Genomic DNA, 72,089 nt, shown 5'->3' with positions numbered 1-72,089 from the left:
TAAAACTGTGTTTAAACGTAAACTGCGCAAACTGTGTTTAAACATAAAACTGTGTTTTAGACGTAAACTTCTTTTAAACGTAAAACTACGTTTAGACGCAAAGTGCGTTTAGACGTAAAACTGCGTTTAGACGTAAACTGAGTTTAGACGCAAAACTTTGTTTAGACGTAAACTGCGCAAACTGTGTTTAGACATAAAACTGTGTTTTAGACGTAAACTACCTTTAGACGCAAACTGCGTTTAGACGTAAAACTGCATTTAGACGTAAACTGAGTTTAGACGCAAAACTGCGTTTAGACGTAAAACTGTGTTTAGACGCAAAACTGCGTTTAGAAACAAATTGTATTTAGATGCAAACTCAGTTTAGACGTAAACTGTGCTTAGACGTAAACTGCGCTTAATCTTAAGTAATCTTAGAATCGGCTTTTACATCGAAATCATTTTTATCGGACGAACGCAGCTTTCGTTTTTAAATCGCTGAAAGATTTCCGCTGCACTAATTCACCCCCCCCCTCTTAGTGATCTCGATCCTAACAGATTTTTCATTAGTTAAGTCCCTCGATGCTCACCTATATCATGATTTACTATCTTGCCTATGGCATAGAGATATCACCAGTGACCTGAGGATATGGTATGCTTGGTCGAGTTCCTCGATGGTATATTATCGAATCAGACTGATCTTGTAACGATGGTATTAACTTAATCGAACATCATGGTTGATCGAATCCCTCGAGACGATGGTAGTTTGGAGGCCGAATAGGATGGAAATCATAAGGAGTTGTGATCGGCAAAAGTTTCCTACCTTTTGGGTTTAGTATGATTGGTCGAGTCCTTAGAAGTTATATTAAGATACTGATTGGATCCCGATCCCTACTAAAAGTCTACCAGAGACTTTCATTTTACATGTTGAGGGTGTTGCATGACTCGCTAGAAAAATAGTTCAAGCAGATCAAGATAGAAGTCTATATCTTGATTGTTTATTTTTCTATAAAATATGTATGTTATTTATTTATGCTACTACATCCCCTATTTGTTTTAAATATATTGCTTTTAAATCCCTTACGTGACACACTTGATATCAACCGCCTCACTAGTCCAAATTATATGGATTGGATTCGCAACCTGAGAATTGTTTTTACGGTAGAGAAAATCATGTATGTCCTTGATACAGTGATGTCTACGCCCGAGGAAGGGGCAAGCGATGATGAGATCGCTTGCTACATGAAGTACATAGATGACTCCACTCTTGTTCAATGTTACATGTTGGGCTCCATGATCTTGAGTTACAGAAACAACATAAAAAAATATATGCCAGATCCATTCTCCTATATGTCTGCAAACTATATGAGGAACAGGGAAGGACTCAACGATATGAGATATCTAAGAGCCTCTTCCACGCTAAGATGACTGAGAGGATACCGGTTCAGAATCACATCTTAAAGATGATTAAGTGGATAAAGAAACTCAGGTCTAGGAATGGTTCTAAAGAATAACCTATGTGTAGATCTTGTACTTCAGTCCCTACCATATTCCTTTTTATAGTTGATAATAAATTCTAATATGAGCATGCTTGAGGTAACTCTCCCTGAGCTCCTCAATATGTTGAGAGAAGCAGATAGCACTATCAAGAAAGAGAAGCTAGTTCTCTATACTAGTGAGACCAAAAAGAAAAAGAAAGATAGAAAAGTCCCTTGAGAAGGGCAAGGACAAGAGTAAACCAGGTAAAGCAAAGGTTGCTAAGAAAGACCCGACAAAGGACAAAAGCTAGTGCATCCACTATGGTAAAGATGGACACTAAAAAAGGACTGCAAAGAGTATCTTGCAGTGAGAGCGAAATAGAAGCTTGGAGAAGCTTTAGGTATATTCATAATCAGTTTCTATTTGTCAGACTCTTATAATAACATATGTGTATTGGATACCGGTAATACTTATCATATTTGTAATTCATTGCAGGTTCTAGCAAGACCTAGGAGATTGGCGAGAGGTGAGATGGACCTTAAGATGGGTAATATAGCAAAAGTTGCTATAGTAGCTGTTGGCAAGGTCACACCCTACATCTGCTTGGTGGAGCTATTATAGTATTGGATGTATGTTATTTTATTCCTTTTATTATCAAAAATTTTGTTTCCATTTTATGTTTGACAGTTAGTTGATATAAATTAATTTTTGAGAACAATTATTGTTTGATATTATTAGATGATGAGATCATCACGAGAGGAACATTGCATAATGATTTATTTATGCTAAATATTGTTCCATATATCATGAATGTAAGTGTGTCTAAGAGGAAACGAGATAAGGTGAACAATATATACTTGTGGTATTGTAGGCTAGGTCACATCCATGAGAGAAGGATTCAAAAGTTGTTAAAGGATGAATATATAGATCTATTCGACTATGAGTTATATGTAACTTGCGAGCCTTGCATTTGTAGAAAACTGACCAACTCTCCATTTAGTGGAATTGGAGAGAGAGCTACTAAGTTGTTAGAACTCATATATAGTGATATATATAGACCCATTTCAACTCATGTCATAGATGGTTATTCCGACTTTATTACTTTTACTATAATTTCTCAAGATATGGACATGTGTACTTGATGAAGTACAAGTCCAAGGCATTTGAGAATTTCAGAGTATAAGAATGAAGTAGAGAATCATATTGGAAAGAGTATTAAGACACTTCGATTAGATCGAGGAGGTGAGTACTTAAGTATAAAGATCACCCAATTCCTCAAGGACATTGAGATTCTATCCTAATGGACACCTCCTTATACATCTCAACTCAATAGTGTATTTGAAAGGAGGACTCATACACTGTTAGACATGGTGCGGTCCATGATGAGCTTCACCGACCTACTCATCTCATTTTGGGGATACACCTTAGAGACTATAGCTTACCTTCTGAATAAAGTTCCAACAAAGTCGGTAGTGTCTACACCATATGAGATATGGAAAGGGAAGAAGCCCGATCTTAAGTTTGTTAAGATTTGGGTCTGCCCTACCCATCTCAAAAGACATAACCCCGATATTTTAGAATCCAGGACGGAATGATGCATATTCATGGGATACCCCAAGAAAACTTGTAGGTATTATTTCTATTACCTCGAGGACCAAAAGGTCTTTATAGCCAAGAGAGCGGTATTCCTTGAGAGGGAACACATTCTTGGCGGATGTTAGGAACGAGTCGGCACTAAGAGGGGGGGGGGGGGAATTAATTCAGTGGTAAAATCATGTCGGTTCTAAAAATTCTTTCGTACATTGAAAACCGATCCCGAAAATATGCTTAACTTGAAAGCATGTTCATAAACGTATTGAAAGCAGTAAGCAAGCAAAGTGGTTTGCAGTTAAAGTAAATTGCTCAAAAGAAATGCAAATTAGACTTTTATAGTGGTTCGGTGGTCGTGACCTACATCCACTCCACCGATTCCTCTTCTATCGAGGCCACCAACATCCATTATCGGTCTTCCTTCAATAGGCGAAGATCAACCACCTTTTACATCCCTTTCTTCTTTTACCGGGTTTAGGAGATAACCCTTACACCCCTACTTACACCTCTCTCAAACTATTCTAATACTTAGAACTTTGAGAGGAGTTCACACACAATTAAAATAGAGTTTTCTTTCCTTTTTTTTTGCTCTCAGTTGTATATTTTAACCAGGGATGAGAGGGACATTTATAGTCCCAATGATTTCAAAATTAGAGACAAAAAGTGTCATATACCTAGATTTCGGGGTACTAGCAGTACCACCGCCATTACTGGGCGATACTACCACCATTGGTCTGACACTAGGCGGTACCACTGCCTGATAGGGGCGGTACCACCGCTGGCAACATTCACTATTAGCAGTACTAAACAACCTGGGACATTGTCTCCCAAGTGGTGCCATCGCTGGTTGGGCTTTCAGGTGCTGAATGAGCTATTCAATCTGGCCCAATTCAACCTTGTTAAGGACCCAATTGGTCACTAATTAAGTTAGTGGGATTATCTCTCAATTCGAACTGTAATTATGTGCTAACTATGAAATTTAAGACATTTACTAAGCTAAACAAGTCTGTAATTCTAAGTTTCTTCCAACGATCTTCCGACGATCTTCCGGCGAACTTCCAATGATCTCTCGGCAATATTCCGGCGGACTCCTGGCAACCTCTTGGACTTCTCGACAATCTTCTTGGTGAGTTCTGATGAGCTTCTTTGGAAAGCTTTAGGACTTCTCGGTTAATTCCAACAGAACTTCCGACGAATGTCCGAACTTCCGATGAACTCTCGAACTCTCAACGAAATCGCGTTCTTGACTCCAGGACTTCATTTTGCTTTATGCCTTGCTATCATATTTAATCCTACACACATAAAAATCAACTTCGATCTAGATAATTAATATAAAGCCTGAATCATATTGTCTGGCATGTCATTGGTTCATCGTCGCTTCGTCTGATTCTTAAGCACATTGTCCTCTCTTACAGCCTATTGCCCAATTGACCAGTCGACCACCGCAACTCTGATATCCTTGGCGTAATATCTGCTATTCTTGGCCCAATGCCTGAATTCGTGGCCCGAAGCCTTCTGCCGATATGTCGACCGATCCTCCGACCCGACATCCAATCTTCTGACATGTTTGCTTTGGCCCAACATGATTCTTCCTGCTTTAATTGTCTCTCCATGATCGAAGCTTCCTGCGTCGCTCAAAATGCATATCAAATCATAAACACTTATTAATTAGTTTATCATTAAAATTTGAGATTCAATAATCTTCCCCTTTTTTATGATAATAACCAATTGATGACGGAGTTAACCTTAACTCCCCCTATCAATGTGTCATATTGATAGAATTCTTGGATTCAAAAATCTAAGTAACATGTTATCATAAACTTATACATAACATTATCATACTTCTCCCCCTTTGTCATCAACAAAAAGAAGAAATCCAACTATCAAGTTTTTGAGATATTACAGTTTAAATTATTGCATAATAAATCTCAAGTTTAATCATCATGCAAGCTAGCAAATTTAACAAGTGCCATATCATATTAGAACACGCAAGCTATCAAGTTTTAGATATGCAAGGTAGTAAGATGCCAAGTTTATAACATACAAGCTAGCAAAAATTTTGAAAGTAAATGGAAAATAGCTTTCTTGTTGAAAGTGTGTAAGCTTGCGATTCTTGCTTCCTTTTGCAATGTGCAAGTTGTAAGTTTTGCTTTTTGAGATAGGCAAGATAGCAGTATTGCTTGATATTGCAAGATAGCATTTCTTGTTTTTGAGATGAGCAAACTAATAAGTTTTGCCTTTTTTTGCGATATGTACATTTGTAATTTTTACTTCCCTTTAGATGTGCAAGCAAGCAAGCAAGTTTTTGCATCTTCTTGACTTATGCAAACTAGCTATCTCCCCCTTTGTCTTTGTCGGGAAGAATACAATTTTGTATCTTTTTTTTTCTTTTTACAATAATTTTCAAAGCATGACAAAGATAAGTAAATCATATGCAATACATCATATACATCATCATAATAAATAGCATAAGTATTGCATGCATCATTCCAAATCATAAATATTTCACATCATGATGGTATCAATTTGTCAAATTACATCCTACCTACGTCGAAGCTTCCTGCGTCGCTCAAAACGCATATTAAATCATAAACACTTATCAATTAGTTTCATCATCAAAATCTGAGATTCAACAAGATAATAGGAGCATAATAGAGTTGAGCGAGTCTGGAGAACCTAGCTCAAACACCACTCCACAACCCAAGTATGTTCATGTACCTAGCACACAAGGTCAACTTTCCGTAGGTCCAACAGAGTATCCCATCCTCTTGAGAGATATGTGGGATATATTAGAGGAGAGGATGTTGAGAGTATTGATCCTCAAACCAACGAAGAGGCTATTATGAGTATAGGCTCTAGAAAGTGGTAAGAAACCATGAATTCTGAAATAGATTCAATGTACTCCAATAAGATTTAGAACATAGTTGATGCACTTGAGGGTATTATACCTATTGGTTACAAATGGATCTTTAAGAAGAAGATCAGAGTAGATGAAAAGATAAAAATCTATAAAGCAAGGCTAGTAGCTAAAGGGTATCGTCAAAGACAATGTATTGACTATGACGAAACCTTCTCACCCATAGCTATGTTGAAATATATCTGAATTCTGTTGGCTATTGTAACATATTATGATTGTGATATTTGGCAAATGGACATAAAAACCATATTCCTCAACGACAACCTGAGGGATTCGTATCTAAGGACTGCCCAAATAAGGTGTATAAGTTGCTTAGGTCCATTTATATATTGAAACAAGCTTTCCGAAGTTAGAACATAAGATTTGATAAGGCGATCAAATCTTATGATTTCGTTAAGAATGAAGATAAGTCTTGTGTGTACATGAAGGTAAGTGAGAGTGCTATCACCTTCTTGGTATTATATATGATGAATCCTAATAATTGGGAATGATGTAAGAATGTTATCCATAATAAAAGCTTGGTTATCTAGACACTTCTCCATAAAGGGCTTAGGGGAAGTATATTATATCTTGGGTGTTAGGATCGAGAGCACTAAGAGGGGGGGGGTGAATTAGTGCAGCGGAAATCTTACAGCGATTAAAATACCAAAAGCTGCGTTCGTTCAAAAACTATTATGATGCAAAAGCAAATTCTCAGTTTGTATCTAAATGCAGTTTGCGTCTAAGCGCAGATTGCGTCTAAGCGCAGTTTTGCGTCTAAGCGCAGTTTACGTCTAAACTCAGATTTACGTCTAAACGCAGATTTACGTCTAAACGCAGATTTACGTCTAAACGCAGATTTACGTCTAAACGCAGTTTTACGTCTAAACGCAGATTTACGTCTAAACTCAGATTTACGTCTTAAACTCAGATTTACGTCTAAACGCAGATTTACGTCTAAACGCAGTTTTACGTCTAGACGCAGATTTACGTCTAAACTTTGAAACTTGTTTGTATACTCGCAGAAGGCAGTATGCAGTTGAAATCAAGACGTAAACGTGAACTGAGATCTGATGATTGAGCGAGGAAAGCCGATTTACGTCTGAATGCAGTTTTACGTCTAAATGTTGAAACTCGTTCGTAAAATTGTAGAGGACAGTTTGCAGTTATCAATAGGATCAAAATGTAAGTGTAAACTGCAAAGAAGCTCGTTCGTAAAAGCACGGAAGATAGTTCTGCAGAATCAAACGTAAACGTAAACTGTAATGTATGAAAATACGAATTTACGTCTGAATGCAGATTCGGAAGAACAGCACTTAGAACTTGTTCGTGAAAGCGCAGAGAGCAGTAGTGATGAAGGAGGTTTGCAGTAATGATAAAGTGCTCGAAAATAAACGCAAACCAGAGATTTAGAGTGGTTCGGTCAGCCTTGACCTACTCCACTTTTGGCTTCCTCCACCGACGAGGTTGCCGACGTCAACTAGGGGCCTTCCTTCAATAGGCGAAGGCCAAACTGCCCTTTTACAACTTCTCTCCTTTTGACAGGCTCAGGAGACAACCTTTACAGACCTTTCTCTCCTCACTTTACAACTGAAAACTTGAAGAATAGAAGGAGGAGACTTAAAGGATTTACAACACTTTTGAGCTCTTAGAATCACAGAAAAGATCAAGATTTCGGTGTAGGTCTGTATCTTTTCAGTGCTGAATGGGTGGGGTATTTATAGGCCCCAACCCAATTCAAAATTCGAGCTCAAAACGATCAAATCGATCAAATCCCAGAATTCTGGGATCAGGCGGTTGCACCTCTTGACTGGAGAGGTGGCACCGCCTGGCAGAGCTCGAAGACTGAGCTCAGGCGATTGCTTCTCTCTGCCAGAGCTCGAAGACTGAGCTCGATGGTTGCATCACCTGGCAGAGCTCGAAGACTGAGCTTGGTGATTGCATCACCTGGCAGAGCTCGAAACTGAGCTCGGTGGTTGCATCACCTGGCAGAGCTCCAAACTGAGCTCAGGCTGATGCACCTCTCTGCCAGAGCTCGAAGACTGAGCTCGGTGATTGCATCACCTGGCAGAGCTCGAGACTGAGCTCAGGCTGATGCACCTCTCTGCCAGAGCTCGAAGACTGAGCTCGGTGGTTGCATCGCCTGGCAGAGCTCGAAACTTGAGCTCTGGCGGTGCTACCTCTTGGCAGAGGAGGTTGCACCGCCCAGTCTAGCTCGAAGACTGAGCTCTGGGCGGTTGCACCTCTCGGCTGGGGCGGTTGCACCTCCCAGCCTCGCAGCCCTGGCGGTTGCACCTCCTGGCTGGGGCGGTTGCACCTCCCAACCCCACAGCCCAGGCGGTTGCACCTCCTGGCTGGGGCGGTTGCACCTCCTGGTGCAATCAGGGTCCGAATGGTTCACTCCATTCGGCCCACTTTGAATCTTTTCAGGGGCCCAATTGCCCCAAGATTAAGCTAATGGGATCACCTCCCATTTTCATGCTTAATCATCATGCTAACTACGATTAACTCTAAGACAACTTCTGCAGCTTTGCTCCGATGCGTCAATCGCTTCTTCCGGCGAGTTTCCGGCCAACTTCCGTCGATCAACCGATAACCCTCGGTGATCCTTCTGCGGACATCCGGCATACTCCTGGACTTTGCGACGATTCACTTGGCGAGTTCCGACGAGCTTCGCTTGGCAAGCTTCTGGACTTCTCGGATCTGTTCTCGCTGAACCTCCGACGACCGTCCGAACTTCCGTCGAACTCTCGAACTCCCAACGTTATCATGATCTTGACTCCGGCGCAACACCTGCTGCTTGTCTTACTCTTATCGTAGTTAATCCTGCACACTTAAAACAAAACTTCGATCGAGACAATTAATCCTAAGCAATTAACCAAGTTGTCCGGCATGTCATTGGTCCCTCGACGCTTCGTCTGATTCTTCGGCGCATCGTTCCTCTCCTGCAGCCTATTGCCCAATCGGCCAGTTGACTCCGCAACTCCGATATCCTTAGCACAATACCCGCTCTTCTTGGCCCGATGCCCGAGTCCACGGCCCGAAGCCTTCTGTCGATACGTCGACCGATCCACCGGCCCGACGTCCAATCTTCTGACATGTTCCTCTGGCACAACATGATTTTCCTGCTTTAATTGTCTCATCCTGATCAAGGCATCCTGCGTCACTCAAAACGCAGATTAAATCATAAACATATATCAAGTAGTTTCATCATCAAAATACGAGATTCAACAATCTCCCCCTTTTTGATGATGACAACTACTTGATGACGGAGTTAACCTTAACTCCCGGAGTTTAAACAAACTCCCCCTATCAATATGTCATATTGATAGAACCTTGAATTCAAACTGAATTCAAGTCATTGCAATATTCATTATGAATACTTGCAACACGTCAACATGAACATATGTATAAACTTTATGCATCACATGTCATGTCATCAACATACTTTCATTAACATACTTCTCCCCCTTTGTCATCAACAAAAAGGAGAAGTACTACAATCAAGTGTGTGTGATATTGGTTCAACTCTTTGCATGAAAAACATAGTATCAAGTTTTATCAACATGCAATCTTGGAGCTAGAAGATTTAGCAAGTGTTACATCATGCTTAGAACATTCATGCTATCAAGTTTTAGATATGCAAGTTTTATAGCATATAAGATAGCACTTTTGGTAATGTTCAAGATAGCAAGTTCTACATCATGCAAGCTAGCAAATTAGAGATGTTCAAGAAGGCAACTCTTGCTTCTTGAAAATTTTGCTCACTTTGCTAGATGCGCAAGTTAGCATTTTTGCCTCTTGAGATAGGCAAGATAGCACATTTGCTTCTTTTGAGATAGCAACTTTTTGCTTCTCTTTAGACCAACAAGCTAGCAATTTTTACGATATACAAGTTTCACAATATATAAGCTAGCAAAAATTTCGAAAGCAAATGCAAGATAAATTTCTTGTGTAAGCTCATGATTCTTGCTTCCTATTGCAATGTGCAAATTGCAAGTTTTGCTTCTTGAGATATTCAAGATAGTGATGTTCAAGAAGACAATTTTTCTTCTTGAAATAAGCAAGTTAGCAATCTTTGCTTCTTAAAATAGGTAAGCTAGCAAATCAAGTTTTTGCATCTTCTTGACTTGTACAAGCTAGCTATCTCCCCCTTTGTCATTGTAAAAAAGAAAGAGAGAATACAGTTTTGTAGTTCTCTTTTCCTTTTACAACGATTTCAAAATCATGACAAATGATGAATAATCAAGTTATGAATGTCAAGATAATTTTTCATCATGAATATTTTATCATAGCATGCATCATTATCATAAATTGAAGTATTACATGCATGATATCATATCACCATTCATAATTACATTAATATTTCAATATAACAATTTCTTCTCAAAATGTGTAACTTGGCACTCATAGCATTTTAAATCATGATTTACATCATATGCAATACATCACATCATAATTAGAAAGCACAAGTATTGCATGCATAATTGTACATTATAAATGTTTCATATCATGATGGTATCAATTTTGTCAAATTATATCCTACCATGCATGATCAAAACTTCTCCCCATTTTATCATTGAAAACAAGAAGAAAGTAGGGGGAAGAGCATAAAAGTGTTAAATATTTCAATCATTTCAAGGCATTTATATCATAGATCAAGTCATGATTCGTAATTCATCATAAAGCAGATTAGTTTTCAATCATCACATAAGGCATTTAAGGAATTTTTGAAACATAGGAGAATGATTAAATTAAGCATACAATGTTTCAATCCATTTTAAGTCATGAATATCAATGTTTTCATATTGTGAGTATCAATTCATGACTACCACAAGATATTATTTGTGACTTCAATTTTGCAAAATCAAGATTATGATTTAGATAAAACTTATTCAAATTAAATCATTAACTTGAAGTTCATAATCAAGTCATTAAAATTAATTTCGAGATTCATAAAATATCATGAAATCATTAATCTCGATCAAATGGGAAAAGCATTTTTTAAGAGATTCTTTTTCATCTAAGCATGCCTTAGTCTTTATATGCCAAATTAAGATAAGTATAAGGCAAAGAAATCTTGTATTATAAGATATATGATATCAAGGCTTATGATTCATTTGAAAAGATATAGTAAAAGGAGCAACTTGAAACATTCTTATCAAAGATCACATTTTAAAATATTCCAAGTTTCAAGATATCAAAATGACACTTCATTGAATTGCATTTCATTTGAAAAACTCCTTTTTGATAAATGTAGGGAGCATAATAAACGATCTTGATTTATAAAGAGCTTCATGTTATCAAGATCATGATTTTAATAATTATTCTCTTTAGCAAAGAATCACAAAAGCACTTTATTTTTGCATAAGAAATCACATTGTGTTATGATTTATAAATTCTTTTTCTGTACACGAATCATAGGAGATATGAATGTGAAACAAATCTTTGAACGCAAAAACACTATCATTCATATTTCAAGATGGAGTTTATAAGCATGAATCATTTTATCAAATCCATTTTAGAAAAATATTTTTCATAAGTGTAGGAGAAAATCCGATTGTTAGGATACCAATTGTTAACTGAATCCGAAAATGAAATTAACACTTTCATATATTCAAACATGATTTTTGCTATAGATCTTGAAATTAAGTCAAGAAGATCAAACAAGCTCATGATCATGGATAACTTAAAATCACATGCATAAAATTGTTAATAACCATTTCATATTACATCTTTATGCATTACTTTAAGTCAAACGTGATTTCATTCAACAATGTTAATCAAACATGATACACATTATTACTTCTTAACCATGATCAAAATCATTTTGTTTGTTTATCATAATATTATTTTCGAAATTATCAGCATGATCATAATTTCTATATTTTTATTTTTAAACATGTAATTTTCAAGAAAATTAATTCTAAACTAAAAAGAAAATATATCATGAAAGCATCAAGTAATTTCAAAATAAACCAAAGGCATTTTAATTACCTCAACATCGTAGGCTGGTAAGGCGTAATTTGTCGCCTCGCTTTTGTTGACTTTCTCGTCTTCAGATGAGCTCGATTCATCCCAATTTTTGTTCTTCTTCTTGCGTTTAAAGCAAGTAGATCCATTCTTTTTGCTTTTTAATTTTCGTTTCATTTTAAGTTCACCATCACTTGAGCTTATGCTCGAGTGGTCTTCAAATGTTCTATGTCCCAAATCCTTCCTGTTCTTTGGAAGGTTGGTTTGTTCATCATTGTCCTCATCACTTGAGTCATCGCTCAAGTGGCATTCATTTGTCCAGAGTTCCAAATCCTTCCTGTTCTTTGGAAGGTGGTTCTCAAGTTCTTCACGTGCATTGCACGTCATTTCATATGTGATCAATGAACCAATTAGTTCTTCAAGTGGAAAATGGTTCAAGTTTTTTGATTCTTGAATAGCAGTTACTTTTGAATCCCAAGTTTTAGAAAGTGAGCGCAAAACTTTGTTAACGAGTTCAAAATCCGAAAAGCTTTTACCAAGTGATTTTAAACCATTGACGACATCCGTAAAACGGGTGTACATGTCAACAACGGTTTCGCTTGGTTTCATATGAAAAAGCTCGAAATCAAGCAGTAGAATATTAACTTTCGAGTCTTTGACTCTACTAGTTCCCTCGTGCGTGATTTCAAGAGTGCGCCAAATATCGAAAGCCGTTTCACACGTAGAAATCCGATTGAACTCATTTTTGTCCAATGCGCAAAATAAGGCATTCATAGCCTTTGCGTTTAAAGAAAAATTCTTCTTCTCCAAAACCGACCATTCGTTCATCGGTTTGGAGGGAAGTTGAAAACCGTTTTCAATGATATTCCATAAATCCAGATTTAGAGAAATTAAGAAAACTCTCATTCGAGTTTTCCAATAAGTGTAGTCCAATCCGTTAAAGAACGGTGGACGAAAGACCGAACAGCCCTCTTGAAAAGTCATTTCTCTCGGGTGTAAATCCGAAATGAGAAATACCCCGCTCTGATACCAATTGTTAGGATCGAGAGCACTAAGAGGGGGGGGGGTGAATTAGTGCAGCGGAAATCTTACAGCGATTAAAATACCAAAAGCTGCGTTCGTTCAAAAACTATTATGATGCAAAAGGAAATTCTCAGTTTGTATCTAAATGCAGTTTGCGTCTAAGCGCAGATTGCGTCTAAGCGCAGTTTTGCGTCTAAGCGCAGTTTACGTCTAAACTCATATTTACATCTAAACGCAGATTTACGTCTAAACGCAGATTTACGTCTAAACGTAGATTTACGTCTAAACGCAGTTTTACGTCTAAACGCAGATTTACGTCTAAACTCAGATTTACGTCTTAAACTCAGATTTACGTCTAAACGCAGATTTACGTCTAAACGCAGTTTTACGTCTAGACGCATATTTATGTCTAAACTTTGAAACTTGTTTGTATACTCGCAGAAGGCAGTATGCAGTTGAAATCAAGACGTAAACGTGAACTGAGATCTGATGATTGAGCGAGGAAAGCCGATTTACATATGAATGCAGTTTTACGTCTAAATGTTGAAACTCGTTCGTAAAATTGTAGAGGACAGTTTGCAGTTATCAATAGGATCAAAATGTAAGTGTAAACTGCAAAGAAGCTCGTTCGTAAAAGCACGGAAGATAGTTCTGCAGAATCAAACGTAAACGTAAACTGTAATGTATGAAAATACGAATTTACGTCTGAATGCAGATTCGGAAGAACAGCACTTAGAACTTGTTCGTGAAAGAGCAGAGAGCAGTAGTGATGAAGGAGGTTTGCAGTAATGATAAAGTGCTCGAAAATAAACGCAAACCAGAGATTTAGAGTGGTTCGGTCAGCCTTGACCTACTCCACTTTTGGCTTCCTCCACCGACGAGGTTGCCGACGTCAACTAGGGGCCTTCCTTCAATAGGCGAAGGCCAAACTGCCCTTTTACAACTTCTCTCCTTTTGACAGGCTCAGGAGACAACCTTTACAGACCTTTCTCTCCTCACTTTACAACTGAAAACTTGAAGAACAGAAGGAGGAGACTTAAAGGATTTACAACACTTTTGAGCTCTTAGAATCACAGAAAAGATCAAGATTTCGGTGTAGGTCTGTATCTTTTCAGTGCTGAATGGGTGGGGTATTTATAGGCCCCAACCCAATTCAAAATTCGAGCTCAAAACGATCAAATCGATCAAATCCCAGAATTCTGGGATCAGGCGGTTGTACCTCTTGACTGGAGAGGTGGCACCGCCTGGCAGAGCTCGAAGACTGAGCTCAGGCGATTGCTTCTCTCTGCCAGAGCTCGAAGACTGAGCTCGATGGTTGCATCACCTGGCAGAGCTCGAAGACTGAGCTTGGTGATTGCATCACCTGGCAGAGCTCGAAACTGAGCTCGGTGGTTGCATCACCTGGCAGAGCTCCAAACTGAGCTCAGGCTGATGCACCTCTCTGCCAGAGCTCGAAGACTGAGCTCGGTGATTGCATCACCTGGCAGAGCTCGAGACTGAGCTCAGGCTGATGCACCTCTCTGCCAGAGCTCGAAGACTGAGCTCGGTGGTTGCATCACCTGGTAGAGCTCGAAACTTGAGCTCTGGCGGTGCTACCTCTTGGCAGAGGAGGTTGCACCGCCCAGTCTAGCTCGAAGACTGAGCTCTGGGCGGTTGCACCTCTCGGCTGGGGCGGTTGCACCTCCCAGCCTCGCAGCCCTGGCGGTTGCACCTCCTGGCTGGGGCGGTTGCACCTCCCAACCCCACAGCCCAGGCGGTTGCACCTCCTGGCTGGGGCGGTTGCACCTCCTGGTGCAATCAGGGTCCGAATGGTTCACTCCATTCGGCCCACTTTGAATCTTTTCAGGGGCCCAATTGCCCCAAGATTAAGCTAATGGGATCACCTCCCATTTTCATGCTTAATCATCATGCTAACTACGATTAACTCTAAGACAACTTCTGCAGCTTTGCTCCGATGCGTCAATCGCTTCTTCCGGCGAGTTTCCGGCCAACTTCCGTCGATCAACCGATAACCCTCGGTGATCCTTCTGCGGACATCCGGCATACTCCTGGACTTTGCGACGATCCACTTGGCGAGTTCCGACGAGCTTCGCTTGGCAAGCTTCTGGACTTCTCGGATCTGTTCTCGCTGAACCTCCAACGACCGTCCGAACTTCCGTCGAACTCTCGAACTCCCAACGTTATCATGATCTTGACTCCGGCGCAACACCTGCTGCTTGTCTTACTCTTATCGTAGTTAATCCTGCACACTTAAAACAAAACTTCGATCGAGACAATTAATCCTAAGCAATTAACCAAGTTGTCCGGCATGTCATTGGTCCCTCGACGCTTCGTCTGATTCTTCGGCGCATCGTTCCTCTCCTGCGGCCTATTGCCCAATCGGCCAGTTGACTCCGCAACTCCGATATCCTTAGCACAATACCCGCTCTTCTTGGCCCGATGCCCGAGTCCACGGCCCGAAGCCTTCTGTCGATACGTCGACCGATCCACCGGCCCGACGTCCAATCTTCTGACATGTTCCTCCGGCACAACATGATTTTCCTGCTTTAATTGTCCCATCCTGATCAAGGCATCCTGCGTCACTCAAAATGCAGATTAAATCATAAACATATATCAAGTAGTTTCATCATCAAAATACGAGATTCAACATTGGGGATTTTGATCTATAGAGACAAATTCTCAATCCAGGTACATAGACACCATTGTCAAAAGGTTTAACATAAAAAATTTTAAGAGAAGTCTCATACCAATGAGACATGTGATATCGCTTTCTAGGAGTATGTTTCTAAAGACTCTTGAAGAAAGGGTACACATGAATAGGATACCCTATGTCTCAGCAATAGGATCTATCATGTACGTCATGCTATGTATCAAGCTTGATATAATACTGTTAGGATCAAGAGCACTAAGAGGGGGGGGGGTGAATTAGTGCAACGAAAAACTTTCGACAATTAAAACTGTGTTCGTACGATAAAAGTGATTTCAGTAAGAAAGCGGATTCGTAAATCACTTTAACTTTTGATTAAGTGAGATGCAACAAAGATATAAATGCAGTTTGCAACAAAGATAGTAGGCGCAAACTGAAATATGATATTCGTATGAAAAAATTGATTTACGTCTAAATGCTGATTCGTAAATCACTTAATTAAGCGAGATGCAGTTAAAGCAAGGATATAAAGGTAGTTTGCAGTTATGATAGAAATCAAAACGTAAGCGCAAACTGAAATATGATGATCGTACGATAAAACTGATTTATGTCTAAACGTCGATTCGGAAAGTGCAAAGCTTGAAACCCAATCGTATATGCGCAGAAAGCAGTAAGCTTTTGAGGAGGTTTGCAGTAAAGATAATATGCTCAAAGTAAATGCAAACCGAGATTTAGAGTGGTTCGGTCAATCTTGACCTACTCCACTTTTGGCTTCCTCCACCGACGAGGTCACTAACGTCAACTAGAGCCCTTCCTTCAATAGGCGAAGGCCAACCACCCTTTTACAGTTTCACTCCTTTTGATGGGCTTAAGAGACAACCCTTACAGAATTTTCTCTCCTCTCTTTAAAGATCAGAACTTGGAAGAAAAGAGGGAGAAGAACTTTTGGCCTTTACAACAATTTTGAGCTCTAAGAATCACAGAAAAAGATCAGGATTTTGGTGGTTTCGAGTGCCCTTTTAGTGCTGAATGGGTGGGGTATTTATAGGCCCCAACCCAGTTTGAATTTGGAGCTCAAAACTGTCACCCTGCCTGGGCGGTTGCACCTCCTGCCTGGGGCGGTTGCACCGCCCAGCTTCGCTGGGAGATCCTCTCCTGGGCGGTGCCACCTCCAACCCTGGCGGTGCCACCTCTTTCACTATTTCAGCTCACTTGGTTTGGCTCCAAACTTGGCCCAAACCAGTCCGAACTTGAGCCTAATTGGCCCCTACTTGGGTTATAGGATTAACACCTAATCCTAACCCTAATTAATGTGCTAACTATGAATTTAAAGATATTTTCTAAGCTATTACAAAGTCCGCAAGTCAAGACTTCTTCTGGCGAGCTTCCGGCAAACTTCCGGCGGTCTTCCGATGAACTCTCGGAAACCATTCTGCGGACTCCCAGCAAGCTCCTAGACTTCACGATTTGATCTTAGTGAGTTCCAATGAGCTTCTTCGGCAAGCTCCGATCTTTCTCGGTGAGCTCCGGTAGCATTCCCGACGAACCTTCGGACTTCCGTCGAACTCTCGAACTCGCAACAAATCCTTCGCGCTTGACTCCGACACTTTGTTTCGCTTTATGTCTTCATCGTTATCATAGTTAATCCTGCACAACAAAAACAAAACTTCGATCGAGACAATTAATCCTAAGCAATTAACCAAGTTGTCCGACATGTCATTGGTCCCTCGACGCTTCGTCCGATTCTTCGGCGCATCGTCCTCTCCTGCAGCCTATTGCCCAATCGGCCAGTTGACTCCGCAACTCCGATATCCTCGGCACAATACCCGCTCTTCTTGGCCCGATGCCCGATTCCACGGCCCGAAGCCTTCTGTCGATACGTCGACCGATCCACCGGCCCGACGTCCAATCTTCTGACATGTTCCTTCGGCACAACATGATTTTCCTGATTTAATTGTCTCATCCTGATCGAAGCATCCTGCGTCACTCAAACCGCAGATTAAAACATATATCAAGTAGTTTCATCATCAAAATACGAGATTCAACAATCTCCCCCTTTTTGATGATGACAACCACTTGATGACGGAGCTAAACTTAACTCCCGGAGTTTAAACAAACTCCCCCTATCAATATGCCATATTGATAGAACCTTGAATTCAAACTGAATTCAAGTCATTGTAATATTCATCATGAATACTTGCAACACGTCAACATGAACATATGCATAAACTTATGCATCACATGTCATGTCATCAACATACTTTCATCAACATACTTCTCCCCCTTTGTCATCAACAAAAAGGAGAAGTATCACAATCAATCGTTTGTGATATTGATTCAACTCATTGCATGAAAAACATAGTATCAAGTTTTATCATCATGCAATCTTGGAGCTAGAAGATTTAGCAAGTGTTACATCATGCTTAGAACATTCATGCTATCAAGTTTTAGATATGCAAGTTTTATATCATATAAGATAGCACTTTTGGTAATGTTCAAGATAGCAAGTTCTACATCATGCAAGCTAGCAAATTAGAGATGTTCAAGAAGGCAACTCTTGCTTCTTGAAAATTTTGTTCACTTTGCTAGATGCGCAAGTTAGCATTTTTGCCTCTTGAGATAGGCAAGATAGCACATTTGCTTCTTTTGAGATAGCAATTTTTTGCTTCTCTTTAGACCAACAAGCTAGCAATTTTTACGATATACAAGTTTCACAATATATAAGCTAGCAAAAATTTCGAAAGCAAATGCAAGATAACTTTCTTGTTTAAGCTCATGATTCTTGCTTCCTATTGCAATGTGCAAATTGCAAGTTTTGCTTCTTGAGATATTCAAGATAGTGATGTTCAAGAAGACAATTTTTCTTCTTGAAATAAGCAAGTTAGCATTCTTTGCTACTTAAGATAGGCATGCTAGCAATCAAGTTTTTGCATCTTCTTGACTTGTACAAGCTAGCTATCTCCCCCTTTGTCATTGTAAAAAAGAAAGAGAGAATACAGTTTTGTAGTTCTTTTTTCCTTTTACACGATTTCAAAATCATGACAAAGGATGAATAATTAAGTTATGAATGTCAAGAAAATTTTTCATCATGAATATTTTATCATTGCATGCATCATTATCATAAGTTGAAGTATTACATGCATGATATCATATCACCATTCATAATTACATTAATGTTTCAATATAACAATTTCTTCTCAAAATGTGTAACTTGGCACTCAGCATTTTAAATCATGATTTACATCATATGCAATACATCACATAATAATTAGAAAGCACAAGTATTGCATGCATAATTGCACATCATAAATGTTTCATATCATGATGGTATCAATTTTGTCAAATTATATCCTACCATGCATGATCAAAACTTCTCCCTATTTTATCATTGAAAACAAGAAGAAAGTAGGGGGAAGAGCATAAAAGTGTTAAATATTTCAATCATTTCAAGGCATTTACATCATAGATCAAGTCATGATTTGTGATTCATCATAAAGCAAGTTAGTTTTCAATCCACACATAAGGCTTTTAAGGAATTTTTGAAACATAAGAGAATGATTAATTTAAGCATACAATGTTTCAATCCAATTCAAGTCATGAATATCAATGCTTTCATATTGTGAGTATCAATACATGAATACCACAAGATATTATTTGTGACTTCAATTTTGCAAGATCAAGATTATGATTTAGATAAAACTTATTCAAATCAAATCATTAACTTGAAATTCATAATTAAGTCACTAAAATTAATTTCGAGATTCACAAAATATCATGAAATCATTAATCTCGATCAGATGGGAAAAGCATTTTTTTAAGAGATTCTTTTTCATCTAAGCATGCCTTAGTCTTTATATGCCAAATTAAGATAAGCATGAAAGTTCAAGACATAAGGCAAAGAAATCTTGTATTATGAAATATATGATATCAAGGCTCATGATTCATTCGAAAAGATATAGTACAAAGAGCAACTTGAAACATTCTTATCAAGATCACATTTTAAAATATTCCAAGTTTCAAGATATCAATATGACACTTAATTGAATTGCATTTCATTTGAAGAACTCCTTTTTGATAAATGTAGGGAGCATAATGAACGATCTTGATTTATAAAGAGCTTCATGTTATAATTATCAAGATCATGATTATGATTATTCTCTTTAGCAAAGAATCACAAAAGCACTTTATTTTTGCATAAGAAATCTCATTGTATTATGATTTATAAATTCTTTTTCTGCACATGAATCATAGGAGATATGAATGTGAAACAAATCTTCGCAAGCAAAAACACTATCATTCATATTTCAAGATGGAATTTATAAGCAGGAATCATTTCATAAAATCCATTTTAGAAAAATATTTTTCATAAGTGTATGAGAAAATCTGATTGTTAGGATACCAATTGTTAAGTGAATCCGAAAATGAAATTAACACTTTCATATATTCAGACATGATTTTTGCTATAGATCTTGAAATTAAATCAAGAAGATCAAACAAGCTCATGATCATAGATAACTTAAAATCTCATGCATAAAATTGTTAATAACCATTTAATATTACATCTTTATGCATTACTTTAAATCAAACGTGATTTCATTCAACAATGTTAATCAAACATGATACACATTATTACTTCTTAACCATGATCAAAATCATTTTGTTTGTTTATCATGCAATATTATCATTTTCGAAATTATCAGCATGATCATAATTTTTGTATTTTTATTTTTAAACATATAATTTTCAAGAAAATTAATTCTAAACTAAAAAAGAAAATATATCATGAAAGCATCAAGTAATTTTAAAATAAACCAAAGGCATTTTAATTACCTCAATGTCGTAGGCTGGTAAGGCGTAGTTTGTCGCCTCGCTTTTGTTGACTTTCTCGTCTTCAGAGGAGCTCGATTTATCCCAATTTTTGTTCTTCTTCTTGCGTTTAAAGAAAGTAGTTCTATTCTTTTTGCTTTTTAATTTTCGTTTCATTTGTAGTTTAAGTTCACCATCACTTGAGCTTATGCTCGAGTGGTCTTCAAATGTTCTATGTCCCAAATCCTTCTTGTTCTTTGGAAGGTTGGTTTGTTCATCATTGTCCTCATCACTTGAGTCATCGCTCAAGTGGCATTCATTTGTCCAGAGTTCCAAATCCGTTCTGTTCTTTGGAAGGTGGTTGTGTTCAACATGTTCATCATGTGCATTGTGCACCATTTCATATGTCATCAATGGACCAATTAGTTCTTCAAGTGGTAAGTTGTTTAGATTTTTAGCTTCTTGTATTGCAGTTACTTTTGAATCCCACTTTTTAGAAAGAGAACGCAAAATTTTGTTTATGAGTTTTAAATCCGAAAAATATTTTCCAAGAGCTCTTAAACTATTGACGACATCCGTGAAACGGGTGTACATGTCGCCTATAGTCTCGCTTGGTTTCATTTGAAAAAGCTCGAAATCATGCAATAAAAAGTTAACTTTCGAGTCTTTGACTCTACTAGTTCCCTCGTGCGTGATTTCAAGTGTTCGCCGAATGTCAAAAGTCGTTTCGCACGTGAAAATCCGATTGAACTCATTTTTGTCCAAAGCGCAAAATAAGACATTCATAGCCTTTGCGTTTAAAGAAAAATAATTCTTTTCCAAATCCGACCATTCGTTCATTGGTTTAGAGGGAAGTTTAAAATTGTTTTCAATGATATTCCATAAATCTAAATTCGTAGAAATCAAGAAAACTCTCATTCGAGTTTTCCAATAAGTGTAGTCCAATCCGTTAAACAACGGTGGACGAAAGACCGAAAAGCCCTCTTGAAGAGCCATTTCTCTCGGGTGTAAATCCGAAATGAGAAATACCCCGCTCTGATACCAATTGTTAGGATCGAGAGCACTAAGAGGGGGGGGGGGTGTGAATTAGTGCAACGGAAATCTTACAGCAATTTAAAACCGAAAGGTGCGTTCGTTCGATAAAATCTATTATCATGCAAAAGCCGATTCACAGTTTGTATTTAATCGCAGTTTGCGACTAAGCGCAGATTGCGTCCAAGTTCAATTTACGTCTAAACTCAATTTTACGTCTTAACGTAGTTTTACGTCTAAACGCAGTTTTACGTCGAAACGTAGTTTTACGTCTAAACGCAGTTTTACGTCGAAACGCAGTTTTACGTCTAAACGTAGTTTTATGTCTAAACGTAGGTTTACGTCTAAACGCAGTTTTGCGTCTGAACGGAGTTTTACGTCTAAACTCAGTTTTACGTCTAAACGTAGTTTTACGTCTAAACGCAATTTTACGTCTAAACGTAGTTTTGCGTCTGAACGCAGTTTTACGTCTAAACGCAGTTTTACGTCTAAACGCAGTTTTGCGTCTAAACGCAGTTTTACGTCTAAACGCGGATTCTGAACTTTGAAAAGCATTTTATGAATGCGCAGAAAGCAGTTTGCAGTTATAAATGGAATCAATACGTTAACGTAAAGTGCAATGTAAAGATCGTACGAAAACACCGATTTACGTCTTAATGCAGATTCGGAAAGATCTGAACTTAGAGAATCGTTCGTAAAAGCGCAGAGGGCAGTAGCTATGTAGGAGGTTTGCAGTAATGATAAAGTGCTCAAAATAAACGCAAACCAGAGATTTAGAGTGGTTCGGTCAGCCTTGACCTACTCCACTTTTGGCTTCCTCCACTGATGAGGTTGCCGATATCAACTAGAGGCCTTCCTTCAATAGGCGAAGGCCAACTGCCCTTTTTCAGTTTCTCTCCTTTTGACAGGCTCAGGAGACAACCCTTACAGATCCTTTCTCTCCTCTCTTTACAACTCAAGACTTGAAGAATAGAAAGAGGAGAACTTTTGGACTTTACACAAATTTGAGCTCTTAGAATCACAGAAAAGATCAAGAATTCGGTGTGGATCTCTTGCTCTTTCTGTGATGAATGAGTGGGATATTTATAGGCCCCAACCCAGTTCAAATTTGGAGCTCAAAACGATCAAATCCCGGAATTCCGGGATCAGGCGGTTGCACCTCTTGACTGGAGAGGTTGCACCGCCTGGCAGAGCTCGAAGACTGAGCCTCTGGGCGGTGCCACCTCTGTCAAAGGCGGTTGCACCTCTCTGCCAGAGCTCGAAGACCGAGCTCAGGCGGTTGCACCGCCTGACTGGAGAGGTTGCACCGCCCAATCTCGCTCGAAGACTGAGCCCTGGGCGGTGCCACCTCTTTCACTATTTCAGCTCACTTGGTTTGGCTCCAAACTTGGCCCAAACCAGTCCGACCTTGAGCCTAATTGGCCCCTACTTGGGTTATAGGATTAACACCTAATCCTAACCCTAATTAACATGCTAATTATGAATTTAAAGACATTTTCTAAGCTATTACAAAGTCCGCAAGTCAAGACTTCTTCTGGCGAGCTTCCGGCAAACTTCCGGCGGTCTTCCGATGAACTCTCGGAAACCATTCTGCGGACTCCCGGCAAGCTCCTAGACTTCACGATTTGATCTTAGCGAGTTCCAATGAGCTTCTTCGGCAAGCTCCGATCTTTCTCGGCGAGCTCCGGTAGCATTCCCGATGAACCTTCGGACTTCCGTCGAACTCTCAAACTCGCAACAAATCCTTCGCGCTTGACTCCGACACTTTATTTCGCTTTATGTCTTCATCGTTATCATAGTTAATCTTGCACAACAAAAACAAAACTTCGATCGAGACAATTAATCCTAAGCAATTAACCAAGTTGTCCGACATGTCATTGGTCCCTCGACGCTTCGTCCGATTCTTCGGCGCATCGTCCTCTCCTGCAGCCTATTGCCCAATCGGCCAGTTGACTCTGCAACTCCGATATCCTTGGCACAATACCCGCTCTTCTTGGCCCGATGCTCGATTCCACGGCCCGAAGCCTTCTGTCGATACGTCGACCGATCCACCGGCCCGACGTCCAATCTTCTGACATGTTCCTTCGGCACAACATGATTTTCCTACTTTAATTGTCTCATCCTGATCGAAGCATCCTGCGTCACTCAAACCGCAGATTAAAACATATATCAAGTAGTTTCATCATCAAAATACGAGATTCAACAGTTCTATCCGAAGATAACATCGCGGATCCATTGATAAAGTCGTTATCTCAAATTGCCTTTGAGCGTCACATAGGTCTAATGGGGATCAGAAACATAGGTGATTGACTTTGGGTCAAGTGGGAGATTGCTGGTCATAGGTGTCTTGCAAGCCAGTCACATGAGTGATGACACGTGCAACATGATACACATTATGTTTTCTTATTATATTATTTGATATTTTATTATTTTATATTACTTATTATATGAATATATATATATATATATATATATATATATATATATATATATTGTGATGTCCATAGATCTATGCAATGAGAATATCCGTTCTCGGTGTCATTATGAGGACTATTGAGGGTCGATAGAGGATCATCTACTCTCGGTGTCATGAGAGGAATATCACATGTGTTCTTGCTTAGACAAATCCATGGCCAGGGTTATTCAGATTGAGAGAGAAAGAGTTTTCCAAGACAATCTGATTAAAGCGAGACTCGAGTAGAAATCGTATAGGCCTAACAGCACAATGCTCAGTACATGGTCTTTGGGGTATTAGATAGATGAGTAATTATAGATACATGATAATTGATGATAGACAGGTTTAATAGATTAGATTACCCTATATCTTCTAAGGACTGTGGCGTAGTGGCCTAGTACATCCATAGTTGATGAGTCGAGTGAATTTTTATAGAGATAATAATTCACTAAGTTAGTAGGAGTTCTGACAGGTATAACTCATGGCTAGCTCGATATTAGGCCTATAGGGCCACACATATATGTTTGGTGTTACGACGTGTAGAGGTTCGGATATAAGATATCCGTTGGAACCCCTATCTTATTCAATATCCAATAAGCCCATGAATTATTGGATCTAGATCCAATAAGAAATTATTTGGTAGAGACCCACTAATCTAAGAGGCCTATGTAGTTGGATGGAGATAACTAATATGGTTACATGTGCTAAGGCTAAGGAATTAGGTATGATTCTTAAGCCTAAAAAAGGTAGATCCAGAAAACTAAAGGAACACTAGTTAAAGCACATAGTGTACTTGCAGATTAGCTTAGAGCTCCTTTACCAATTAGTTTATTTATGTTGAATCTCATATTTTGATGATGAAATCAATTGATAAAGTTATGATCTAATATGCATTTAAGTGACTTAGGACTAGCTTCAATCAAGGAAAAACAAATCGATTAAAGTAGTAGAATCAGAGGTTGGGCCGAAAAGTAATATGTAAAAAGATTAGATGTCAGGCTAGAGGATTAGTCGACGTGTCGATAGAAGGCTTCGTGCCATGAGTTCGGGCATCGGGCCAAAAGGATCAAAAATTACATCAAGGAGATCGGATATCAAAGAGGTCAACATGCCGATTGGACAATATGTCAAAGGAGAGGATGATATACCGAAAGGTCGGATGAAGTGCCGAAAGGTTGGACGAAGTGCTAGATGAACCAATGACATGTTGGATAATATATGATTAATGCTTGTAATCAATTGTATCTTGATTGAAGTGGTCTAGGTTATAATTGAGTTGGTTTTGAACATAATTAGGCCAACTCAATTAGGGGTCCATTGGGCTTGATCTATGGTTGATTTGGGCCCTAACCCAAAAGTTAGGTCAAGTAGTGGCATTACTAGAGGCTTAGTCTCCAAGAGCCTAGTCTTCAAGGCTATCAGGTGGTGGTACCGCTAGATTGGGCGGTGGTACTACACAGTGTCAGGTGATGGTACCGCTAGATTGGGCGGTGGTACTGTCCAATGTTAATCTGTAGGCGATGGTACCACCCAATATTGGCGGTGGAACCACTAGTACTCCAAAAATCGTTTTGGCTCTAAATTTGAATCCATTTGGGGCCTATTAATATCTCAATCTTTCCTACTTAATATAGCAAGAAAAGAGAACGAAGACTTGGGGTTTAGAGTATGAAAACTCTATGAGAAAGTTGAGTCTCTCCTCCTTAAGCTTAGAGGTTATTCCAAGGGAGGTGTGTGAGGGATACCTTAAAAGAGGGGTGTAAAGGTTCTCTCCTGAACTTATCAAAAGGAGAAAGAGTTGTAAGGATTGTTGATCTTCATTCATTGGAAAGAAGATTAGTAGTCAAACCCGGTGGCCTTGAGTGAAGAGGAATCGGGAGTGGATATACGTCACCATGACCGAACGACTATAAATCCAGTGTGCTATTTTTCTTTGCTATTTACTTTTATTGAAAACTGCTTTACTTGCTCATTATATTCTTATGAACATTTTCAAATTAAACATCTTTCCAATACAAGCTTTATCGAATAAAATTTTTGAATTAACATAATTTTTTTGAAAGCACTAATTCACCCCCCCAATTGCCGATACGATCCTAACAGTTGGTATCAGAGCCAAGTTTTTCTCGATTGGTTGAACACCCAAGAGAATGACTTTTACTAACAATCTGAAGAGTTACTCTATCATTCATCCTCCTATATTAAATGGGATGAACTATACGTATTGAAAAACTCAAATGAGAGTTTTCTTGCTTTCTATAGATTTTGATTTATGAAATATTGTTGAAAGTAGTTTTCAAAAGTCTTCCAAACCAATGAGTGAATGGAATGATTTGGTGAAAAAGATTTTTTCTTTGAATGCTAGAGCTATGAATGCTCTATTTGAACAAAAATGAGTTTAATTATATTTTATTTTACAAAACTACACATAAGATTTGTTACACACTAAAAATAACTCATGAAGGCATGAATGGAGTAAAATAATTTAAGATAAATCTTTTGATGCATGATTTTGAATTATTTTTGAATGAAGCCAAGCAAAACTATTGTTGACATATACACCCATTTTACGGATGTCGTCAATAGTTTAAAAGCTCTTGGTAAATTGTTTCTAATCCTAAACTTATAAACAAGATTCTAAGATCCTTTCCAAAAAGTTGAGATTCAAAAGTAATGGCAATACAAGAATCAAAGGACTTGAATAGTTTTTCGCTTGAAGAATTTATCGGGTCTTTAATGACCTATGAAATAAGATGCATTGCATATGACGAACATGAGAACAACCTTCCAAAGAACAAGAAGGATAGACACTGAGAACAAAAGAAGACCACTTGAGCGAAAGCTCAAGTGATGATGACCTTGAACTCCTTACAAGAAAATTTTAAAAATTCATAAAATATGAAACAAAAAATAAAAACAAACTTAAAAGAAGAAGCTACCGAAGAAGAAGAAAGCACTCAAGGTAACTTGGGATGAATCAAGTACATTAGGAGCGAACCAACAAAGGCGAGATGGCGAACTATGCTTTGATGGCTTTCAACGACGAGATAAGTGACTCAAACGAAACTCATTTACCTTATAATAAATTGCTTGATGCTTTTAATTATTTATATGATGAATTTAAATTTATTAGTAAAAATTATAAATTTTTAAACAAGGATCAAGCCTCTCTCTCTAGTAATTTTAAAAAATTAAAAAATGAGCATGATAATTGCATGTTAACTCATTGCACTAAATATAAAGAGTTGGACTTAGTTAAAAATAAAAATATATTATTAAAATTAATATTAGATTTAAAATTGGTAGCAAATATTTAAACATGAGTCTTGCTAATAAGAATCATGTTCATAGAAAGGAATGAATTAACTTTATGAGTAACACTCAACAAAAGCCAACTATCTTTGTTAAAGGACCCACATTACATATTTCACATGAAAATAAATGTAATTTTTGTGGTAACTTTGGATATTATGCCTATATATGTTCATTTAAAAGTACAACTCATATAAATTGGTTTGGGTTCCTAAACGAACCATAAATGATCTTATGTTAAAAAATAAGATAGGTAGATCTAAATATGCGGGACTCAAAGTCAAATGGGTACCTATAGTAAACCCACCTTTCTTGTAGACAACTCTATGATCGAAAGCTAAGAGCAAAAGTAAAATTTTGATAGTAGATGCTCGAGAATTATAATTGGAGATCCAATATACTTTACAAAGCTCACTAGCCGAAATAAAATGATTTTGATTAAAAATACTTTATATTTAATGAAATCATACTTGATGATTTAATGATTTAATTATGCATGATGATTTGAAGTAATGATGATTTTTATGATTTATAATGATTTTTATAATAAAATTTACTTTTTCAATTTTAAACAATGATGTATGTTTTTATTTGGCATAAAAGACAAAGGCATGCTTGTGTGAAATAAATCACTTAAATTGAAACACATAAAAAGGGAATATATTTTTTTTAATTTCTCTAACTCTATCTTATATATTTTTTAATAAGAGATTGATAAATCTATTTATGTTATTTTAAATCTCTTGAAAGTGATTTTGATGATTTGATAATTTGAATTCGAATGAGTTTTATCTATATCATGATCTTGAATTCTCGGAATCATAACTTGAGATTTTCTTTATATGAATCAAGATCCCTTACTTTTTATTCTCGTGTGATTCTTGTATTTTATTAAAGAGAATGTTTATCCAAATGAATCATGATTTTTTTCTCTTGATTTCTCAGAATTCATGACTTAAATTTTTTTTGAAGATCTTTTACTATTTGATCTCCTAAGATTTCTTTTTAATTATTTAAGAGGATATTTATCAAAATGAATCATGTCTTTTGATATTCACATGATCTTTCATGATATAATTTTTATTATATATAATTCCTTTCTATTCATGAATTGTATATCTCATCACCAAATTGATTTTTCTTGATATTTTTCAGTTGAAGACTAACATTTACACCATTGCATTTTTCCCTTCTTCTTTTTGACAATGACAAAGGGGAGAAAAAAAATTGCTAGCATCTCAAGAGAACCAAAATGACTAGCTTGAATATTAAACTTAGGCATATTAAATCTTTCAAATGTATAAATTCTTCTTATACATTTTTCGGATCATGATCTTGATTTCTCGATTTTTATGACTTGAGTTTTCTTTTTGAATCAAGATCGTTTTCTATTATTTCTTCTATTTACAAAAGAAGAGATTTGTCAAAAATGACACATGGTCTTTTGATATTCATGACTTGATCTTTCATTTTTTTATTATTAAAATATTGATATAAATTTATCTTTGTTATTTATCTTTTTCATGATTTAAAAATTGATATAAAGGGAAAAGAATTAAAACATTGTATTCTTCCTTTCTTTTTGACAATGACAAATGGGGAGTAAAACTTGCTCACTTGCTCATATCAAAAGAGAAGCAAAGATTGCTAACTTGCACATTTCAAGGAGAGAAAAACTTGCTTGCTTGTATCTAAAGAGAAGCAAAAATTATAAACTTACACATCACAAAAAGAGGCAAAACTTTGCTAGCTTGCTTATCTCAAAAGAGAAGCAAGTCTTGCACATCTCAAGAGAAGCAAAAATTTTGCTAACTTACATATCTCAAAAATTTACTAGCTTGCATGTTCTAAAATGATGTAAAACTTGCTAATTTACTTGCTTGCATTCTTTGTCAAAAATTTGCTAGTTGCACTTTTCTCCTTTTTGTTGATGATAAAGAGGGAGAAATGATGAAATTATGATAAAACATAAAATACTCATTAATCTAAGATACATGCAATGATGTGATTAATTGATTCTTTCAATATTCATGATGCATACAATGATGAAACACTTATGATACTTATGAATTCAAATGTTCTATCAATATGACATATTGATAGGGAGAGTTTAGTTAAACTCCGTCATCAATTGGTTGTCATCATCAAAAAGGGGGAGATTGTTGAATCTCAAATTTTCATGGTGAAACCAATTGATAAAGTTATGATCTAATATGCATTTAAGTGAAGTAGGACTAGCTTCAATCAGAAAAAAATAAATCTATTAAAGTAGTAGAATCGGATGTTGGGCTAGAATGGAACATGTCAAAAGATTGGACATCGGACCAGAGGACAGATCAATAAGTCGGTAGAAGGCTTCGTCCCATGAGTTCGGGCATCGGGCCAGAAGGATCAAAAATTATTCCAAGGAGATTGGATGTTGTAGAGGTCAACATGCCGATTGGACAATAGATCGAAGGAGAGGACAATGCACCGAAAGGTCGGACGAAGCACCGGATAAACCAATAACAAGATGGACAACATGTGATTCATGCTTATAATCAATTTGTTGGGAAATCTTGGGGGCGACATCACATGCGCAGCGGAAGAACAAGAAAACAAAATCCTCGATTCCCAAAGAGATGTTCGTCGTCGTGCGAAGATTGGTGCGCAAAATCCGCGAAACTTAAAACTACGTATAGAGTATATTGTGTTACCTAGGGAGATCGTATATCCCTGTTTCCTTGCAGATCCTTAGGAGAGGGTGAAGGAGGTCAAGCGTCCTCCTCTCTAGCGGTGATTCACACAGTAGGGTTGCAACGACGCTCCTCAAAACTCCAGGCCTGCTTTGAGGTGGAGAGGGAGAGGAGAATAGGAGAGGCAAGCAAAGGCTCTAGCCTATGAGGCTCTGAATCCCTCCTATTTATAGAGGTCCCCTATCAAACCCTAATGGGTCCTCCCCTAGTGGGTATTGGATCTGCATCCAATAAGACAAGGGCTCCGTCGGATATCTCATATCCGAACCTCTACTCATCGCAATGCCTACCATATATGTGTGACCCTCTAGGCCCAATATCGAGCTGGCCGTGAGTCATACTTGTCAGAACTCCTTCTAACTCAGTGAATTATTATCTCTGTAATAATTCACTCGACTCATCGACTACGGACGTACTAGGCCACTACGCCGTAGTCCCCAGACGATACAGGGGAATCCAATCCATTGGATCTGTCTGTCCTGAGTTACCGTGTACCTATAGTCCCTCATCTATCTAATATCCCAGAGACCGTATATCGAGCATGGTACTGTCAGACCCATATGGTTTCTACTCGAGTCTCGCTCTAATCGAATTCTCCCAGAAAAACCTTTCTCTCTCAACCCGAATGACCCTGGCCAGGGATTTGTCTGAGCAAGAACATATGGGATATTCCTCTCATGACGCCGAGAGTAGATGATCCTCTATCGACACTCAATAGCCCTCGTAAGGTCGACTACCACTCCCAATGACCAGTTGTACTAGATCTGGGACAGCCAAACCTATAAGTCTAGTATCAAAGAGTGAGGCACTCATACAGGACATCCTTGGTGTCTCAAGTCTAAGGACCAGATACACCACTAGGACTACAAAATCGCTGTCTGACAATAAGGCATCATCAACCATCTAGCATTCCGTAAGCGGATCAATCAGTGAACTCATTCTCAAATGAGCACCTGTACTGTATCCCTAGTGTCCCTACACGAGCAGCTATGAGACCAGCTGCATCCATCATATGGACAGGTATACAGCATACTAGTCTGTCCGATTATCACGATGTCCCTCTCGAGTAACCTATGACCGGGATTATTTAGGATATGTGTTTAAAGGTGAATCGATCTCATTATCATGATCTCATCACGATTTGATTCCCATTGCACAAATCCAAGGACATTACAATATATATATACATATATGCAATAGTTATAAAGTGATATATGCCAAAATATAATAAGCAAAAAGATTATGTATCAAGTCACACATGTCATCACTCATGTGATTGGCTTGTTGGACACCTATGACTAGCACAATTATGTCTTGATTCAAGTTGTCTAGATTATAATTAAGTTGCTTTTGAACATAATTAGGCTAACTCAATTAGGGGTCTATTGGGCTTGATCTGAGGTTGATTTGGGCCCATTGGGAGGCCTATTTAGTGACCCAAAAGTTGGGTCAAGCGATGACACCACCAGGCCGAGTGGTAGAACCACCAGAGGCTCAATCTCCAAGAGCCTAGTCTTTGAGGCTGTTAGGTGGTAGTATCACTAGACTGGGCAGTGGTATCGCTCGGTGTTAGTCTACAAGTGGTGGTACCGCTAGTATTCCGAAAACCCAGGATGAGACCATTTTGGCTCCAAATTTGAATCCATTTGGGGCCATAAATACCTTGATCTTTTTTGCTTGACATAGCAAGAAAATAGAATGAAAACTTGGGGTTAGAGTGTAAAATCTCTATGAGAAAGTTGAGTCCCTCCTCCTTGAACTTAGAGGTTGTTCCAAGGGAGATGTATGAGGGATACCTTATAAAAGAAGGGTATAAATATTCTCTTATGAGTCTGTCAAAAGGAGAAAAAGTTATAAGAATAGTTGATATTCGTTCGTTGGAAAGAAGATAGGTAGTAGAAGTCGATGGCCTCGAATGAAGAGCAATTGAGAGTGGTTGTAGATCACGACGACAACCGAACCACTATTATTTATATTTATTAAGAGTGTGCTCTTTAACTTTATTATTTACATTTATTGTAAACTGTTTTACTTGCTAATTACATTCTTACGAATGTTTTGAAATTAAACATCTTTTCGATATGAACTTTAATGAAAATTTTGAATCGATGTAATTTTTTCGAAAGGACTAATTCACCTCCTCCCTCTTAGTGCCGATACGGTCCTAATAATTTTCTCATATTGAGATTCTAAATTGAAATCGATCTAAGATCTATTAAGAAATTTTTTACTAATTGTGTTAGATCTAATAATTTGGATTCAATTGTCACGCAGAAAACACACCTATCTAAGATGGGTGTTGAGGAGTGTGTTTATGCCTTTGGTGGCGTAAATAAGCTGTCGAGGTCATGGGCACTTTTGATGGGATTCTGATTACTTAAATGTGAATAGCTTCATCGTCCGTATGTTATCCTATAATTCTTAAATTATGCATTCTATGTTACAATCTCACAGGGGTAGTTATTTTATATGATAGTATTACTTTGCCCATTCAAAATCAACTGTGGAATTATTATTTGTTGGCTTATGAGTTTGCTTAAACAAGACTTTTGCTATTATTTGTTGGCTTGATATATTTGGTAATTCGTTTGTTGTGCATTGTCCACATTTTGTCTTTGATCGCACTCCCCTTATTGTCTTTGGTCATGGATTCTATTTTGAATGGTAGCAAGTATTTTTTATTTTTAAAATTTTTAAATAGAATATCTTGAGGTCAAAGGCTTAGTTAGGGACAATTGGGATGGTAATAGGTGGTAGAATTGACTCTTCTAATCTTTGTAATATGCGTGGGATTCTTTCTCATTGAAACAAACACAACTTGTCTTAATAGAATTGAAGACCTTCGCAACTCTACTTAGTAGCAAATTGCCAAGTTTGATTGAGGCCAATGATTGTTCCGATGGTCTCTCTGGTCTTGAATTAATAAACTTGACTTGTTTGAAAAAGAAATTAACTGTCCTTACTCATTAGATCAACTTGAAGTAGTGGGCAAAGGCCAAGACCAAATGGATTGGTCAAAGGAATGCCAACTCTAGGTATTACCGTAGCCTTATATCGATTCACCATATGCCCAATCTGATCAATCAATTATCTTTACCTAATGGACCCATCACTGATCAGAAGTATTATAAGATGATAGTTTGTTTCATTCTACATATTCTTCTATCCCTCCTATTTGGTCTATAACGGATGGTTAGGTCCTCGGTACAATTGAGGCTAATTTGTTTATTAAATCCTTTAGTGATGATGATATACTTTCTGCCTTTTTCTCTCTTAGGGATGATGATATCCTTTAGGCTAATTTGGTAAAAGCCCCAACTCTCTAATGGCTTTACAGTTGAATTCTATAAAACTTATTAGAAATCTCTTAGGGATCCAATGTCTAAGGCCTTTTAGTAATTCTATCATACTACCTTTTAGCAATAGAATAGAAATTTTAGGCTTGTCCCTCTATGTAGTGTGAACCATAAGATCTGTACAAAGCTTTTTGCTAATTAAATGAAATATTTTCTTAACTCCCTAATTTCTATGGAACAATCTATCTTCTTAACCTAAACATAGTATACACGATAATATTCTAGTCGCCCAAGATATTGTACATTTAATATATGATTTAACCTCTTAAGAAAGTATTTTAAAAAAAATTTCAACTTTATGAATCCCTTACTAACCATAAGAATTAATGTCTTGAAATCTAGTGTATACTTCTCTTGAACTACTCATTCAGATATGAAGAAATAAGTCTACAATCGGTTTAACATCCAAGAAGGTAGCTTTCATTTTAAGTATCTTAAAACTATAGTAACTCCTAGAAGGGTGCCTTTTCATGTTCATGAGCAAATTGTAACCAAGATCACCAATATATTTAAGGCTTGGCAAGGATCCTTTCTCTGTTAAGCTAGTTGAATCGTTCTTGTTAGTTCAATCTTGAACACTATGTCTCTATACTCTTTAAATAACTTGGATGCTTCAATTTATTCTAAATGATATTAATAAGCATAATAAAAAATGATATCTTTGGAGGTGGTCATAGCCCCTAAAATATATGGCTTGGGATTAGAAACATTCGGACCTTCAAATTTTCTTTACAAGCCAAACACAAAACGATTCAGTAATAATGAGGATATTGTTTAGGTGCATATAGTAAGAGCCAAATATAGTAATATCAATTCCTGGATCAATAAATTGACTTGTAGCATGAGTTAGAATGGGAGATTCTTCTTAAAAACCTTAGACGACCAATTGAAATCAAATTTTTTTATTGTTTTAGGAATAGTTTCTCGGTTGATGTCTTTGAGCATCCATGAATTTTTTTATTCTTTAATCAATTTTAAACCTATATTTATGAATGTTTCCTTGTGGTTTTTTTTAAAATAAGTTAAATGGGTTTTTGATGGATGATGCTTGGAAAAATGATGAGCTTGAGAATGTATTTCAAGAACATAAGATTGCTAGGTTTCATTTACCCCTTGAGAATCCTATGATGAGTATTGGATATGGTGGTATGATGTGCAAGGTAAAGCCTCAGCTAAATCTGTATTCCACTTCAATGCTGGGTTCTTTGGATTTGTATGGTGGGTGGCAATGTTTATGGAAGCTCCCATTGGTCCCGAGGATTAAAGTTTTTAGTTGGAATCTCTTACATGGCTCCCAACTTTGGATCGTTTTTAATTTTTGGGATTTATACTTTAATCTTTTATAATACCAAACTGAGATTGCTACTCATCTTTTCTTTCACTACAACTTTGCAAAGGGCTACGTGGGAATGAATTGATCTGAACCAAACTTGGTGGCACTTTCCTTCCTATAATTTTGACAGCTTGAATTCTAGTGATCGGTTTAGGGAGAGGGATTCACTTAATTCTTAGGATGTCTCGAACATTAGGGCCTCGATTGCTAATATTTTGTGGTTCCTTTGGAAATCCGATAATGACAACCTCTTTAACAAACAGTCCCAACATCCTTCTTTTGTGTATTATCTTATCGGGTTGTGATTTTATTTCATGCTATGATAAAGACCTTTTTACCTAAGGACGATAATAGATAGGGTAAATCAAATCCAGTTACTTGGAAACCCCCTTTGAAGGGTTGGTTGGTGTAAGCTCAATTGTAATGTCAAGTATGTTGGTGGACTGTAGGTTAACAATTTTGGTCCTGGCAAAATTGTCCATCAGCAAATTAATTTCAGAAATAAGCCATGTTTAATTATCGACATTAAGCTTATTACTAAGGCAATTATCCATTTCTGCCTCTTCTTGGATTGTCATTTTTCTGTAAAGACAAGGTAGAGATTTCTCTACTATCCGTTCCATAAGTCTAGTACTCAATGATAATTGATATATCAAGTTACTTGACTTGTCAACTTTTTTTGTTTTAGAGATATATATATATATATATATATATATATATATATATATATATATATATATATATATGCAGTAGTCGTCTAGGAAAAACAAAAACAAAAAAAGAAAGAAAGTTAAGGCAGCTATTCTTGTAAATATGGACATACTTATCCATAAAAGTGTATGCTAATTAAACATCTTTCATTGTAAAGAAAAGAAAGATAAAAAAAAAAAAAAAGTATTGATTTCGATTATTCATTTCGACTATTATCAGTTTCAGCAATGCATGATCAAGAATTGTACAAATTTCGACATTGTGAGTACGACGAACTGCTTAATTTCCAATTCACAAACCTAAAAACAAACATACAATATGTCAAGAATCATGTAAGTTATCGGACAAAATTTGATGTTATTAATCTTATATCTTAAAATTTACTTTGAGTTTCATGGATACAAGACGTGCATCTCCATCATTTCCTTTAACTAATATGCTTCCCCAGCAAATGCCTTGTGATTTCCTACATATTAAAAATATATTATTGAACTATAACCGGTCACGAAAAACATTTAAGTGAACTGCCGCATAGAGTTTCCAGTTCCTTCTAGAGAGATGAAATGAGGCACTGCTAGCGGTTACACCTTCCTACAAACTGTATGTATGGAGGTTCTCCACCATACCATCATATATATACCGCATGCCGAATATATATATATATATATATATATATATATATATGTCGGGGAAGGTTTCATCGTATAATAAAATGTACTTTGTTTTGACGATGGTCGATTCAAATAAAAACTATGACTATCAAGTGAACAAAACAAAGTCACCCGCGTGCCGAATAGAAGAATCTAAGAATAATATATATATATATATTTTAGGACGATGACACCTTGCAAAAATCATGTATGCATATTAGTACTTAAACGGCTGGCTATCAACAATTGCCATGATCCTTGAAAGGAGATTTGAGTAGATTGCAATGCAGCAGCAAACCATTAATAATTTGCTTATCTTCAAGTTACTCAAACATCCTCCTGACAAAATCCAATGCTGATGCTTACCTTCAATAATTCATCATGCTTCCTTCTTCTTCCAACAACGTATTTTTCTGGCAAACTATTCTTGTTGATCCGTCGGTGGCTCTTTAAGAATTTGTTCATTGCTTTTGATACGACCTTAATGCCCAACCGAAACCCTTCTTTAACCACCTCCCTATTGCTACCAAGCAAAACACAATCTCTCCTTCTTTCTTGAGCTTCTTTTCTCTGCCCTCTTCCCCAAACAGTTGACTTAATGCTTCCGGAAAGGAACAGGAGAGTTGAAAGAGAAGCTTGTCGGGAGGAGGAATCAGATGGCTACAAAGTCGCGTTTTTCTACGGTCATCCGACCGTCTCTTCCATCTATCTGTGCTCTGTTACGACATACTTGCCTTGCTTGCTTGCACGATCCTCAAAGGTCTTCTCCTTCGTTCTGGTGACGGGATTCACATGAAGCGAATGATTTCTTTCCCGACCTGAAGACTCCTCTTTCTTGCGGCCGCGGGAGGTTCGTTTATAGTTCAACCACTTACTTGGTTCGATGGGTTCAAAGATGGATCTTTTCTGATAAACAAGTGATCTTGATGGGTGTTCTCCACGGATTTTATCTCCAACTACACATAATGCTTGTCGAGGTTTTTTTGGCTTAATTTGTTGAATGCCTTCTCTTTAGATTTTTTGGGGAAATTTTTTTGTCTGTGGAATCAGTGATGGAGATGTCTGAAATTGATGGATCTTTTAAGTTCAAAAGTCACTTGAAATTAGCATGCTCCTCGTATTGGCTTTCAATCTTGTCTTGATAGGTTCATCAGCATAAATTAGCATGCTCCTTGTTGTTACTGTATTCTCTTCACCTGCTTCATCTTTTTCATTTTTCGCTTATTTCAGAAACAAGTTGCAAGTCTGTATCTTATTGTTTGTCCTTCTTTCAGAAACAAACAAACAAACATGTGCTCCCATTGCATGTGTGTTTGTAGCTTTCTTATTAGTTTACTGGTGCCAGAGAAGGATTTTTTTATAGGAAGGTTTGGTAATAATAAAACACTAATTCCCTTTGGCAATTTGTGCATCTTTTTATTTTTTTTTTCTTTTTTCACATAATGTTTCCCCTTCGTATAATAGACTTGATCTCCATACCTTTCAAATATTTTTTTGGAAGGGATTTGGTATGGACATTGTCTATTAAAAACTTAATCTGTAATTCACTCTACTGTTTATTTCCTAATCAATATTCTCTTATTAGGAACTTTATTTCAGCAATTAATACTTATTTCCTACCTTGAATACCCAAAATAAGGAATAATTAATTATTTTCAATTAAAAATAATGAAAAAATAAAAATAAAATTATTCCCTATTAGAAAATATTCTCATCTCTATGAGATACTCCTTTTTCATCCATTTTGACGACCTTGTGGACAGATTAGTGGAGATCATTGGCTCTACGTAGGTTCTTCTTTTTAATTTGTTTAATTTAAATATTTTAGTTGTTTAATTTCATATTTTTTAATTAACAAAAGGGTATGCTGTATGCTTTAGATTTAATTAATTGTTTTATTTTTTAACATAACATATAAATTAGTAAACACATTTAATGATGTCCATGCCTTCTTCACATATTAATTTAAATTGTTGCTTAATGCTAACTTAATTATTTGAATCATGACACTGAATGATTTTCATGATGTTCATGCTTCATATGTTTAAATTAGATTATTGCTCGTATTAAGATTATCCATCCTATCAAAAGATTTTTCATGTCTTGAGACCATATTTATAAATTTTTATGCCTTAACTTCTTCTAGTCGCCAATGAGCTTCAATGATGGGAATAAACACAATATTAATCCACTATTATAGCATATTGGTTGCAGGAATTATCATGAACTGCGAAGAAGTAGATGCCGAGGTAGTTAGGTATATCGGATTAGTTCTAATCATCTGAAATGGATTGTTGGAATTATGTTCAACATGGATAAATTAAGTTCTAAGTTATGCTTCTCAGCTAATTAATTGATATTGGTTCAATTTGAAACAAACATTTTAAGAACCCATAGATTCACAACTCAATTAGTTAAGTTTGAGTTGAAATTATTTATTAATTTAAAGGTGATTTGTCAGTTATGATTAAGCAATGATAGAACCATAATTTAATTTCAGGATTCATATTGATTTAATTTTGAGAAGTATTTATTTCTTTTTATCTTAAGGAAAATCGAATTTGGGAATCAAAGGACTTAATAGGGGAGAAATGTAATCGCTCTAATTTTTGTTTCATAACTAAAATGATAATCTTTATTTCTTAATTTACATGCCATTAAGTGGAATTTTATTTTGGTAGTTAATACATATTTCCTACTTTGAATACCAACTTAGTTATTGTCAACTAAAATAATCACAAAAACAAAATAAATTATTATCTTATTAGAAATCTTTTTCATCCTCTTTATAAATTGTCTGAACTCCTCCCTTTTCATCTATCGTGGCTAAGGGATAGATTCAATCGTGAGAAGAAACTTACGGCGATCATCAACTCCAGGTAGGTTCTCCTTTTTCTTTAATTTAAATTCTAATATATTCTATTGACTATTTAATTATTCTTAAAATTTTGATATTAATTAATTTCGGAATTTCAATATGAAAAAAGGATACAATGCATTCTTTTTATTCAATTAGTTGTTTTGAATTTCGTATCATGACATATAAATTAGTTATTTAATTATGTTCATGCATTCATTTATTAGTTTAAATTAGTGATTAATATTAATTTAATTATTTGGTTCATCATATTAGAACCTTTAAACCATATTTAATGATTTTTCATGATATTCGTATCATTCTGCATTTAAATTTGTCTTGAGAGAAAAGGTTTTGAATGTTATAAGCCATTATACATCTCAAGTTGGATTAGAGGTTCAAACCGAGTATTTTCAGAAGACTTAGATGATATCATTTAAGGAATACATATAACTATAAAACTTATAATTGGAGATTTACATGCTCATGTAGAAAAAATATATAGTGAATTTATAAGGGTGTGTGAGGGCCTTGGTTGTGGGGAGAGCAATGAAGAGGGTGGTATGATTTTGGATTATTTTGTATTATCTCATAATTGTAAATACTCACTTCAAAATAGATGAATATTTGATCACCTGTAAGAGTGGTCATAACTATCATAGAGACTTTTTTCTCAATAGAAAGTTAGATAAAATTATATGTGAGAATTATAAAATGATACATGGCAAAAGCTTGATGAATCAACATAACTTGATGGTATTGGATGTTTATTGTTATAAATGGTAAAAGAAAAAGATAATAGAAGAAATTACGAGGACTAGATGGTGGAATTTTAGTGATAATAATGTAAGAATTTTTAAGAAATAGATCGAAAGGGAAGCGACTTGGAATATAGATGGAGATAATATTAATATTATTTAAATCATGATAGCCAATAAGATTAGGAGCTTGAAGATTCTTGGTGAAACATAAGGTAAAAGTATAGCTTTAAGAGAGAGTTGGTGGTGGTGTAAGAAAGTTCATAAAGTAATTTTTATTAAAAGATCATCCTTTAAATATTGGAAAATTATAAAAATGAGAAAAAAATTTAATGATACATAAAACAAAGGCTAAAAGAGCTATTAGTATGATAAGAAATAAAAGATTATAATTTTTATAACAAATTAGGTATTAAAAATGGGAAAAAGATATATACTGAATCGCTAATGATAGGGAAAGGGAGTAAAATAATTTCAGTAATATTAGATACATTAAAGATCAAAGAATACTTGTTAATGATAATGAAATTATGGAAAGAAGAAGAAATTATTTTTATAAATTATATATTGAATAATCTATGAGTGTATAGATAATAATGGTAGATTTAATAATTATACATTTTATTTGTAGAATTAGAGCTACTGAAGCAAAAGATATCTAAAAAACGTTGAAAATACTTAAGATTATGAGGTGTAATGGTATCTTTTTTATTGAGGTTTGTAAAAAGATTTAGGAGAATAAGGAATATCTTAGTGAACTAGCTTATTTAACAAAATTTTGAGATTTAGAAAGATGTCTGATGAATTAGGAAGAGCTTTTTAGTGTCAATTTAAAAGAATAAGGGTGACATACAAAATTATTTTAATTATAATAGAATTAAAATCATGAGTCACACTATAAAACTTTGGGAAAGAGTTATCTATATTAGAATAATATTTCAAATAAATATCTTTAAAAATTAATTTATTTTTATGCTGAAAAAATAAACAATAGAAGCAATTTATTTATCAAGACAACTAATGGAAAAATATAGAGAGAAAAAGAAAGACCTATATATAATTTTTATTGATTTAGAGAAGGTATACGATAGAGTTTCTAGAGATTTATTATGGTGAGTCTTGAAAAAAAAAAAGTGTATGAACAAATTATATTAATATTACTAAGATAATGTAACCACTACTATAAGAACTATATGGAGTTTGTCTAGTGAGTTTCCTAGTTCCTATTTTTTTACATTAATAAACGATAAGCCTCTCATGGTCCATGCTATTTATTGATAATGTCATGCTATGTAATTTCGAATTGTACCGCCTGGTATAGGCGGTACGTACCGGTCCGACGGCATATCGGTACGCGGATCGCTCGCTATCGGACGGAACGTGCTACAGTAATACACTGTAGTAGTGTTACAGTGCTACAGTAAGAGGAAATCGCTCGGTAAGCCCTAGTGTACCGTTCGGTATGTCCTGGTGTATCGCTCGGTACGCCGGTACCATACCGTACCGTACCGAGCCAACCTAGAAACACCGGTACGGTACGATATTGCATACCTTGGATAATGTTATCCTAGTTGATGAGAGTCAAGATAAATTTAATTCTAAACTTGAGTTGTAGAGGCATTCTTAGAAATTAAAAGGTTTTAGATTAAGTATGACTAAAACTAAATATTTGAGATGTAATTTTAATAATATTAAGTTGGATGAGTAAGAAGTTCCACTAAGTAAAGTTTTAGATATCTTGAATCAATTATTGACAAGATAGAGAGGATAAAGATATTTTTCATATAATAAAAATGGGATGGTTAAAATGGCGAGAGGTATCAACAATCTTAAGTGATCATTGTATACCTTTGAGATTAAAAGAAAAAATTATATGATAGTTGTTAAACGTTTTATGGATTTATGTGTTGAGCACTTAAAAAATAACAAAAAAGTTATGTTGTTAAGATGAGAATGTTGATGTGGATGTGTGGAGTTAATAGAAAAATTGGAAAAGAAATATCATTATTTGTGAACAATTAGCTACCACTTCAATCGAGGATAAAGTGAGAAAAAATTATCTAAGATGATACAAATGTGCATAGGAGATGTATAGATACATTAGTTAAAAGAGGTGAAATGATTAGTATTAATGGTATAAGAAGAGGTAGAGAAAAGATTCATGAAGTCGATCCCAAATAGTTGGTACTTTATGATTTTGTCGTTGTCATATTGTTAATGTTATTGTTGTTCTAAAATTTTGTGATTCGTGTCTTAAGATTTTTCATATCTTTAAACTAAATTTAACATTGTTTATACCTTCATTGTTATAAATAATTGAAAAAAAAATACTGATGTCATTAGGGGCATTGTTGGGACAGTCATTAGGGGTATTTAATCTAAAACACCTTCATTGTTATAAATAATTGGTCATCTTTGATTTTGTTTGGGCTCGACTCCAAACCATAGTTATTGAAACTAAACTGAACGGAGTGGTTGGATCAAAAAAGGGGGAATTGAACCGTTGATTAGTCTGATTTATTTATTAGATCCATTATGTTAAAAAATCGAGATGAACTATTTGACCGACTAGTTTTTGAATAACCTATGTAAAATAAAATCAATCCAGTTTTGTAAATATAATTAAAATTACTTAAATATTCTTTTTATTGTTTAAAAGGATATTTAGGTCAAATTTGAAATGAAGGTTAACATCTTTATTATACAATCACTTCTCTTTTTGTGTCACCCTTTCTTTTATTAGAAACCTCTCTCCTTCGCCTCCTCATCTCCTTATGACAATTGTTTTGTCTTTACCCCTCCTCTCACATATCTTCTCTTTACCTTTTTCTTGCTTAAGTCACCAAAATGAACATGATGAGAATAAACCAAATGTTGCAATAGGATAAATGAACATTATTTTAAAAAAATTCATATGCATATGCTATTTAAGTCATGACAACTATATCGGGTACCTTTTTTATTATGTTGAACAATCTATTTTGAGTTTGATTAATCAAATTACCTTTTAGATATTGTCACTTGTTATTTAATTTGGATAAAAGTTTACGTCTATAATTTTGGTTATAATTTTTATTTTTATCATATTGTATGCAATCGAAGTTTTGTTTTCATTTGTCTAAGGATTGATATTTTTTAATAATGTTAATATTTTATGTGTTTTATATAATTTTTTAAATACTTTTATATATTTAAAAATATTTTAGATTAAATAAGGGGTTCGACTAATTGACCCACAAGTCCTACTAGTGACCCAAGGCTTGGCTGGGTCACTTTTTGATTCGATTTGGATAACTATTGGTCGAACAAATTGGTCGGAACGAACCAGACCCAACTCACGTTAGGTTCGGCCTAACCTACACCAACATTGATGCTTGTGGCTCAGTGCGACCCAATGACCCAGTAGCCATACAACCTAGTGTAGCCTAGCATGGTCCGATACTATGCTGATAGCCTATTGCAGTCCAACCCAAATCAGCCTGAGTTTGGCTGGTTCATGTTAGTCCAAGGTGTATCCAGACTGGTTTTGATCTATTCAGACCAGTTCAGAGGGTCTTTGTATAGATTTAAATCAAATCAAGTTGGATTCAGATGATTTCTGACTAATTCTAGCCAAATTTAAATGATTAAAGTATGGTTAAAATTGAATTTGAATTATTTCTGTTCGATTCAAATAGGATTTGGGTAATTTAAGACTCGATAAAGCTAATTCAGCTCAAATGAGGTCAATTGAACTCAGGTTTAGGCCAATCTCCGAGCTAGTAGGCTTGATATCCATCTATCTTTTGATCTAGTAAATTTAAAGGATTTTATTTGATGTTGTATGATAAATTTTTATAGTTAAGGTATCTTTCATCAAGGTTGATATTATTTTTACCATGCATATGACACATGTGGCTATGATGGAGGAGCAATTTGAGTTGGATCAACACCCCATGAAAAGAGCTAGGGCCTATCACAGTGAGGAGCTGCAACTAGATTGAGCCTCCCATGCCATAAACTCATAAAGAAAGCATGATCTACAAGCATTAATGGAAGAATTACAAATAAATGAATAAAATATATAATGATATATTTGAGAACATTTATTTTTCAACCCGTGCAAGCATGCTACTACTGGTAGGCAAATCATTTTGAGAATATGCAAACCTTTTGAGGATTTATGAGCTGTCAGATATAAGCTAGATGGTTTCTCCATCGTTGTGAGGAAATATATGTCCCTGTCTCCTAAATGAAGTGTAATATGATGAAGGGTAATATGAGTTCCTTTTGTTAGCTACTGGGAGAATATAGAACTATCATGTCGAGTAATATATCTCCATCCCGGGAGAGTGAATGTCAGGTGTCCAATCTTTATGCCTATGTACTTTGTGGATGTCATTCCATAAATGTGTTTGTTTAAGTTATGTTCCATAAGACTAACATATGATGATTACTTTCTTGAAAGAACTTTGAATAATTCTTGTGTTTTTATTTCATTCATGATTTTCAAAAGAACTGATTTATGTTCTTTTACGAGTATTCATGGCATATGAATTTTTTAGTAAAAGATGATTGACAATGTTACATGAGTACTGAATCTTGTCTGTATGATTCTGAAATTTTTGACAAGATCCTACTCATTATGATTGTTGAAATGATTTATTTATTTATTCCTTCCTTTTATTTTTAGATGGAGGAAACTCAAAAGATTAAGTTGGAATGATGATTTGACACCAAGAATTAATATGTTCCAATAACTTTTTTACTTCACCTATAGATAAATGATTTGATCTATGTTGTAATAAATATGTAAGATATTGAGAAAATATATTAAAAGAAAAGGGCTCTATAGTTGTAGATTTTTAAAGAGATGTTTATGCATGAATGAATTTTCTCATTGTTATATGTAAACAATAATAAAACTAGATATCTTTGTACAGTTGCAGGTCTTTATACTCATTCTCTCATCTTTTTTCCTTTCTGTTTTCATTCCTTCCATAATTTCTTTCTTCATTTTTTTTGCATTTGTCTCTTACTCTCTTCCATCTGGAATAAAGGATTGATGACAAAATTGGGTCATTCAAGTTTAACCAAATTTGTTCAAGTGAGTCTATGAATGTTAATGGGTTATGCACCATTTGGCCAGCCAATTAAACCTACCTAGTTGTGAAACATTTCATGTATATGTTAAGTACCACATGCCATTAGTCCTGAATAAATGATCAACAGATCAAGAATAGATCGTTTTTTTATTGATTTAGTTTACCTTAGTTTATTCTCTCTCCCTATACAGCAAGATACATTATGAGTCTACTTTTAGTCTTACAAACATTAGTTCTAAGGATTAAAGGTTGCTGCTAGGGTCTGAGTCATTGGAAACAACCTCCCTATATTTAAAAATAAGGTTGTGTATATTGACTCAAACTCCCCTGACCCTGTATTACGAGAGTCATATACACTGAGTATGCCAACATCAGTCCTAAGGTATTTATTTCCCTTTCTGAGAAGCATCAATCTCTTGTAATTTGTACAATAAATGCAAAATATTGCACTACTTTATAAAACTTATGACTCCTTTTCTTAGCTGCAGATTTGCATAACAAAATCACCCTTCCAACCTCATCACAATCCGATGATGACTGAAAAGGCAATGGATAAGGATTCAGTCTCAGTAAATCCAAATGCAAAAGATGGTATGAAGAAGCATTCCACTGGGGCAATGATTACTAGAGGTTCATCAATTCCTTCAACCAGCAAGGAAAAGCCTCTACCTAATTATCTAAGAGCTTATACCAACTCGTGCCATGATTTTTGCAAGTATGGATGGAAAGAACCTCGTAAGACTGACACAAAGCTTCCTTCAGTTCTTCCCAAATTGAATGACAATTTGAAGAAGCATTCAACTGGAGGAATGATTACTACAGGTTCATCACTTCCTTCAACCAGCAAGAAAAAGGCTCTACCTCATTATCTAAGAACTTGTACCAACTCCTGCCATAATTTTTGCAAGGATGGATGGAAACAAGCTTTTGAGACTGATACAAAGCCTCTTTCAGTTCTTCGCAAATTGAACAACAATTTGGAGAAGCATTCAACTGGGGGAAGGATTACTACAGGCTCATCACATCCTTCAACCAGCAAAGTAAAGCCTCTACCTCGTTATCTAAGTGCCTCTTCTAATGCCTGCCATGATTTTTGCAAGCGTGGAAGGAAACAAGTTTTTGAGGCTGAGAGAAAGCATCCTTCATTTCTTCTCAAGTTAAACAACAAATCAAAGAAGCTTTCAACTGGGGGAAGGATTACTACTGGTATATCACTTCCTTCAACCAGCAAGGTAAAGATTCTACCTCGTTATCTAAGAGCTTCTACTAACTCCTGCCATGATTTTTGCAAGTATGGGTGGAAATATGATTTCATGGCTGAGACAAAGCCTTTGTTTTTTCCCAATTCGATCAACAAGTTGACTCTGAGAGATGAGTCATATCAAGTAAACAAATTAAATGTAGAAGAGAGAAACCCTTGTGCGATCAAGCTGAAGCCCTCATCTCATAGAAAAGCCAAATTTCCTGATAAACCAGCTGTCAATAAGGAAAAGTTTTCTTCAAAGAACAGCAAGGATGGATTTTTAGAGTTCCCTGTCAAGATTAAGTTGCAATCTCCAATATCAACACAAACAAGCAGTATATCTAATGATCATATAGTTATTCCAATTTTGACGAATGAAGAATCTCAGGTGAGATACACTAATCCAAGGGATCAAAAGATGAAACATGTTATCAAATCAAAGAATCTGATCGAGTCACATTCATTTTCTTACCATCATAAAGTTGGTGAACAATCTACTGACAATGGATTTGATGCACGACAGAAGACTGGTATCATCAAGAAGAGGACTTTATCTCTATGGGAAGCCAGTTCATCTTTTAAACCTAAACTGGTTAAGCAAACATCTTTGAAGAGCAACATCACACATAAGATACCAGTTCCTAGTAAGATCACTCCTGTTAGTGCTGCATCTAAGAAGGTCAGTGAGATAACAACTGTAGCATCAAGATCTGTGCTTTCTCCTTCACATGAACCAACTGGACGAAGAAATGGGAAAGAAGTTCTTGCTAAGAGTGGTGAAAAGAAAGATATGCTAGAAAAGAAGATGTTGAAACCATCCACAGCTTCTCCATCTCTCACGTATATTGGTGATGGTGTCTTGAGTTTGAACCACAGGAAACACAAGCATGGAAAGGAAGTGATCCCTGACAAGAATCAAGAAGTTGGAAAAGCCCAATATGATAGTGAGAACAATGAGGAGAAAACATTGTATGTTAATAAGAGACCTGAGAAAGCTGGTTTGGATTCTACAGTGCAGAAATCATCAAAAACAGGGAATGTTGTCTGTGATTCCTCAAAGCAACCACTACTGAAATGTGAAAATAGTGATATGGATTTCCCACTGCAGGAAATGCTCGAGCCGGAAAATGCTGACACCGAAAACATCAATCTTCATTCCTTTGAACTGAATCTTGATCATCAGAAATTGATTGAACAAACGAGTGTTGATATAAACTTTCCAGAGAAGAAATTGTTGAACCCAGAGAACTCAGAGAATGTCATTATAGTGAAGCCAGAAAATGCTGACATGGGTATCCTATGGAAGAATTTTCTGGAACTAGAGAATGGTAATTTTGATTCCTTTGAGTTGGATCTTGATGATCAGAAATTGCTTGAACAAAAGAATGCCGACATCGATTTCCTAAAGCAAAAATTAATGAACCCAGAGAACCTAGAGAATGTCGATATACTCAAGTCAGGGAATACTAACATGAGTGTCGTAGGGCAAAAATTGCTAGAACTAGATAACATTAATCTTCATTTGTTTGGACTGAATCCTGATGATCAAGAACAAAAGAATGTCAATATGGATTTCTTAGAGAAGAATTTGTTGAACCCAGAAAAGATAGAGAATATCAATATGCTCAAGCCCGAGAATGCTAACATGGGTGTCCTAGGGCAAAAATTGCTGGAACTAGAGAACACTAACTTTGATTGCTTCAAATTAAATCCTGATGATCAGAAATTGCTCGAACAAAAGAATTTCAATTTAAATTCACCAGAGAAGAAATTTGTAAACTCAGATGACCCAAATAACTCAGCATATATTGATTTGTTTAAGCCAGAGAATGCTGATGTGGATGTTTTAGGGCAAAATTTACTGGAACTAGAGAACATCAATCTTGATTCCTTTGAACTGAATCCTGATAATAAGAAATTGTTTGAACAAAAGAATATCGATATGGATTTGCTAGATGATTCCTCAGAACTGAAACATGATGAGGATTGGAAAATGGTCAAATTAAAAAATGTTGATATGAGTTTTCTAGAGCAAGATTCGTTGATGCCAGAGGAAATAGATTTCGAGTCCCTGGAAACAGAACCTACCAACCAGAAATTGCTCGAGCTAGGCAAGGATTACATGGATTCCCCAGAGCTGAAATTGCTGAAACCAGAGGACATCAATCTTGTAGACACCTTGGAAATGAAATCTGATGGCGCCGATGTGAATTTTCTACAAGAGAAATTGTTGAAATTAGAGAACATTGATGTCGATGCTCTGGAACTGAAACCTAGTGATGACCAACCATCCCAATCTGCTACAGATGATGTGGAAGAGATTGAGGAATCAGAGTCTTCTTCTTCCGAAACAACTGAATTGGACTCGCAGAATGAGATTAAGGAAGACAATGAGATGGATTGCATGGACTCCCCAGAGCTGAAATTGCTGAAACCAGAGGACATCAATCTTGTTGACACCTTGGAACTGAAATCTGATGATGCCGATGTGAATTTTCTACAAGAGAAATTGTTGAAATTAGAGAACATTGATGTTGATGCTTTGGAACTGAAACCTAGTGATGATCAACCATCCCAATCTGCTACAGATGATGTGGAAGAGATTGAGGAATCAAAGTCTGCTTCTTCCGAAACAACTGAATTGAACTCGCAGAATGAGATTAAGGAAGATAATGAGATGGATTTCATGCACTTCCCAGAGCTGAAATTGCTGAAACCAGAGGACATCAATCTTGTTGACACCTTGGAACTGAAATCTGATGATGCCGATGTGAATTTTCTACAAGAGAAATTGTTGAAATTAGAGAACATTGATGTTGATGCTCTGGAACTGAAACCTAGTGATGACCAACCATCCCAATCTGCTACAGATGATGTGGAAGAGATTGAGGAATCAAAGTCTGCTTCTTCCGAAACAACTGAATTGGACTCGCAGAATGAGATGAAGGAAGACAATGAGATGGATTTCATGGACTCCCCAGAGCTGAAATTGTTGAAACCAGAGGACATCAATCTTGTTGACACCTTGGAACTGAAATCTGATGACGCCGATGTGAATTTTCTACAAGAGAAATTGTTGAAATTAGAGAACATTGATGTTGATGCTCTGGAACTGAAACCTAGTGATGACCAACCATCCCAATCTGCTACAGATGATGTGGAAGAGATTGAGGAATCAGAGTCTGCTTCTTCCGAAACAACTGAATTGGACTCTGAGCATGAGATTAAGGAAGAGAATGAGATGGATTGCATGGATTCTCCAGAGCTGAAATTGCTGAAACCAGAGGACATCAATCTTGTTGACATCTTGGTACTGAAATCTGATGACGCCGATGTGAATTTTCTACAAGAGAAATTGTTGAAATCAGAGAACATTGATGTTGATGCTCCGGAACTGAAACCTAGTGATGACCAACCATCCCAATCTGCTACAGATGATGTGGAAGAGATTGAGAAATCAGAGTCTGCTTCTTCCGAAACAACTGAATCGGACTCTGAGCATGAGATTAACGAAGACAGTGACAATTGTGAATCTTTAAAAAGTGAACAGAAGAGAATAGTCAGAAGAGATGCGATTGTTCATCATCGGGAAGATGAGTTTTCCATACCACACAAATTAAAGTTTACGAGAGGTAAGGCAATTGAACTTCAGCCTGAAAACAATGGTCCAAAAAGGCTAAGATTCAGGAGAGGAAGAATGGTGGATAGAAACGTCAACAGCAGTCACTTAGAGAGGGAGAACTTCCAAAGGAGTGAGATGGCCGACGTGGTAACTGACTCAAAACCAGAAACTCAAAGCATTGTGCTAAAACACCAAGATACACAGGAGAAGGATGTGCGAGGCTTATTCAACAATGTGATAGAAGAAACCACGAATAAACTAGTGGAGACTAGGAAGAGCAAGGTGAAGGCATTGATTGGTGCATTCGAAATTGTGATCTCTCTCCAATAGAGCAAACTAGAATCTACAGTGACATTCTTTTTCTGATAACTGACTCAATGTTAGTAGTAGAACTGTCAGTGTTCACTTCATCCAATGTTGATAAAGTGAAAAAAAATTGTATCATAGAGTAGTAGTGTGGATATACAAAGTATACATGAACTTGGATATGGGAAGATGCTTGTCTAAATATGTCAACATGTTCAGGGAAGTTGGCTCATTCGAAAAGTTCTTGTGGGGTGGTACAAGTGATTCCTGTCATGGAACCTATTCCTGTAATGGTACTTATCCCTTGTAGTCAGTAAGTGCACTGTTCTCTTTGGTTTGAGATTCTACTGAATAAGGAGGTGCTTTTTCTTTGTTCAAACTATTTGTTACATTGGTTTCAAGTTTGAGATTAATTTAGGATTAGAGCAGGAGTGTAAAGAATTCATATTGAATCTGACTGCTGCGTCTCTTATCGATGTATTAGAAAAGAAGATACTTTTCCTCATTGCTTAGTCGCTACTGAATATACAATAAAGATATTTTAAAAATACTTGGAATGTTCTATTGAAGTCAAAAAGTACAGGATTTTTGGGGAAGATAATAGAGTTATAAATTGGTTAGCTAATCGTGTTGGGATCTCCAAATCCAACATCATTTGGAGTTGTTTGATTTACAAATCAAAGACACCAATCATCAATGCTACCACACCAGCTCTGCTTTAGAAATTTATGGATAATGAGTATTTAGGGAGTGATGGCCGCTCCTACTAGCAATAACAAGACAAAATTGATCATTCTATTTATCTTCGTAATGGCATCTTTGAAAGAGCAAAAATATTGGCATTGAGAACATATTTTTTAACTCGTCTAAATTTGCAGATATTAGTTTTAAGGGTCAAAATAAGTTCAGTGTGACAATGACCAATAAATTATCTAAATTATCTTTTGCCGATAGCAGAGAATAACCAATAAATTACCCTTCTGATTTTTTTTTTTTTCCAACAAAGTCACCATTATGAGGTGTTTCAATAGAGTTACGGTGATTCACTCTGCTGGACTACAGAAGTACTGAAACAAACCATCAACACTTACCAACTGCACACCCAATGCAAACATGAAAATCCATGACTATCCATCCATTGTAACTTGCAAGAAACTTTTTATATGGCTCAAACCAGATGGACAGCGCCACTCGTAAACTCTTATCAGGAATTTGCTCAATAATGTAACACTTCAAAAAGTCAATCAAACAGGTACACTATGATGCCTTTGGGCAACTCATGCACAAGTTCAGGTGAATCTCATGCACGAAATACAAAACTAGCCATTACTCTTAAGACATTGTATTGAAAGAAAGAACAAAGGATTTGCTTTTCTAATTAATGATCCATATAACATAAAAGACAAAATCAGCTTCACATGTAGATCACTCAAAATCAGATCACAACTGCATGAAAGGTCTGATAAATTCTCTCGGAAACATGTGTTCTCTAAGAAGCTTGATTTTCATCAGCAGCAGCTTCAAATGTCTCGCCAGGCACCAGCTCAGGGACATCATCATCGTCATCCTGTTTCGCAGGTGCACCTGCACCAGGTGCCTGTTTCTGCAAGTGCTCCGCAAGCCTCTTCAGGTTTTCTAAATTATCAGGTCCTGGGAAAAAAGAAAATATCATCAAAAATTCATGTACTTCATACAAAACAACCAGAGACATAATATCTTGCAAGATGCCAACTACCAGGTTCAGCCATGGCACTAGTTATCCCATATAGCAATGCAAACACAGTAGAAAGTAGAAACAACCACATTTAGTAAGCAACAAAATATTTGACACCAGTAGCATTCATCAACATTTGGGAACAGCAATGGAACATAATCAACATGAATCTAGATGATTGAGCAAGACAAAATGAAAACTAATCAGCATGCACATATTGTATAGAAGCTACACACTCAAGACCACCATAATGTACAATTGCAAGTTAGTAACTTGGCAGTAACAAAAATGCCATAATGAAAGCTAAACACAATGTCCAAACTATAATAACATTAAATGAGAATACCTAGTTGGTTAATGATCCCAGGTAGCAGATCTTGAAGTTCTGTCACAAGAAAATCGTGTGTGAGTTGTCTTAGCTAAGTAAGGGATTCCAGAAAAGATGACAACTAAAATCCAAAAGAAAATTTTCATGAATCATCTCATATTTATCAACACCAGGCCAATCTAACAGATACTCGTCAAGTCACATACTCTTTGTCTGAGGAGACCCACTAACAACCCATGTATTGGCTGCAATTGAAGCTTGCACTGAGAAAATGTGGAAAAATTCAGTAAATCGTTTGGCAATGATTTAGTGTTTCTTTTAATGAATGTGATGTGCTTTACCCTTAGGGTTAACAAATTGAATAACAAGATCATCCTTAAAAATGTTAACTTCTTCTATAGCAGGAATGGCATTCACGCCTATTCTCTTCAAGGTGCTTTGAAGCCTCTTATCATCAGTTGTTGTAGTCTTGTGAACTGCCTTCTTCTTCCTGATCAAAATGCAGACAAACAAAATAACGCACTTAAAAGTGTTTGATTTAACTGACCTCTAAAGGGTACTAGCATAAATTGCACATAGACAAAATATTTAGCCTCTAATCATTACCACAGAAAATCAAACTGGTCAAGGTACTAGTATCTCAAAATTGGCGATAGAATAGAAATAAACCTGCGCATACTGCCCTTTCCCCCAGTGCGAACGGCACCAGCCATCTTCATGAGCTTCTCTACATTCATCTGCATGGAAAAGGAACATCATGTGACATGAATTAGAAGGTACCTTTGTCAAGTACGACTAGATCACATTCTAACTAAATACTTCAGTTATCAGAACCAGTAAAAATAAAAAAAAGAATAAGTCAAGGATTTCAAAATTTAAACACTAACGACAGTTGCAAGAATATAGCAATGCGATGAACACATGCAATCCCGACAATCTAATTAATTTGGCCAAAGATTAAATCAGAATAAACCAAACATTAGGTTTTACTCAATACTATAAAGAGTGAGTCCTAACAGAAGACCCCAACACATGCACTATTTTAATGAAGATATCAAATTGGCTCAAACTAGAAACCCTCAGTAACAAGGACTAGATAAGAATGCCAATCATAACATCTTTGTTTTCCTCGACTTCATCACAGAAGATAAAGAAATAACAAATATGAGGATCTCAGCTGGTGACTCATCATTCTAAGATCTATTTTTTTATTTCAACAAACAGAGACAAAACTCTCTAAAATTTCCATTGTTATTTTCATTAGGTTAATGTCTGATAGGAATAATATTCTATGACTAACAACTCAATTATTTTCAAACTGATCCATTTACTATCTATTATTTCGTTTACTACTAGTCTATATTGTAATGGGCAAAAAGTTAAATGTTCTGGCAATTCCTCATGGCGGGATAAAGGATAACAAAATATATATAAAATAAACAAGGCCTATGACTAGATGTATGATATATACTATGCATTTTTATTATAGTAGTGTATATCAATAATAATATTGTTGTATTTAAAGAACAATGGCCTTTTGCTCAAGTGAAAAAAGATTTGTGGTAAGGGGGTCACTGGGTCTTTAAACATCGATGATTACCTCCTGTAAAAATATTCAGATTTTATCTTTCAACGAAAGAGAGGAGAACGATTTCACCTTTGCCTAGAACATAAGTTCAGGAGCCCATCAAAACCCCAACCACCATAAGCTTGAAAGTCATCTCATTTATGCTAACATTCTTACAGTAGGATTAGTGTCTTATTTAAGACGATCATTATTTGAAGTATTACTTGAAAGAACAATTACACACAAAAAATACAACAAAGTAACATCTATATAACAACACATAGCTAAACCTCTACAACAAAGCAGCCCAACCCATCTAAGATTCAGCATTTCCGATTGAGCTTATGATCAGAGTTAAGGCATAGTGGAGTGCCAAACACAAAGATCAGCATGGATCTCCCATAAAAGAAAAACATTAAAGTGACTCTAAAGGAAAGGATCCCACTAAAACCAAAGTTCACAATTGAGCTTATGATCAGAGTTAAGGCATAGTGGAGTGCCAAACAAAAAGATCAGCATGAACCAAAGCAGAACAGACCGTGGAGGCTAAACCCATTCCGAATGGTCAGATACTCTTCCATATTCAGAGAAACGGACAAAAACCTTAAAGCTTGACGAATCCAATCCTTAAAACCCTTTCTAACGGAGATCAGATCCAGCGAGATGAAGAAATGAATAGAAAGAAGCGGAATTACCTTTGCAACGGTAAGACGGGAACCCACGCCGGAAGAAGAGAAGAAGGAGGAGGAGTGCGCCGACAACGCAACTTCGCTACGAGAAAAGATTGGGTAGGGCGGAGATGACATTGATGCCGCATGGCATGACTAAATTACTGAAGCAACCCCGGAAATTATAGGAATTACGAGATTGGTGTACTACTTTTTGGGCATGTTGGTGGACCCGAAGTCTAAAACCCAATAAGGAACCACCACGTAATTAACGGGTATGGATTTTGGCTCTGCACCCGTTAATCTGCTTTGATTTGAGCTGAGTCATTAACATAAAAAAGAAAAAAAAAAATCTAACTCCGTAGCTCTCACTATTCTTTATTTTTAATGTATGATTAAAAACTGTGAATAAAGTCATAATATGAACAGTTGGTATTTCCATGCGACGGGAGAAACAAAAGTGGATGAAATTGTAGTCGGTACATCCTAATCTGCTTTATTGGGCACATATTTATACATTTTTTTTCCCAAAATAATAAGATATCAATTAAGATCTTCAAGTTAACCACTTGAGTGTCATTATATAAAAAGTAATCCATCCTATTCCTTCATTCAAAATAATAATAATAATAATTATTATTATTATTATTATTATTATTATTATTATTATTATTATTATTAATTTATCTATCTACTCTGGTGTTTTTGAGAATCCATCCAATTCCCTAGTTGATTACATTTGGGAAGCCAATGTGTCACATCTAAAGATGTTGGGTGTGATATAATATTAGCTAGCGATGATATGGACCAAAGGTGGATTGTTTTCATCTTCATCATTAGCAGCATTGTCAAGGATAATAATTATGGGGTGGGTAGTTTAAATCAAAATTTATTTGTTGTTAAATATTTCCTCCTTGAAAATAAATCGCATTCTATGTCAAAGAAGATCCATCTCCCAGCTTGGTTTTTCTCATAAGTTGTTATCCTTCAGATATGATAAATCTAGAATGATAACTAAGTTATCTTGCAGATAAATCTAAGTAACTTAATAACTAGTGTGACCAACCAAAGAGCCTCGGCTCAAAATCTCTAAAAGGGGACCTCTGCCATGAAAAAGATCATTTTGAGCCTTCCCTATAGATCATAACTAGTTTTGTAATGACAATTCAACTCCTGAGTGTTAGCCATCTTTCAACTAATTATCTGAAGCCTAGGCAGCTTTCTTTTGAAAACTGACAGATGGATTGATCTTCCACTATTCCTAAGTTCTTTTAGAGAAAGAATAATTAAAATAAAATATATGATCATAGATTCAACATTTTGTTGGCACAAAAGGCAAATAAGTTGGGGTCTTTGATTTTTATATTATTCAATCTATTAAATGTAAAAAGTATTTTAACATTAATTTCTAGTAAAAAAAAAATTGGATTCAAGGAGCCAGAGGGATTTTCCAAGGGTAGGATGATCACAAGCCAACAATCTTAACAACCTTAACCAATATCCAATAGTGTACTTGGGAGTCCTAATTAGTAGATTGGATGAGTGTGTCAACATTGAAATCAACCAAAAGAATAATACGTCAATAAAGGCAATTGTTTAATGGCACGAACAAGATTTAACTATCATCATTAATGATAGTACTCGATCAATTACTAACTTGTTTCAAAAGTCCATCTCTAAGCTGGAATGTGGAATGGAAGAACTTTTAGCTTCGACTAATATTTCTAGCCTTAAGTGGGTTCCAAGGATGAATATCCTCGTATTAGTATGTGTACCAATACTTTTTAGGTTTATGTATAGCAAACATTTCAAAGACCTCTGTCATTATTAAAGCATCTCAATATAGTAGAAGCGTGCAGGCTATGCCTAGTTGTTAGTGTAAATAACTTTGAGAGCCGTGGCCTCGGGGTCAACGTGGCTCGGTTCGGGTCCGGACGTCGGGGATCTCTCCGGGGTGTGCCTCGAGCCCGCGGGGTTGGTCTGGTGCGGTGGTCCGATCAGGATGGGGTCGTCGTCTCCTCCGGGCAAGAGCTCATCGTCCGCGCGGCCGGCAGGGACCCTCGGCTTCGCACCTGCATAAAGGTCAGGTCGGGAGGCTCGACCCAACCCCTCCGACGACCAAATTAGCAAAAGATGTGGAGGGGGTTTATATGTGTGACCCCCCCTCTTCTCTAATGAACGAGAGGGTATTTATAGGGAAGCTTACTGCTGTTTGATGTGCCCGCCTGCAGGAGGTAGGCTGATAGGGTCTAAAATGGGCGCTAGCGTGGCGTGAAGAACAACGCCTGAGCAGGCGTTAATGCGCCTCGGCCGGTGTTCCGGTTCGGTTGACCGAGTGTATTTACGTCGATCGAGGCGTGAGGCGTCGACTAACGTCAACCGAGTCTTATCATAATTACTATCCTCATCATATTCCCCCCCGGAAAGAAGCTATGTGTCGGACGTTGTAACGGGAGTCCGAGGCATGGCTTAAGCTTTCAGACGGGCTAGCCGCGAAGGCATGGTCTCGGGAAAAATGACGCCGAGGAGCACGACGCAGGCGGGCTAGCCACGCAAGTGTGTCTCGGGGAGCATGGGGTCGAGGAGCATGACGCGGGCGGGTTGGCCGCGCAGGTATGTCCCGGAAAGCATAGGGCCGAGGAACACGACGCAGGCGGGCTGGCCGCGTAGGTGTGTCTCGAAAAGCATGGGGCCGAGGAGCACGACGCAGGCAGGCTGGCCGCGCAGGTGTGTCTCGGGAACATGAAGCCGAGGAGAACGATGCAGGCGGGCTGGCCGCGCAGGTGTTTCTCGGGAGGCATGGGGCCGAGGAGCACAACGTAGGCGGGCAGGCCGCGCAGGTGTGTCTCGGGGAGCATGGGGCCGAGGAGCACGACGCAGGCGGGCAGGCCGCGCAGGTGTGGTCTCGGGCATCATGCGACCGAGGAGCACGACGCAGGCGGGCAGACCGCGCAGGTGTGGTCTCGAGCGTCATGCGGCCGAGTAGCATGACGCAGGCGGGCAGACCGCGCAGGCGTGATCTCGAGCGTCATGCGGCCGAGTGATGAGGTTCGGACGGGAAGGCCGCCCTAAGGGGAGCTCGGCCGTCTACGGCCGAGGCAAGTGGCTCGGGCCGAGGGACACAACTCAGGCGGGTAGGCCGCGTTGAGGTGGACTCGGGCAGTCTATGTCCGAGGGATCTGATAAAGGCCAAAGGATGTGACTCAGGCGGGCAGGCCGAGTGAGGTGGAGTCGGGCAGTGCATGGCCGAGGGAAGTGGCTCGGACCGAGGGACACAACTCAGGCGGGTAGGCCACGCTGAGGTAGACTCAAGTAGTCTATGGCCGAGGGAAGTGGCTCGGACCGAGGGACACAACTCAGGCGGGCAGGCCGCGCTAAGGTGGACTCGGGTAGTCCATGGCCGAGCCGTGTAGAGTCAGAGGGGTTTAAGCTGGGGCCAACCACGAGCCGAGAGGGGGTCAGGTAGATACTAAACCTTCGCTCAGAAGAGACTGAGGCAGGGCTTAGATTTCTTTTCATGAGGACTACATCGGGTAGCCACCGTAGGTGCTTGGCCTCTCTTATGGAGCCCGTGGTCGGAGGTCGTCCCTTCTCCTTACGGTCGCCCAGGCCTCGGCTGCGATGTACCAGTTAGCCCGTTGGAGCATCTCTAGCACCGTAGTGGGAGGTCGCTCCGCGAGGGACCAGAGGAATCTGGAAGGTCGCAGGCCTATCACAAACGCCTACACTAACAGAGAGGGGTGAGTGTCCGGCAAGCCCCAGATTTGCGTGGCGAAGCGATCCACAAAGTGTCGCGGAGGGCTTTGGCCGTGCATAGGCTATGAAGTGGAGCTCGAAGTCATTGGCGAGCTGGCCGAAGGAAGCAATCGTTCCGGTCTCCAAGCCGCCATACCACGCGTGGGCCGGCCCTCTCAGAGTGGTAGGAAACGCTCTGCACATCAGGGCATCAAAGGTTCCGTATAGCGCCATTTGGGCACGAAAAGCAGCTACATGGTCCGCTGGGTCAGTGGAGCCATGGTAAGCATCCAGAGGGGGGAGGTGGAAGTCCGGGGGGACTGTTAGGTCCCGTATCTCGGGTGAGAAGGGAGACCCTTGGTGTGCGTTCTCCCCGGGCTCTCCCTTGGACCTGCGAACCTCTTCCTGCACCTCGTCGAGTCACTGGCTGACGAAGCGCAACTGGGCTCGCAGGGAGTCCGAAGAGAGCACCTCGGGTTCCGGGCGGCCGCTCGGGTTTGTCTTCACTGGATCCCCGAGCGAGGTCGATCGGACCTGAGGTGAAGTGGGGGGTTCCGGTGGTGTCAAGTGGGCCCGAACGGGCGCCTTGCGTTGTCGCAGTGGTTCGATAGCGGGCGGGTGCGTCGGATGAGAAACGAGCGGGATAATGGTTCGCACCATTTCCATCAGAGCTTGGACTTGACGGGCGAGGTCCTGAAAGGCCTCGGGTGACACGAGCGTTGAGTCGGCTGGGGCGCCGTCGGGCGGCGACAAGCCCGGGTCGTTGAATATTCACCAATATCATTCGGAGGTCGTGGCGGGGTGTTCGTCACGATGGTCTCCGTGTGGGGGATGTTCCCCCAAGGCTTCGGTCGGGTGTGACCTCTTAGCCGTGGGCTCATCTGAGCCGCTCGGGTGATCACCCGACATTCCGGGCCCTCCTTCTAGCGCCAATCTGTTAGTGTAAACAACTTTGAGAGCCGTGGCCTCGGGGCCGACGCGGCTCGGTTCGGGTCCGGACGTCGGGGATCTCTCCGGGGCGTGCCTTGAGCCTGCGGGGTCGGTCCGGTGCGGTGGTCCGATCGGGACGGGGTCGCCATCTCCTCCGGGCATGAGCTCGTCATCCGCGCGGCCGGCGGGGACCCTCGGCTTCGCACCTGCATAATGGTCGGGTCGGGAGGCTCGACCCGACCCCTCCGACGACCAAGTTAGCAGAAGATGTGGAGGGGGTTTAAGAAGAAGAAGAAGTGTTTGTATATGTGACCCCCCCTCTTCTCTGATGAACGAGAGGGTATTTATAGGGAAACTTACTGCTGTTTGATGTGCCCGCCCGCAGGAGGTAGGCTGATAGCGTCTGACATGGGCACTGGCGTGGCGTGAAGAACAGCGCCTGAGCAGGCATTAATGCGCCTCGGTCGGTGTTCCGGTTCAGTTGATTGAGTATAGTCGCGCCGATCGAGGCGTGAGGCATCGGCTGACATCAGCCGAGTCTTATCATAATTACTATCCTCATCACTAGTAACTCTAAGATCCCCCTTATCTTACTAACCATGTCCTAAACAATTATATGAATAATTTAATATTAATAAAATTTTGCAAAAGAAAACTTCTAATAAAAATTTTTAATACTATATGGTATTAGAATATAATACATTGCCGGTTGGCCAACTTAGTTCTAATTTTGTTGAGCATGAGCAAATATTTTTGTAGGGGCAATAGTAGCATTAACTCATATATATTTTTTCTAAATAAAACTTTTTATTTTTGTCTTCATATAGTAAATCTTAACCAAAGAGCAACCGTCACCGGACATATTGGTCGGACTTTATGATGTCTGGGCCAAATGACTAATTTAGTATTAGTAAAATTTTAGAAAAGAAAACTTTAAATCAAAATCTTAATATTATATTATTAAGCTAGATAGATTTTAGTTGTTCGAGATGATAGCCTCACAAGATGATGCATGATGAGCCAATATGGCCTCACACAATGGTACCTAATGGGCCAACATGACCTACGAGTTGACACAACTATACGATGGTATAACTTCATACAAGTGGTTGATGTTAGACTAAATGAAGTATCTTCTAGAACTTTGTTCATCATACGTGAACCATCATAGGGTGACTAAATTTCATAATTAGATTAATCTTCAGCCGACGTTAATGAAGTTCCGAAATCGAGTCCACCACGATGTTTCTATTTGATACAGTTTGAGAACGTACGCCATGAAGTTCTTTTTAGTTAATTTTTTTTAGTGTTATTCTGTTGTCCTTCTTCGGCAAATTGTACTTTTTTTGTTTTTGTTTTTTTGTTTTTGGCCTTATAACTTTTGTTGCTAAACTAATGCATAATAGGTTCCAGTCCTTGAGCTCGTTTCAATCATGTTATTTATTTGTCCATGGATGGAACATGAGCTTCGTTAGTGACAGGACATAACATGCCTTTTACCCATAACCAGTTTATCGTTATCATCTACCAACTACTTGATTTAATTTAATGTAGCAAACTGGTGATTTCTATTAGGGGAATGATTAAACTTTTCCAGTTTGAGATGAACATTAGCTAAGATAAAGTTCATTAATTTCAGAGGAATGCTTGTGACATTTGCAACTTTGCGATGGTTTCATGAAATTATAGGTGAGCGGTGGGGCATGTGTGAAATTTTCCCATTATGTACACGTAAAGGTACACATAACTTATATGTTTGTATTATGATTTTGAAACCAAATAACTAGTTCTCTAAGATACTGTCACCTTTATATTCTTGGAGACACTTCACAGCTCCACCACGGTTGGCATTATTTGATCAACTTTGTGCCAAGATATAATTGACAAATTACTGCAAAGCCAAGTGATATTTTTCTAAGTTTCACGTAGATATACAAAACATAATGGTTCCGTCCTAAAATAACTGATGATGATTGCTAGTGAGCTTACTACTCTTGCATGTTACAAGGGACTGCTATAAGTATAAAATCTGTTATATGTAATAAGGAAACAATCTTTTATGTTAGGATTGAAATCAAATTACATTAAATCTATTTTACGATATATACCTTTTGATGTCATCAGAAAGAGATCTCTCTATGTGATCTATAAAGGCATCTTAATGTGATCTGGCATCGTTTTTAGATTTAAAACCGTTATCAATATGTATGTAGAACTAGACTATTCTTTTCTCTCTTCCTATCATTTCACATGACCGTTTAGATTGATGGCTCAGGGAGGTTGAGAAAAAAATCGTAACATATCTCCGGTCCCCAAAGGTCCTGTCTATTTATAGGTGAGAACAGAGGGTCCATAATAAGTTATTAAAAGAGTTCCTCCCATCAAGAACATTCCCTAAAAAATTCTATTATAATATGAACTTACTTTCTATTGACCAATATCTGTCATCATAATCCACTTAATTTCATTATATATCTTATCCAATTATAAATGATCACAAAATCTAATAATAGTGACTTCGCCTTTTTAATCTGTTATTATTTTTTTGTTATAATTTTCTTTGCACTTAAATATGCATACTTCATCTTAGAAATTGAAGAATAGAACTGTCTTCTCTTCAATTGGAAAAATCCTGAGCCTGGTGAACCGGATAAGCCTAGATTCAATTTGAGTAGTCAGATGTTTGTTATTCTGTGTGTAGTTCATTATCCTGACCCTGATGAACCGGAAAAATCTCAGACAGGGTATGCTTCTGTGCTAGTATCTGTACATGATGTTAGTTATTCAAATTTTTTTTTGATTCTTCCTTTGTTTTAATCTTGTCCATTTTGAATAGTTCCATCGTCCTTAGATATCCTTATTGACCAGGGACGATCACATCAAAATTCAAGTGCACAGTTACCTCCAGAGATTCTTCCACTCGTTCATGTAATATATATCCTTCGATTTGCAACCGTCGACATCTCAGGTTCTGTTCGGAGAAGCATGCACCATTCTTCTGCCACTCCACTGAGACATGGAAACTTGTTCAGAAAAGACGGATCTTCTCATGCTACCTCAACTTCCGCACATAGTCGCGAAGAAGGAAGCACGAAAAATTCACACAAGTCCAGGATAGCATGGTCACCCCAGAGATAACCGTGAGGTCTGTCGAACATTCATCCCACGTTTCTGGTTTAGGCAGTGAGACGTCTAATGTTTCACTGACATCTGAGAAATCTCATAGAGAGAAATCAAAGAAGAAAAAGGTCAAATTTGAGTAGTAGTTTATGCTTGTGTGTTCTCGTAATGATGCAAAGCATTGAGATTTCTGCAAATTTTTGCTGAAGACACCCCCAAGATTTATTATTTTCTGTTTTACAATGATACGAAGGTTTCCTGTGAACATCGATGTTTTATTTCAGGAAAATATTTGTTGCCATATTAATTGTACTATTAAAAACACTAAATCTTTGTTCCCGGGATGAGTTATCTGCCGTAATTCTCTGTTCCACTGCCTCCCGGTTTTCTGCTCTTTTTATATTTATAATAAGATCAATCATATGAATTGGTCACGTCAATTGCTCTTTTTATATCCAAGTCATGTCAATCGTTTAATTGGTCATGGCAAATTAATTTCAGACTATAGACATGATTGCTAACTCTAATCCAATGACGTGGACAAGCAACTATTTTCCATTATCACTTGTTTATACAAGCGCACGTTCATGTTGGGAAAAACATGTTAAAAGCGGAATATTTTTTCCCATATATCAAAATGGGTATTTTTTTCCTCTTTATGTATCAAAATGGGTTTCTCATCAAAATACCAATTTGATATCCAAATGTAAATATCAACCAACACAGCATAAACAATAGAGCAAATAATCAATCACACAGTGAGACCAAATCTTTTTAACATTGAAAACCCAATTGGGGAAAAACCACGGGACCGTAGTCCACCTCAAACTTTCACTATCAATAATAATGATAACAGGTTTATAGCAGGTCTTCTCTAGAATAATTAGAGGATCAGAATAACATCAAGAACATAGATCTTGGCTCTAGCATATCATCATGATGGATCTCTTCAAGAGAGAATTCTAGGTCTCACAAAGTGATCTTGGCTCTAGCATATCATCATGATGGATCTCTTCAAGAGAGAATTCTAGGTCTCACAAAGTGGATATCACAGGAAAGTACCTTAGAGAGGGTAAACTATAGATCAACACCGTTAGAATTGTAGAGTTTGCTGAAAGGATTCTCCACATAAAATTTGGGTCGAAATTGACAACGTTTGACCACCGATCGTCAAGTAGAAAACTCGAAACCTAATCTTTCTCTCTCTATTTCACTCTCCTCTTTCCTCTACACGTTGCACGTTGTCCATACACCCACATTGCCATCACACCAATTTTGCCCTTTCTCTCTTGAATTCTTTAATTTGGGCTTATGGCTCAAATTTGTCCAAGCCCACGTATGGGCTGGACCCAACAATTCTCCCCCTCCAGTTCATATGGTGGGCTGTATCAAGCCCGCTCTTCGCCTACATGCTTCAAGCTTCTCCTTAGGCAAAGACTTTATCAACATATCTGATCCATTCTCATTAGTATGCACTTTTTCCAACTGTAATTCTTTCATCTCAAGCACATCACGAATTCAGTGATATTTCACATCAATATGCTTGGATCTTGAATGATATGTTGAATTCTTGGAGAGGTGAATGATGCTCTGATTGTCACAGTAAACAGTATATCCTTTCTGTTTCAAGCCCAATTCATGTAGAAACTTTTTCATTCATAAAGCTTCCTTGCAGGCTTCAGTAATTGCTATGTATTCTGCTTCTGTGGTTGATAGAGCAACACACTTCTATAACTTAGACTGCCAAGAGACTGCTCCTCATACAAAAGTCATCAAGAATCTCGAAATAGATTTCCTAGAATCAGTATCACCTGTCATGTTTGCATCTGTGTAGCCTTCTAACACAGGTTCATCACTGCCAAAACATAAACACAACCTAGAAGTACCTTTTAGATATCTTAATATCCATTTCACTACTGCCCAATGTTCCTTTCCAGGATTAGAGAGAAATCGACTGACAACTCCAACTGCATGAGCTATATCTGGCATAGTACAAACCATAGCATACATCAAATTGCCTACTGCAGATGAGTAAGGCACTCTGGACATTTCTTCTTTTTCTTTCTCACTTGTAGAACATTGTTTCAAATTAAGCTTGAAATGACCTGCAAGTAGGGAACAAACTGCTTTGGCTTTACTCATGTTGAATCTTTCAAGAACCTTTTCAAAGTCTCATGAGATAGCCAAATCTTCTTTTTCTTCCTATCATGAAGAATCTTCATGCCAAGTATTTGTTTCACCGATCCCAAGTCTTTCATGGCAAAAGCCTTACTTAGCTCTCTTTTAAGCTTTCCAATTTTTCCAAAATCATGGCCAACAATCAACATATCATCAACATATAGCAGTAAAATAATAAAATCATCATCTGAAAATTTCTTCATAAACACAATGATCAGATGTGGTTCTATCATACCCTTGGCTCATCATAAAGGAATCAAACTTCTTATACCATTGTCTAGGTACTTGTTTGAGTCCATATAAGCTTTTCCTAAGCTTACACACCATATTTTCTTTTCCCTTGACTTTGAAACCTTCTGGTTGCTCCATGTAAATTTCTTCTTCTAAGTCACCATGAAGAAATGCTGTTTTTACATCAAGTTGTTTAACTTCTAAATTCAAGCGGGCAGCCAAACCAAGAACAACTCGGATAGAGGACATTTTTACAACCGGAGAAAATATTTCTTCAAAGTCAATACCTTTCTTATGACTGAATCCTTTCACAACTAGTCGCGCCTTGTATATCTGTTGTGAGCTATTATTTTCAGTCTTCAATTTATAAACCCACTTATTCTTGAGAGCTTTCTTTCTTTAGGCAACTTTACCAAGTCATAGGTGTGGTTCTCAAGCAGGGATCTCATCTCTTCTTGCATGGTTTTAACCCACTCATTCTTATTCTCATGTAGAATAGCTTCTTGGTAAGTTTCTGGTTCTCCCCCGTCAGTAAGCATAACATACTCATGTGGAGGATATTTGGTAGAGGGTTGTCGCTCTCTAGTGGATCTTCTCAATAGAATCTCAACTGGTGGTGGAGGTGCTGGTTCAATTGGTTCAGCATCATCAACTGTAGGTGTATCATCACTGGTATTCTCACCATAATCTTCTTGTTCATCTCCCCCATGATCATCATGAACTACAGGTGAAGGAACTGCACCCAAACTCCAAGGAATATAAATAGAGGTTTCTGGCTTCTCAATATTATCACCATCATCAAACAATTAGTCTTCAAGAAACACAACATCTCTGCTTCTAATAATCTTCTTGTTCACTGGATCCCATAATCTGTAACCAAACTCTTCATGACCATATCCCAAGAAGATACATGCTTTGGCTTTACTATCAAGCTTGGACCTCTCATCTTTGGGAATATGAACAAATGCTTTACACCCAAAGACTCTCAAATGATTATAAGATATATCTTTTCCTCTCCATACTCTCTCTGGAATATCACATTGCAGAGGAACTCATGTAGAAAGATTTATCAGGTCAACTGTAGTTCTCATAGCCTCCCCCGAAAATGACTTCGGTAACTTGGCGTAGGAAAGCATACACCTAATCCTTTCTTCAATGGTTCTGTTCATCCTTTCTGCCACACCGTTCTGTTGAGGAGTTTTAGGAACTGTTTTCTCAAGCCTGATACCACGGAACCTACAATAATTCTCAAAAGGACCCTTGTACTCGCCACCATTATTTGATCGAATACACTTTAGTTTTCTGCCAGTTTCTCTTTCAACATTGACATGAAACTCCTTGAAAGCATCGAGTATCTGGTCTTTAGATTTCAAAGCAAAAGCTCATACTTTTCTAGAATGGTCATCAATAAAAGTAACAAAATAAAGAGTACCTCAAAGAGTTCTAGTTTGCATAGTACAAACATCAGTATGAACTAAATCAATAACATCTGATCTTCTAGATGATGAATATGTCTGAAATGCAACTCTATGTGTTTTTCCAACTAAGCAATGATCACAAGATTTAAGAGATGTACCTTGCAACTCTGGTAAGAACTGCTTTCTAGCAAGAGTTTGAAGTCCTTTCTCGTTGATATGTCCAAGCCTCTTATGCCAAAGATCTATACTTTTACCTTTTTGAATTGCATTAATCTCTCCTTTGTGTAGCTTAGCTTCCACGACATAAAAAGAGTTAATCTTCTTTCCTTTTGCCACAATTAGAGAACCTTTAGTGAGTTTCCATTTACTTTCACTAAAATAATGTGCAAAGCCCTCATCATCAAGTTTGCCTATAGATATCAAGTTAAGACGAATATCTGGAACATGCCTTACATCTTTGAGTATTAATTTACTCCCAATACTGGTCTCCAAGCAAATATCTTCAATACCCACAATCTTAGATATACCACTATTTCCTATTCTGACATTACCAAAATCACCAACAGTGTAAGATCTAAAGAAATCACCATGAGAAGTGACATGAAATGAAGCACTAGAGTCAATTACCCAATTACTGTCTTGAGCTACAAGACTAACACAACCTTTATCACAAACAATAGTGATATTACCTTCAACAGCAACTATATTGGTCTCTTTCTCATTTTTCTTCATTTCATTCTGTTCTCACTTCCAAAATCTATACTCTTTCTTCATGTGACCTAGCCTATTACAGTGAAAACATTTGATATCTCTTCTAGACTTGGATCTTCCTCTATAACCATGTGGATTTCTGCTATGACTTCTTCCACGTCTTTCTTGTTTTTCAATAACAAATGCCCCATAAGAAGATTCACCCTATTCTTTCCTTTTGGCATCTTCATTTAGCAAACTATCTTTAACCATATCAATAGTTAGAGTTCCCTCTAGCGTGGAGTTATAAATAGTCACCACATACGTTTCCCAACTTTCTAGTAAAGAGCTGAGAAGTAATAATCCATGCATCTCATCATCTATATTTATTTTCATAGCAACCAACTTGTTTGCAAGACTCTGAAATAGGCTTATGTGCTCAACAATGTTACCACCATCTTTATACTTCAAATTTATAAGTCTTCTGAGGAGAGAAATTGTATTTCCGACTGTCTTTTTCGCAAAGAGATTTTCTAACCTTTGCCAAACAACATCAGGTCTGGTTTCATCATAAATATGCTCATACAAGTTTATACCCATCCATCTTCTAATATAGGCAATAGCTTTTCTATGTTGAACTTCCCATTCTTCATCGTCCATAGTAGAAGGTTTATCTTTAACCATGATGGGCTTATACAAATCTTTGCAATAAAGCAAATCTTCCATCATACGCCTCCAAATTGAATAATTTGATGAGTTCAATTTAATCATACTATCATACTCCATTTCAATCACACAAGAAAAACTAGCACCAAACAACCTGTTGCTCTGATACCACTTGTTGGGAAAAACCTGTTAAAGCGGAATATTCTTTTCCCTCTTTGTATATCAAAATGGGTTCCTCATCAAAATACCAACTTGATATCCAAATGTAAATATCAACCAGCACAGCATAAACAATAGAGCAAATAATCAATCACACAGTGAGACCAAATCTTTTTAACGTGAAAAACCCAATGTGAGAAAAACCACGGGACTATAGTCCACCTCAAACTTCCACTATCAATAATAATGATAACAGGTTTACAGTAGGTCTTATCTAGAATAACTAGAGGATCAGAATAACATCAAGAATATAGATCTTGGCTCTAGCATATCATCAGGATGAATCTCCTCAAAAGAGAATTATAGGTCTCACAAAGTGGATATCATAGAAAAGTACCTTAGAGAGGATAAATTATAGATCAACACCATTAGGATTGTAGAGTTTACTGCAAGGATTCTTCACATAAAATTTAGGTCGAAATTGACAACGTTTGACCACCGATCGTAAGCAGAAAACTCAAAACATAATATTTCTCTCTCCTCTGCACGTTGCACGTGTTTACTGTGCATAAACCCCACTGCCAGCACACCAATTTTGCTCTTTTTCTCGTGAATTTTTTGATTTGAGCTTATGGTCCAAATTTGTCCAAGCCCTGGACCCAACAGTTCATAATAGTGAAGAGTTATTAATTATCTATCACTGTTTCTGCAACTCTTTTCTCTTTTTTTTTTTTTTTTTCTACAAAGACAGAAGAGCTAATGATCTTCCTCTTCTCTTCTGATACACAACTCATTTATACGTCTTTCTAAAACACTTGTGCATGCCTCAATAGACATGGGAAGTACGTCAGTGAGAAAGATGAGATGAAAAGGGGGTTGGAGAAGATGACGAGGGGATCGCCTTAAAGGCTGTGAACTGTGAAGTTTAGGAACAGTTTTCTCTTATTATATTTCTGGCAGAAGACTGACAACTGTGTCAAAAGTATTGATTCATTCTTCTTCCTAATAGTGTGTGTATATAATTTCTAAGGCTTGCTTTGACTGAATTCTTCCTAGTCTTTGGTTTGGAGTTGTGGTGTTTTATTTGCAAGTCTTCATTAGATAGTCATCAGTCAAACCATGCGATTGAGTAGAACCAGTGGAGCTCAAAAGGTGCGCGAAAAATTTGTAATATCATTTTACTTATCCAACCAAACGGAAAACAGCATTAGCTTTTGATGATTTATAGTAGTTGACTTGGAACGGTTTTGGTTTTATAGCCTAGACTTGAACTTTGATCATACTAGAGTTGCCACTCGTCCATGTTGAGCATTCAACCCATCTCTTATAATTGTCACTACAAAATTTAGTTCGTCTTTTTTCAAAGTTTTTAGCAAATTTTAGCAGCAAGGACGGGTTTCATTGACCATTCTACTAAGCATCAAGATCTTTATCTAAAATGGTAATGGTGATTATAACTTGGCCTAATTGTCCCTCTCTCTCCGAGCAATCATGCAAGATACACCCATACCCATATGATAGAAAAACATGACAGAAGAAGATTATGATAAAGAAAATCAATCAAATCAATTATTCAAATTTATGATTGATCGTCAAATCATGAGTTGATGATTTCCTCTATCGCGATCTTCAATCAACATCACCACTCACCCTGATATAGTTCTCTTGGCATTCATAACCCCTCGACCTCCCTTCCTCCCAGTTCTCTTGTAAATACGGTGGCTACATATCCTCCGAACTACTCACCAAAGGATGCCAATTACTCCTCTTCTCAACTATAATCTATATTATCAAAACCTCATAACCTACCTTTTGGACATGTCTCTTATAGAGAATGTTATTATATGAAAATTTTTAATATTAAAAATTAAAATTAAATAATAATAAATTAAATTTATGATGTGTATCTTTCGATTATACTAAAAAAAACCTTTATTTGGTTTGTAAGCATATCATTATTGAATTCGAAAACTATAGCGATGACGATCAGTAAGGAAAACTAAAAACTTGTCTTTTTATCTCTTTTTATATTTCACATGACTATTATGAGTGATGGATTATAGATAAGGGGAAGATAAGTGAAGATCTGTAATATTTAAATGACTAGTTCACATGACTAAGGAGTGATGAGAGAAGATTTATAATTTTTTAATAATATCATGTATCTACGGTAAGCCCTAAGAGGTTTTGTCTATTTATAGATGAGAGCAAATGATCTACGATAAGTAACTAAAAGAGTCTCTCTTATCAAAGTTATCTTCTAATAAATCCTATTATAATTGGACTTCCTTTGTATTCGCCAATAACCACGATCAAAATTTAATTATATTTATAATATATTTTACATAGTTAGATAGGGCCATATAATCTAACATTTTTTCACTTGGCCCATTAATTATAAGATATAAAAAAAATCAAAGTAAATAAAATAAAATTTATTTAAAAATAATTTTATTTAATTAGATTTTAAAACTTTTAAAAATTTTTTACACCTATGCACAAATTTTTATAAAATAGGCCAATAAATCCAATAGACATAATATCACATTAAGTCTGACTATCAATACGAGTCATAATAATTATATGTCATCAATATCATATTTTCTTCTATGTACCATAACATTATTAGCTCTTCCTAATTAATCCAAAATGACTCATATAATTTATCTTGTCAAGACAATCCTATTATATACATTCAACCATAATATGTACATACATAAATATGAATAGGATAATAGAAATAAATAATTTTAAGTATATAAATAAGAATATCAATTATAATATCCACATATCTTTTATGGGTTGTTCATAAGCCCAATCACAAAAACATGTTCTTTCAACACTTTAGACTATAAATTATAGTGAATATATTAGTAATCAATATAATAAAACTCAAGTTATTAATTGACATTAATTATTTCTATATTATTTTTTTCTAACATTAAGTACTTTATACCATAATGTATAGAATTACTAGAGTATTTTTTATTCTTACAAAAAAACTATTATGATATATCATAAAATATTTTCAGCAACTTAATAATTGAGTCTAATCCTATCAAGTCCTAGGATAAAATTTTATAGTCATAAAGCTTAATTAGTGATCTTAAATAATATCATGAAATCAACCTTTATTATTGATAATGCAATAGTACATTGCTTAATATTTTTTCTTTTCCCTTCAACTAAAAAATATAAAATGTGAAGTGAACCTATTATTATTAAGGTAATTTATAGAATCAACACCTGAAAATATAACAATTTCAAGCTGATATAATTTCATATATGTGAACATATAATCTTTTGTTCCTTTTAGATATTTTATTACATTCTTTGTAGCCTTTTAGTATTTTATTCTTGAGTAACTCTAATATATATACAATATCTCGACTACAAAATTAATATATGATCTAATATAGGTGTGAGCATGTAATAGAGTTTCAATTGTGCATACATAATGAATAATTTTTTATTTGATTCTATTCTAAATTATTTTAAGAATACTTGTTTTGGCTAAAATTTTTATTTATGTCATTTGTTGAACAAAGCTCTATAGTAAATCTGTTTGAAACTCGATCAATATTCATTTATAAAATAATCTCGGCAATATTTAAGATTTATTATTAAATATCTCAATGCCAATAATATAAGATGCCTTATTTATATCGATCATCCTAAAATTCTTAATAAAAAATTCCTTAGTTTGGCATAATAAACTAATATCACAATTAGCAAGCAAAATATTATCCAAATATAGACCAATCTAATAAATTAGCTCCCATTGACTTTCAGATATAAATTCTATTCAATAGTTTTATTTTTTTAAATATGAAGGAAGTAATGGTATAAAAAAATTTATATATCATTATTTGAAGGCTTGTTTAAGGTCCTAAATAGATTTCTTAAATTTACATACCAAAATTTTTTTTTCTATAAAAATATTTAGGTTAATCCAAATAAATCTTGATCCTCATCCAAAAAACTTATTTTTACATCCATATAAAATAATATAAAATTATAATGAATCATAAATATCATGATGATTCTTAACTAGTTCATTTAAAAAATTAAAAAAATTTCTCGTTTTGGTCAATATTATTGAATCTATAATGAAGTCAATTATAATTTATTTGATCTAATCTATATATTGAGAAAAGTGTGTAGGATTAACTATGATAGCAGTAAGACATAAAGCAGGTGTTGTGCTAGAGTCAAGATCGAGATCACGTTAGGAGTTCGAGAGTTCGTTGGAAGTCCGGACGTTCGTCGGAAGTTCTACCGGAACCAACCGAGAAGTCCAGGAGATTGTCAAAGAAGCTCATCGGAACTTGCCAACAATATCGTCGTAAAGTCCAGGAGCTTGCCGGGAGTTTGCTAGAGCATTGCCGAGAGTTTGTCGGATGTTCGCTAGAAGTACACCGGAAGCTCGCCAGAAGAGCAATTGACGCACCGAAACAAAGAGAGTTGTGATCATGTCTTAATTATCATAGTTAAAGCATAAATTAAGTTAAGATTGGGAGGTAATCCCACTAACTTAATTAGGGGCCAATTGGGCCCTTAATAGGGCTGATTTGGGCTGGGTTGAACAGCCCAATCAGCCCTTGAAAACATGGCCGGCGGTGGCACCACCCAAAAGACTCAGTCTTCCAGGTGGTCTGGGCGGTGGTACCGCCGGCAGTTATTGCTGCCAGTGGTGGTACCGCCCCTGTCAGGTGGTGGTACCGCTAGAGCTCGATCTCCGAGCTTTGGCAAGCGGTGGTACCGCCCAAATGAGCAGTAGTACCGCCTAGTGTTAGGTGTCAAGCGGTGGTACCGCTAGGACCACGAAAATCCAGGAT

At 36.9% G+C, this 72,089-nt stretch overlaps 2 protein-coding genes across 2 annotated transcripts; one reads left to right on the top strand and one right to left on the bottom strand.

Moving 5' to 3' along the window:
• The first annotated feature begins 36,453 nt into the window (after nucleotides 1-36,453).
• On the top strand, nucleotides 36,454-50,207 carry LOC135586804 (uncharacterized). Its single transcript, XM_065183650.1, has 2 exons — nucleotides 36,454-38,856; nucleotides 45,165-50,207. Exon 2 carries the CDS (start codon nucleotides 45,207-45,209, stop codon nucleotides 49,869-49,871), a length of 4,665 nt encoding a protein of 1,554 aa, XP_065039722.1. The 5' UTR covers nucleotides 36,454-38,856; nucleotides 45,165-45,206; the 3' UTR covers nucleotides 49,872-50,207.
• Nucleotides 50,208-51,048: 841 nt separating this feature from the next.
• On the bottom strand, nucleotides 51,049-54,280 carry LOC135674143 (nascent polypeptide-associated complex subunit beta-like). Its single transcript, XM_065183649.1, has 6 exons — nucleotides 54,152-54,280; nucleotides 52,559-52,626; nucleotides 52,231-52,379; nucleotides 52,096-52,152; nucleotides 51,908-51,946; nucleotides 51,049-51,497 (listed from the first exon to the last, which is right to left on the bottom strand). Exons 1-6 carry the CDS (start codon nucleotides 54,260-54,262, stop codon nucleotides 51,337-51,339), a joined length of 585 nt encoding a protein of 194 aa, XP_065039721.1. The 5' UTR covers nucleotides 54,263-54,280; the 3' UTR covers nucleotides 51,049-51,336.
• Nucleotides 54,281-72,089: the final 17,809 nt, after the last annotated feature.

The sequence above is a fragment of the Musa acuminata genome, chromosome BXJ1-5 (assembly GCF_036884655.1).
Source record: "Musa acuminata AAA Group cultivar baxijiao chromosome BXJ1-5, Cavendish_Baxijiao_AAA, whole genome shotgun sequence".
Lineage (NCBI taxonomy): Eukaryota > Viridiplantae > Streptophyta > Magnoliopsida > Zingiberales > Musaceae > Musa > Musa acuminata.
Note: the sequence above shows the minus strand (reverse complement) of the source record. Positions and strands in the feature narration are given on the sequence as shown.

Bases quoted from the DNA above. Each gene is read 5' to 3' on its own strand.
- LOC135586804 (XM_065183650.1), top strand. From the start codon at position 45,207: ATGATGACTGAAAAGGCAATGGATAAGGATTCAGTCTCAGTAAATCCA.
- LOC135674143 (XM_065183649.1), bottom strand. From the start codon at position 54,262: ATGTCATCTCCGCCCTACCCAATCTTTTCTCGTAGCGAAGTTGCGTTG. The intron at 52,380-52,558 runs GTTTATTTCTAT...CATTTTGATCAG, and splicing joins GGAAAGGGCAGTATGCGCAG to GAAGAAGAAGGCAGTTCACA. The intron at 52,153-52,230 runs GTAAAGCACATC...ACATTTTCTCAG, and splicing joins TCAATTTGTTAACCCTAAGG to TGCAAGCTTCAATTGCAGCC.